General features: G+C 46.2%; 5 protein-coding genes and 1 long non-coding RNA gene across 6 annotated transcripts in view; 3 read left to right on the top strand and 3 right to left on the bottom strand.

The window, feature by feature from the left end:
* Positions 1-16,377: 16,377 nt before the first annotated feature.
* Positions 16,378-18,459, bottom strand: LOC115323617 (heat shock protein 68-like). Its single transcript, XM_029983997.4, has one exon. The coding sequence runs from the start codon at positions 18,383-18,385 to the stop codon at positions 16,481-16,483; it is 1,905 nt and encodes a 634-aa protein (XP_029839857.2). The 5' UTR covers positions 18,386-18,459; the 3' UTR covers positions 16,378-16,480.
* A 782-nt stretch (positions 18,460-19,241) lies between these two features.
* LOC115323622 (heat shock protein beta-6-like) lies at positions 19,242-20,081 on the top strand. Its single transcript, XM_029984007.4, has one exon. The coding sequence runs from the start codon at positions 19,426-19,428 to the stop codon at positions 19,978-19,980; it is 555 nt and encodes a 184-aa protein (XP_029839867.3). The 5' UTR covers positions 19,242-19,425; the 3' UTR covers positions 19,981-20,081.
* A 15,044-nt stretch (positions 20,082-35,125) lies between these two features.
* LOC121835374 lies at positions 35,126-36,005 on the top strand. Its single transcript, XR_006077564.1, has 3 exons — positions 35,126-35,153; positions 35,431-35,501; positions 35,970-36,005. It is a non-coding gene; the product is annotated as an uncharacterized LOC121835374 (long non-coding RNA).
* A 13,745-nt stretch (positions 36,006-49,750) lies between these two features.
* Positions 49,751-51,904, bottom strand: LOC115323629 (heat shock protein 68-like). Its single transcript, XM_029984016.4, has one exon. The coding sequence runs from the start codon at positions 51,756-51,758 to the stop codon at positions 49,854-49,856; it is 1,905 nt and encodes a 634-aa protein (XP_029839876.2). The 5' UTR covers positions 51,759-51,904; the 3' UTR covers positions 49,751-49,853.
* Positions 51,905-54,513: 2,609 nt separating this feature from the next.
* Positions 54,514-55,068, top strand: LOC8025373 (heat shock protein beta-6-like). The gene has a single exon (XM_042289539.1). It carries the CDS (start codon positions 54,514-54,516, stop codon positions 55,066-55,068), a length of 555 nt encoding a protein of 184 aa, XP_042145473.1.
* Positions 55,069-70,082: 15,014 nt separating this feature from the next.
* LOC8024675 (heat shock protein 68-like) overlaps positions 70,083-71,141 on the bottom strand; it is a 2,861-nt gene continuing 1,802 nt past the window's right edge. The window contains exon 1 of the mRNA XM_002406516.5: positions 70,083-71,141. This exon is cut by the window's right edge and continues 1,802 nt beyond it. Coding sequence (XP_002406560.4) covers positions 70,967-71,141 — 175 coding nt within the window. The 3' untranslated portion in view covers positions 70,083-70,966.

Here is a 71,141-nt window from a genome sequence, read left to right as displayed (position 1 = left end):
TCTCTATGACTCTTCCTCTTGGCTGGTGAGGAAGCTGCGCTTGTTTCAGTGAAAACACGTAATCTATTTCGTTCCGTTTCCGTATCCCGAAAAATAACTTCTGCGGGAAACTCCGGTCACATGTAGCACAGCGCCCGTGGCGAGCAAGTTGTGTTCTTTGCCTTTCTCTCTTGTAGACGCACTTGTATAACGATCTCGACTGACCACGTGTAGTAATTCCTGATCATATGATCCAGTATAGACGCTTTACACACGCGCCAAATTACAGCCGCCATTGCTGACCTTCTCTTGTCTTACCGAGATGCCGAGCAACTGAAACGGTAGTTGACGATCCCCTACAAAGGCCGATGCTTTAGAAAAGGACACAGTTGAATCTAATATGGCAATAACCTGACCTGCTATGGTAATGATCAAGTGAAATGAACGGAATAAGAGGAAACAAAAACTGAAGGTCAGTTATGGCGGCGTCCATTCACAGCTGCTGCAAAGCGTCTATATAAAACACATGGCCGGATGATTGATTCTTCAATCCACCCAAAGACTGAGACTGAGAGCAGCACTGTGGAAGAGAAATTGACTCTCAAGATTATTTCTTCGGAACAGTTTCCCTTTCTATTGCTGATGTAAACCACGCCGTACTCAAACAAAAGCAGCTCGAATTTTTAGTTAATGAAAAAGTTATATTGCTGTAATACTGCAGCAAATCAAAACAGAGTGGAAACAGCTTCCGCTGTTTCCACCTGCGGGCACGCCTGTTCGAAGCATATGTTTTGCTCCATACATACGTATACTTCGAGCATGCCTAAAGACAGTTTTTGTTTGGCCGATGCGACCGTCATGTATACAGTACAGAAGCTCGCTTTAGACAGTGTTCGCAGACCTCGTTTAGCACGATGTGTACTTGCAGTGTACCGAAGCCAGGGCCGTAACCAGGGGGGGGGGGGGGGGGGGTTAGGGGGTCCTGACCCCCCCCCCCCCCCCCCCCCCCCGAAATTTTTTTCTGGGTACGGCCCTGGTCGGTGCACTTGCAGCCAGCCGATTTTAACCTCCACCTCTGCGCACGCGAAGTGGCGCCGGTCGGCTACCAGGTACCAAACCGGGACCGGTTCTCCGGTTTGCTGCAACTCTCCATTATATGCCACCGATGCACATGATTCATAGGCAAAAATAAGACAATAGACACTTTCAAAATGGCCGCCGTTGTCCCCGAAACCCCCCCCCCCCCCCCCCCCCGAAATTTTTTTCTGGGTACGGCCCTGACCGAAGCTACCAATCACCTCCTCGCTTGGAAGGCAAAAGGCGTCTCCTGCTTGTAAACACGATCGTTTGATCCCGGTGGTCAAACGATCTCTTATACCGGTTCCCTTAAGCCTAATCAGCCGCCACCTATATTAGGTACGTCGTCTGCCAACGCCGACATCCCCGCACGGTAGCCGGTACGAGCAACCATCGAGTCAAGCTCTTTTGTTTTCCTTTTCTTTTCTTTTATGAAAGTACACGATTTTGCTGTCTTGAGGGTGTTTGAATCTCCACGATCCTTAATTTGGCCGTCGCATAACGAAAAGTGCAGTTCGACGCGGGTCTTACGGGCATACGTCAGCCGGCCACGCAACCTCGGCAAACGGAAACGCAACGAGGAAGGAAGAGCCGTGGACGTCAGACCACGTCGATAGAGGAAGTCGCGGAGAGTCCTCCACCTATCTGGGTCAAGCTACCGGACATTTATTTAGCTATCTCTCCCTTTGTATTTTTCTTTTTCTTTTTCTGTCTTACCTTGTTCCGTTGTCCCGGAAACGCCAGGCAAAGGAGCACCGCGCCCGTTGACTTCAATGTAGGCTTGCAAGCGAGCGAGTTGTTGTAGATTAATGAAATGCTTGTTATGCGTCGCCGCAGCTTTCGCCGTTCAAAATGCCGTGGTTGTGTCGCCTACAAGGGCATCTATAGCTGCGTCAGGCCTTAGCCATTCCTGTGCTAGTGGCCTCCCTTTTTACTATTTACTTGGATGCAAAAGCGGGTTATATGCACGCCCTTTGCATCTTGTTGCCTTCGACGCTGGTTATGCGACGTCATCCGTGTCTTCAGATATGCACAGCGCGGCGATATATCTACAAGTTTTTATTGTCTATGGGCACCGTTTGTTTCTTTTCGTAACAACCATGAGACATGTCAAATGTGATGCTCACTTGTGACCCGATGAATGTTACAGGCACACCATGAACCTCAACAATGCAGCGTTCGAATAATGACTCGGTGCTTGTACCTGAACATTTCTCGGGTTCAAATATCGGTTCACAGTTTTTAGAACCGAACATTGCTTGGGGTCTGAGTATTAACCCGTTATTTGGTCGCTAAAATTGCTCGGAGCGAAATATGGACCCTATGTTCGAACCCGAACAATGTTCGAGTTATAATACTACTCAGGTGTTCGGAACTGGTGACTGCTCGGTCCGAATATGGACTTGGAGAAAAAACACTGCCGAAGCTGGTGCACGCTCGGAGTGGAGCACGAAGACGAGTCTCAGTCGCTCGAGCGGCCCAAGCTTGGCAGGCTTTCTTTGACACAGTCTCAGCTAAGACGCTGATTATAGCAAGCCGGCCCTGATGTCCGTACTTGAACATCGCTCAGGTGCAAATATAAAACCGATGTTTGAACCCCAACCCTGCTCGGGCTCAGATATTTACCCGATGTTTGTACCTGAAGACTCCCAGGTCCACATACGGGCCCGATGTTTGCACCCGATCGTTTCGTGGTGGCGAACAATGACCCGATGTTTCTACCCCAAACACTGACCCGATGCTCAGACATTGCTACGGTCCGAATACTGACCCGAGCAACATTCGGGTCGGCCGAAACAAATTCGGCGTCCGTCGCAGTACCGAGACTAGGCCACAAACAGTGGAGTCGCCACACGCTGCCCGAAAACGTCGGACACGACTCGCGCGCGACACGCGAGCAGCGTCGGCCGACCGGGCGGCGTCGTCGTTCCCTGGCGACCCCGTCGGCGGCGACTACTGCCGTTCCGGCCTTCCGCGTCTGACCCCCTCCTCCGCTTCCTCGGCGAACCGTATTCCGGCGGGCCGACAAAACCTGTTTGGAATTCTCGCTCCTGCTACAGCCAGCAGCGTGTCAGCCGGCCGGCTGGATGGAGCAACGGCCCGAGCATACGCCGCCCGCCCGACAGACAACCTCCAGGCCGTTACTTCCACCCGTTCGGCCGACCTTGCAAAGGGGACATGCTCGCGTAACCGCCTGACCAAATGTCAATGCACAGGGCGCGCCGACTCCCACATACGTATTGACGACGAGATGTTTCGGTGGCCTCTTAACGTTTCCTACCCCTGACGTCATGTCCAAGATTATTATTAGTTGCGAGCGGCAAGTTCGATGGTGCGTAAGAGGGACCGTGGAAGCCTACTCATCACATCACTAGATGAACACCGCCAGAATTGAGAGCCTGACTTTGCTTTTGTTTCCGTCGATGAGAAAAGAAATAATCCTACTCAAGACGTCTTGGCGAGCGTCTGTTTGGCCAATCATGGAAGGACGATCACAGCGACGCTTTCGGTCGCGCACGTGGCCAATAGCTAAACACCACTGCAGCTCAACCGTAGCCTCCTCTATACTGAGAAAGCCTGGCAGATCACTTGACGCGGCCGCCGAAAGTGAAAAGGTAGAGCGGCAGACAAGAGTCTTTACAAGTGTCTGGGGAGCCTTCATACACTTTCGCCACAAGACTCATGTAACGGGCGCCCCGCTGCGGCGAGACGCCAAAACACACGTGTCCCGAGCGATGAAATGTCCGCTCGTGCTTTTCGTGTTCCTCGGGCTACCGCTTCTTTTCTCGTCGGGTTTGAAAACCAAGTTTCGGGCCCTCGCCACTGCAAAAGCTGTGCACTGAATACCAGACTCCCCGAGAAATGCTCTGTGCTACCAGATCCTCGAGCTCCAAATCTGCGACCGGGCGCACTCTATGGCTCCGTCATCGAACTGCCACGCTTTGCGAGTATACAGGAGGCTATGGCTCAACCCATTCAGCCGAACCGAGATGTTTCGGCGTAAACTGGAGCACGCGGCCGAATAGACTACTTCCAAAAATCCCTGCATGCAACACTCCGCGAGTTGCATAATGGGATCTCTTTGGTAGGGGAGAGGAGTGGCATGGTTTCGATTTCGATTGCACCGTTGACAAAGTCGTGCATCTCAGCACCACGAGAAAATAAAGGCAGCGCTCGCTTCCATCGCACCCCTTAATCTTCGTGAGAGCCCCGTTGAAATAGGGACCTCTAGCGGCCGTAAGGACCTGCCTATGGACTTAGCCAGGAAAAGGAGTAGGGCCTGCCGCGTCCCATAGCCTTCTGGTTGCCTGGCTACCACCAGAGTGCAGCATGAGCCTCTCAGGTAACGGATCATTAAAGAAGCCTAGGACATTAGGAAGATGGAAAAGGATGATTGGCCCAGTACTCTTCTTCTTAGTCATTTGTTTACCTGCGCACAAACTCTGGTACGTCGAAAGTCCCAAAAACGTGTCCCATCATTCCATTCGTATTGGTAGGCAACACCATAAATTTCATGAAAGTCACAAATTCGAAAATGCGTGCACCGGGTTTGATCGTGACGGAGCTTCGTGAATTAAAGTTGGGAAATCGAAACCGAGACGGTGGCCAAAAGGTACCCAAGATGATTTGTGCGGCACTACGCCGCAAGGATCGCTTCGGTTTTGCGAGAGGTCTAGTGAAGATTCTAGCCAAACTGGGCGTTTAGCCAAATAGACCTTTCCGGAAATATGCGGCGCCCCCTCAGTCTGCTTGATGCACTGTGACGTTTCGATACGTGAGATTATCCAGGAATCGAAGACGAAGTTGGTTTAACATTTCGTGATTCGAGAAGACAGAGAAGCCAGATGGAAAGCAAGACGGTATGCGGTACCCTCTTTCTGTGTTCGCTTTATTTTTTGGTGCGTTCTGAGCTCCTAAATATAAGCGAAAATGAATCGTGCCTCTTCTAGGAGATACAAAAAGTTCGAGTCGGCGCGGCTGTATACATTTGAACGATTCCTTTCGCCGCGAGGTCTCCTGGGATTTTTTCGGCCAATCGCGTTCTGTGGACGCAGTCACTTTCCGCGCGTCGCTGTGTCCCGTCCCCAAGGTCACGTGGCACTCACACGGCCTTGGATTGGCTCCGATGGCATCGGAGCCAATCCAAGGCCGCGAGGGCTGTGACGTAGCGTGAACCGAAGATTAGCCACAATTGGAAATTTAGCCAAATAGGAGCGTCCAGGCAAATTGGTTCTTTCAACCTAATGAACACCTCAGCCGGATTGCGATGACAGCAAGTTCAAAAGCACCGCCGTAAACAAGATTGCGTGAATATATTTCAGTCGAACCTCCGATGACAAAAGTGTCCTGTAACAACGCTGGTATAGCAATAGAACTCTGCGTACGGCGAACCTGACGCGTGGACATTCGACTCAAATTAAGTTTTTGCGCGGATAAATTCAGCGACAGATTGTCACGATACACGATGCCAAAAATAGTCATTCACATATACTGTTCCCGTTGAAGAGTCGTTCGAAAGTGCGGCTCATTCAACAGCAGAACTCACATATTACAATAACAACACAGTATTTAAAAATATCGGTTCGTTTATTTCGTGTTATTGCGTAAATAACGCTCAACAAATATGTATTTGGGAGCTAGAACGTGTGTGACGAGTAATTTCACTACTCGAATCACTAACTTTTACCAGTAATTTGTTCAATTGTTTTTAAACCTTCGCCCCGAGTAATTTGACAATGCAGCCGCGCTGCTCATTGAACGCGGGCGCGGCACTGAAGTCACGAGGCAGCGGTGGCAATGTGTTGGCAGGGCGCATGCGCAGTGCCCACACCTCATGCGGGAACTGCGCGTTTTCGCACACCTCGTGCGGGCTTGTTTCCTATACAGCGCGTTGGCCCATAGACGAACGATGGTCACTCAACCACCTTGGAGCAAAAACAAGACAGAATCGAAACGATCTAGTTGTATGACGACAAGCGAGACATGAATGCTGCAAGGCAGAAGATCCTCCTCACGCTGGGGGAGGAGAAAATAGGCAACGGTGGACAGGGTAGGAGGGGAGAGGAGGAAGCGGGGGAAAAGTGGAAAGCGTAAAAGGGTTCGAGTAGAAGTCTCAGCATCTCCACTCGCTCTTTTAATTTTTTTTTTAATTATTTGTAAGGCAGGTACCCTAGCGCATTCCTTATTGAATCAATCGTGAAAATGGGTAATCCAAAACAAAATGTCGAAACAAAAGCTGCCGTCCCAACGAAGAGTCGGACATACCGATACCAAGATGCGCCGAATGAATGGAGACGTTAGAGCGAATAATGTATAAGGGTGAATAATGCGTATCCGATTCGCGCCCCCTGTTCACTTTTACATAGAGAAAAAAAAATAAGAGCACGTGTGTTTTGGTGTGAGCGCGTTACTACAAGTGGTCGGGAGAGTAGAACAACTCTCGTTCAACCAACCACGACGCTCTGCGCCGCAGCGTCGGACTCACGTGCATGTTTCGCATGACAGAACAAAACGCCTCGCATCAAAGCCTCATTTGTTCAATGAATAGGACAGCTACCGTAATCTCCCACAGCGCGTACGTCAGACAAAAGACGCGGTGTTTGCTGCTGAGATGACGACAGATTTGTCTCCGGACAGGCCTCACGCATGTTCGAAGCACGTTCGCTTCGGATGGATGGATGGTTGTTAATGGCTATACCCTTTGTAACGGGCGGTAGCTTGCGCCACCTAGCCTAAGTTTTCGAACATGTCTCCAGACAGTGTCTGCATGACGTAGTAGCGGTGCAACCTCGGCTTCAGGATCAGTCGATCGACGCTCTCAAACTGGATGTGTGTGTGTGTGTGTGTGTGTGTGTTTTTTTCTCTTCTATAAGCAGACGGTCACAGGGCATCATCGTAGTCTGTGCGAAAAAAATGACCCCTTCAGGTTACAGTGACCGGTAACTTTAAAACAACGCGTAGCGTGTCCAAACATCTTATCATACCACAGCCAATGAGATGGCTAGGTGTCGAAGAAAGAAAGATTCAGCCATTGGCTGATTGAATGTGGATGCGACAATAACGCATCGAATCCAGATTGGACGACAATAATTGGATGAAGAGGAAAGGGGACCGGGGAATGGGGGGGGGGGGGGGGGGAGAGAGCGAGGGGGAGGGGGTTAAGGGAGAGACAGAGAGAGAGAGCGAGTATGATTGATTGAGATGGTGTGATTGGTCTCCTCTCAATTTGATGCGCTACCTGCCGCATTCATATAAACGTATAGCCATTGTGGCGATTGGTGATTACCCTCAGGATCAGCCAATTGTGCTAATCACCAGTTTGCAGACGACGACTCTGAGGTCCGGGGCGGCGGTGACAGTAGTTGAGGAACTGGAAGTTTCGCAGAGGCCGCCAGATGACTACGACGACGCGTCTACCCGACACTACTTTTGGCAACAACAAAATACAGAAAAAAAATCTGGGCGCGTTCAGGGAAAGACGGGAAGAAAGCCTTCAACGTACCTCAGCATCGTCGTCGGGACAGGTCCTCACAGACGCCGCAGTGGCGTCGTTGACGTTCTCCAGCGACATGGTCCAGAAAGACATGATCCAATACGTTTGTGGCCTCAAACGCACAGGCAACCACTGCAATCCAAGGGGGGAGGCCTTTGCACAGGGGGTAACACAAGAAACCGGGAGGAGCAGCGTTGAGGACAGTTGAACGGAGGAGCGACCACGAGTCTTCTACCAGAAGGCGAAGCACATCCCGATGGCTGTGACCGAACGTCCTAGAAGCAACCGGAGGACTGGTCTTCAGGCAAGATCCAACGGTCCAGGTCAGAAGGGCGAGGGAAGGTGCGCTCGCCCTCACCTCCGAAAAAAAAAGGAGGTGAAGGCAGCAACAAAGACGAAAGACGCGGGAGGGTGAGGGGAAACGCTATGGAAAGAAGAACAAACCAATATTTCTGTTCCTTTTTTTTTATTTTTTTTTTTATTATTTTTATTTAAGATGCGAGAAGGTGCCACGACGAACGAAACCGAGACGGACGGGTCTCGTGAGACAAAAGAGGACGACGCGGAAGACGGCGTTTTCCCGTCCTCACTGAGTAAACTCCGATTCAGGTGTGTGTGTGTGTGTGTGAGTGAGGGGAAGTTCTTGAGAGAAAGAATTAGAGGATTGTGGTGCTGCGCTGGGTCGCGGTCGTTTCGTTTTTGGGAAGGCGCTGAACTTGCGGCCTCCGATTTTATGCGCGACGACTGAAGAGACAGCCCGACAGAAATAAGAAAAAAGAAGGACGTCAAGAAAAGAGGGGAGGGGAAAGAGAGGACTTGACGTGGAGTGTGAGAGAGTGCACCTGTGCTGTTGGCCTGCTCCGTTACCCACCGCTACTCGGCCACTTGCCCCAGTTCGACGGGTGCGAGGGTAACTGAGGCGGGGGAAGAGAAGTGTATGCGCCGATGCTTCCGTCGTTGCATCCACAAACAGATATGTATGTAAAGAGCTGGACTAGCACTCCCCCCCTCCCCCCCCCCCCCCCTTCCTTTCTCCTCTTTCGAGAAGAAAACACCTTCCTTTCAATCTGGTGAGATTGATTTGTGCCGCGGAATTCCTTCCATTTGGCAAACAACCGAGGGGATTGCATATTTTTACACTTCAGCTTCCCTGCAGTTTAAAGGCTGGTGTCATCCCCCAATTTCCGTCTGATGACGTCATTCAAGTGTCACGATCTCATATAGTTATTACAAGGTACGCTAGAGGTTCAACTGGCGCTAGTGTCTATGCGACTTCCGGGAGGCAAATTGAAGCAGACAGCAACCAGTCCACCTTTGAGGTGCCCGTGTGCATTCCTGTGGGAAAAGGCGCGTGCATTTTGTCTCTTCGCCGGAAAATAACAGGAGACACTTTTGTTATTTGGGATGTACTGAAGGGTATGTACCTTTATTGACATTGTAAAAGTGTAATCGCCTTAGTTTGCGTATTTTTCCTCGTCAGTGGACGATGTTTAACTTCGCCATATCTCAGGCCCAAGCGTTTGTTCCCCAGTGGGTGTGGAAAAACAGGTGACGATTCTAAACAAAATAACAATCGAAAGGAATATGAAAATAACCACGCCTTGCATCTCTACGAGCGGTTAAAACCGTAAAGAATAAAGTACGTTGGCTGTGAAAGGTGTACTTTTTTTATTATTTTTTATGCCGAGCATCTTTTATGATGCGCTTGTTCTCAAAGATTTCGTGCGTGCGGGTGGTGTTTTGAACGTAGAACAAGCATCTTCGCGGAGCAAAAAGAATAAAGCTGACCTATTGTAAATTGGACTGTATTACGTGGCCTTTAATTTATTTTTATTGTACATGCACAGGCAGTTACTGATCCAGTGTTACTGCGCAGCTCTTGCCGTCTCTCTTAGTTTTCCTGATGTCCTTCGTTCGTTTGGCACGTACTGTATATCCCCCATGCTGAAAAGCGCCGACTTCGTGTTCGCTCTAACAGTGCCCGACAGTGCACATAAATACATGCGCGAAGCCGTTTTAGTACCGTTTTTAATGCGCTGAATTTAAAATACAAACGCCGTAACTGAGCAATTATTTCGTCTGCATGACTGAGAAATGTTCCAAGCTACCTAGTACGTACGAAGTATTCGGGATACTTGCCCTTATAATCGAGCGAAGGAAGAAAATGCACTTACTTTTTCCCGTAGAAATGCATTACCAGAATTCAATTTTCGACTGATTGCTGTCTGCTTCAAAATACCGCAGCACACAAGCGCCATTTGAACCTCTAGCGTACATTATAATAACAGTCACAGCGGCGGTGGTGCACGCAACAGACGCCTGTTCTGTTGCAGGTCGCTCACTCGCTCTCCAGCTTTATAGTGCACGGAAGCTCCGGAAGAGAGGAGTTGCGACGCAGCGACGACGGCGACACTGGCCTTTGCTCATGCTCGTTTTACCGGAATGTCTACGAACAACCACCAGGATCGCGACATCCGATCGCGTGACACTCTAGCTTTCGCGGCGTCATTTGTTGCCACTTTGGGAACACTTTCGACGCATGGGCGTACTAGAGCGCTAAACACGCCAGTCGAAGACGCGCTTCAGGCATCGATCGAACTACTATTCACACACTGCACACAGGCATATCTTATTGTCGCTCCGAGGCCAATGTAGGGTGCCTCAATGTCCTTCTGTTTAGGGTGATGCCACCCTTTGTAGTACCCGGTGCCGACAGAACGCGCTCACGGGTAAAATACAAAGAAATCGACGAAAACAAAATGTCGCCATAGCACAGTCAGAGCCAGAAACGCGTGCAGAGACACGCTCTTTCACGCGCTTCTGAACAAAAAATAAAAATAAAAGTGTGGGACAAAATGGCGAGATGTCTCCACCCAAAGCAAAGCGCACATGAAGGCACCCTAGGCCAATGTATTGGGCCCCTTTTCAAAAATCCGCGCCAACGCCTGGCCGCCATTGCTAGATCACGTGCTCTGAGCGTGTATTGGACACGAGTGTGACGTCAGCTTTCGGCGAGGACTCGGATCCAATCACGCGCTTTGTGTCCGAGCAATGGCGGCTGCCAATGTTGCCTGGTTGACTTTTGAAAAGGGTGTATCCCGAGCGCAAGTTAGTCTGCTTTTTGCACAGGGGCTGCGATGAAGGGAGAAGACCGAGCTGTTATTGGCTGATTAAAAAAAAAATTGTTGGTAGAGCTCAAGCTATCTGGCACTGGGGTCTACGAACTAGCTTTCCAATCAGAGCCAATCAGAGCTCGGCATCGTTGTGACGTCACCGCAACTCCTGCGCAAGAAGCAGACGACTTGCTCACCGCATTCCGGCATTTGTCGAAAAAAAGGCAGCGGGAGGAATGACAAAGCAAAAAGCGCGAAGATAATAAGCCCCGTGTTTTTTTAGTTGTGTGTGACTAGAGGTTGCGCATGCGGGCCGTACCAGTTTGTGTTCGACGATCAACCAGTACTGCGAGATACAGCCCCCAGGCTGCCCGCGTCCTGTTGCACTGACAAATTTTCTGATCTACAGCGGCGAAGTCGGATGGCCATTGGCAGCTGACGTACTTGTTCGAAATAACAGAGAAAGCTCTGTCTAAACGTAAGGACAAGATAATTACTCGAATCAGCCGCAAGGTTGTGTCACCGATCTGTGACATCATCCTGTAATGACACCGATTCTCCATAAATGAGTGAGTTTGCCCATGGAACCCGTAAACACCAGGCAAACGCAAGAAAAAAAAATCGTATATATATATATTGTTTTTTTAAGGTTTGACTGTTTACGCTTGTTTTGTTTTGCAGTTAGCACAATCACCTCTTCGAATTGACGTCAGAAATGCAAGATGTTCCCGATACTCGAAAACAGGTGCTTCGCTCAAAATCGTATCCGTGTGCTTACGTATTGGATAATCGAGATCCAAAAAGAAACAAATATGCCCCAAGGTCGTTAAAAAAAAAAAGAGAGAGAAGATTACGGGGCTTGTAATCCGGTTACAATTCGATGACCTTCCTCACAGGCCGTTTACAAGGACAGCCGCAAATACTCCCAAAACCGTAGACGCCTTGAAAGGGATTTTGCGTTTCAGTGAAGTTCTTGACGTGCAACCGAACTCTCGGTCACCAACTCAACTCTAACGTCACGCCGCGGTGGTGGTGCTTCGAGCGCACTTCCGTTCTGGGGGGTTGTGGGCGGAAGTCGCCATGCGAGACGGGTATCCCTGTGTTGTTTCGGAAAAATTCAGACTAAAACCTGCATTCTCGTCAAAACGCCGCGAGTGGGGCTGTACAAAAAGAGCCGGAAAAGGTGTGAAAATCAGTTTTCATTTGTTTTCTGCCTGCCCGGTTTGTCTGAGAACGTGGATATAGGTCCCGTGAAGAAGGAAAACTAGACGCCGTCGGACCACGATTGCGTGTGCGAAAAGCACTTCGGGTTGAATTCGCGGAGATACTTGTTGTCATCAGATTTATTTGTTTCGCTCCTACATGAACGGGAGAAAACCGCCAAGTTGTCCGGACCAACCGAGAACTATGTTCAGTGCGTCCACGGGTGCAAACGGCCGCCTGATCGTTCTTACTATCGTCGGCTCCTTCCAACTTCTTCTGCTTGCTGTCGTCTGCTCGTTCAAACGACAGCTGTCTATAGATTATTTGAGTTTGGAGGTTGTTTGGGAAAAGTAGGGTCGGTGTAAGCAGTAGGATGCAAGGACATGTTGATCATTTTAACCAGTGGCCATCACTGATATGATATCGTATGCTCGATTCACTTGATGCGAACCTGCTTGCGATTTTCAGTGCTGGCGTCGAGATCGCAGCTACCGTCCATGCTTTTGCATCCCGAGTGACGTGGCGACTGAAAATAGTGAGCAGAATCTCATCATGGAGATCAGGTGTTAGCGTCCATTGCGCGGCGTTCAAGCGGCAGGAATCGCCGCACATCGACTTATTTACACGATGTTTTGCGGAACGAGCCTCGTTAATTTCTCTCAGGCCACTAAAGTAGAAAGACATTGTTAGGGAGACGTAGAATCAGCAATTCCAACGTGAAAATTAGCACAAACCAGGGGATAAAAATTATTTTAATCAAATAAATTAGATTTTTTAATTAGATTTATTTGATTTAATTTATATTCATTTGATTTAAAACACTGCAGCTAGAAAATAGTGACTCTTTATAGCGACATGTATTTTTCAACATGGCAGACTGATTGATTAATCCATCCGGTCACAGATAACTCAGAAGGAATATCTTTGTAAGCTTAAACTACAATTTAATTAACTATTTTTTACTGTTGTTACTTCAACCATAGAAAAACGAAAAACAGCTCGATTTTTCTAGTTCGACTTTTTTTTTTTTTTTTCGCGCTCTGAATTGATAGCAGTTCGAGATTACCTGTCATGTTCACTTTCATGTTTTGATTTTCTTGCAATAGGGAGTATTCACTGGCGGCCATAGCTGTGTGCGCGACTGCTGAGCACGTGCTGATGGCGAGCTTCCACAGTTCTTTTGCAACGTGCATTTCGCACCATTAAGAGTGCCGGTCTTGGCAGCCTATTGATGTGAGCTCGTTCTGAGCATGCGCACTAAACAGTACTCACAAATATGGCGTCCAGTGAATACTCCCTATAGGAAATCCCAGGGAACACGTGATGGCGATGTAGCGAAGCGCGCGCCATCGATTGTTGAGGGCGAGGGTAAACAAAAAGCACGTGGGTGCGTTTTGGGGGTAAACAAACGCACAAAATACGCGAGGAGTCGACGAACTTGAGCTTCCTATTTCTGTACCTCTTGCCTCCCTTGCCAGCAAGTGGTATCCGCTACAGATAGAGAAAAAAGAGGAAACCTACGTGTGGACAGAGAGTCTGCAACTTTCACTCTCCTTTCATTAGATAAACTTAATCCATATAAGTGTATATGATTGCTCTGCTTGTAAAAAAGTCCTTCGATATCAGTGGAAAGTAAAAAAAAAAAAATCATTCTTTTTCATAAGCCTCGGGGATAGACACAATCCAGCAAACTATATCAGGCCAGCATTCCTGGCTAATACGTGCTGCAAACTTCTGGAACATAAAATTCCTACTTATGTGTTCCAATATATTGAAAACAATAGACCTATTTCTATAGATGCTTTACACACGCGCCAAATTACAGCCGGCATTGCTGACCTTCTCTTGTCTTACCGAGATGCCGAGCAACTGAAACAGTCGTTGACGATCTTCTACAAAGGCCGATGCTTTAGAAAAGGACACAGTTGAATCTAATATGGCAATAACCTGGCCTGCTATGGTAATGATCAAGTGAAATTAACGAAATAAGAGGAAACAAAAGCTGAAGGTCAGTTATGGCGGCGTCCATGCACAGCTGCTGCAAAGCGTCTATACTACCCAAGCATCAAAGAGAATGCAGAGATTGATGTTCCACGCGCCGCGCGTGCTGGCCTCAGCAGTAGTAACTTTTCTAAAGCAAATGCCTAAAACAAATGGCATCTTGCACGCGCGTTCGTCTTCGCTTTATTTTGGTTATTTACTTCGAATTTTTTATACTGGAAAGACGTGCGCGTATATCCGTGTCCGCTGCTGCTGAGCGCGTGCTGACGGCGAGCTTCCGCAGTTCTTTTGGAGCATGCATTTAGCGCCGTCAAGGTTGCCGGTTCTGAGTATGCGCTCTGAACATCGTCCTCAAATATGGCGTCTAGTGAATATCTCCTATAGGTCTATCGCATCATTTTTCACAACATGAGCACGATTTTAGAAATAATCTTATCAACGAACACTCTCTGGATTGAGCTGGTAGGCGTGGCCTTTCAAACACAATCAATAAAAGGAGTAACATAGATTTCATTTTTCGTGACTTGTCAAAAACATTCGATAGTGTACGTAACTAACCCTAAACTTCTCTTTAAGGCTTCGGTACCAAGCCATTAGGTGAACCACCTGGGCGGCGTTAACTGTCTAAGAGAATCTAATATGTATGTTCTCATCGTGATATTTCTACACCCCTTTCAGTAACTTCGGGAGTGCCTCCGAACTCAGCGCTTGAACCTTTTCTGCTTTAGTGCGCAACTCTTAGGCACCTGTTTCCGGCTTGAGCGGCGTCGCCGTCGGCGTCGGCGTAACCGCGCGCGTTGCATTATGGGACGTTTCCCTGCCAAAGTTAGCGGGGAAATTGACGTCACGTGACCTCAACACCGCTTCAATTTCCCCGCTAAATTTAGCGAGGAAAATAAACGTCACGACTTCGTGTCACGTCACTCATGAACAAATTCAGCAGTTGGAGGAGAGGGGGAAAGTAGGAGGAGGAGGAGGGGAGATGAGGAGGAGGAGGAGGAGGAGGGGCATAGCCTTCCCTCATCCTCCTCAAGAGCTGCGCTCTAGTTTCGCATTACAAAGATCTGTAGACGTTTTTAATTTTTTGTATCTATATTAATGATATTGAAAACATTGAAGTGCCAGCTAAGTTATTTGCAGATAATTATGCTATTCACTCCGAAGTAAAATTCTTGTAAATTCGTGTAAAACTCAAAAGAGCTTTGGATGAAATGAAGGAATCGACAGATGATTGAGAAATGTAAATAAACTTTGATAAAACAGTTGCAATTACAATTACCTGAAAAAGTAATTCCTTAAAAAATAGTTATTCCGATTATTCAAACATCGTCAGATATGTAGATCTGTACAAACACTTTGATGGGAAAGTAACAAGTAAACTTAGCTGGAACCAGCATATAGATGACATCGTTAAAATGGCCAGGGATCTCTGATTATTCGTCCGTTTCAGCCACCAGATGGCGCGCGGCTCGTGACGTGGTTGAACGCGCAACTTCTAGATGGCGCCAGTATCGAAGTGTGAAAAGGCCCGCGTTATCCGCTGCGTGAAATAGATCCCCGAAATGTGCCGTGTTCTTCCGGCGGAGCGCGAGGGCGGGTTCTCCCTCCCTCGCGCGCGCTGGGTATGTCTGCGGTCAGTCAGCTCAGTGTGCATAGCATCGGACGTCAGTGATAATACGCGCGGTGGCCGAGTGCGGCCTCTGCGCCGGACTCGGCCACCGCGCGAAATGTCTAGATAGGGATACAAACGAAATGCGTATTCTACTCTGATCAAGCCTATTCTGTAATACGTGAATGCTGAAAGGTATCCGCGCACAGCTGTAGGAATTAACGAACTAGAGAGGGTGTAAAAACTCGCTGCGTGATTTATATGCAGCGATTTTAGATTTAACTCATCTCAATCAAGTTTCTTTTTAAAAGCAAATATTCAGCCGTTATACAAGAGCGAAGTAAATAGACTTAAACATCTATATTATTTTGTAAGTAGTTGTTTTAATGTTACAGTGAAAGATTAATAAAATTTTCAACCACCGGTTCTTCCAGAATTAATCGTACAATGGCTTCAAAACTTAACCATCATGTTTTTAAGCATATTGGTTTAACGTCGAGCAATTAAAAAATGGAGCTGGGACCCTTCCGTTCGGCTTTGTAGACGCGATTACTTTTGTCGCGAGAAATTATGGTTCGAGACTGTAATATCCCATGCTAAAACGGAACCTGCTACGGCCCACATGTTTGAGTCGCAAAGTCCTTATAATAAATAAATACTACCGTCACCAAGTTACCTGAAAACCTAAGTGTACTTGTTGAAACAAAATTATTCGCCGATCCCTCATCTTCGAGACAGATAATTCTGGCGGACCTACATCAAACATTAAAGTCATTCCTACGTGTCTATAAACTACAAAGATAGATCCTTCTAGCTTTTACATAAACATACGCAAGACTGGGATTCCCAGCATGGGGTACTAACCAGCCCGCAGTGAAGACATACAAGAAAACTGATTTCAGACGTTTCAAAAGTTCAATTTATTAAAACTAACTGTACAGAAATAAATATATTTACAAGACAACGTTCATTAATTTAAAGAGACCTACAGAAATCACACAGCGTTCAGTCAACTTCTTCAATCGTAGGTCCTCCATGACTAGGCGCATTCTGTTTCGTGCTCTGGTGCAGCTTGCTCATGATGGGTGAACAGTGCTGCTGCAGCTCCTTCAGCCTGTGCTCGTACTCTTCCTTCTCGGCCAGAGTGTTGGAGTCGATCCAGGATATGGTGTCCTTGCACTTGTCCAGGACACTCTGCTTGTCCGAAGGAGAGAGTCTGTCTCCCGCCTCCTCTGCAGCCTGCTTGACGCCGTACACGTAAGATTCCAGTCCGTTCCGGGCGGTCACCTTTTCCCTCTGGAGTTCGTCCTCGCGCTTGTACTTCTCCGCATCGGCCAGCATACGGTCGATGTCCTCCCTGGACAGGCGACCCTTGTCGTTGCTGATGCGGATGCTCTCTTGTCGACCCGTGCTCTCGTCCTTGGCCGAGACGTGTAGGATGCCGTTGGCGTCCATGTCGAATGTCACTTCGATCTTGGGCACACCCCGTGCCGCAGGAGGGATGCCGCTCAGGTTGAAGGTTCCCAGCAGGTGGTTGTCCTTGGTCATGGCGCGTTCACCCTCGAACACTTGAATAGTGACGGCCGGCTGGTTGTCCGCGTACGTTGTGAACGTCTGCGACGTCTTGCAAGGAATTCGGGAGTTGCGTTCCACGATTTTTGTCATGACGCCTCCAGCGGTCTCGATGCCCAGTGACAAGGGAGCCACGTCCACGAGGAGCACGTCTCGGATGACCTCACTGGCGTCTCCGCTCAGAACGGCAGCCTGGACGGCGGCGCCATAGGCCACTGCTTCGTCCGGGTTGATGCCCATCGAGAGCTCTTTGCCGTTGAAGAAATCTCTCAGCAGCTTCTGCACCTTGGGGATTCGCGTTGAGCCGCCAACGAGGACTACGTCGTGGATCTGCGATTTATCCATCTTGGCGTCCTGCAGAGCACGTTCCACAGGCTCCAGGGTGCTTCGGAACAGGTCCATACACAGCTCTTCGAACCGGGCCCTGGTGATCTTGCTGTAGAAGTCCACGCCTTCAAACAAAGCGTCGATCTCGATGCTTGCCTCAGCAGAGCTGGAAAGGGTCCTCTTGGCTCGCTCGCAGGCTGTCCTAAGTCTCCGCACTGCACGGGCGTTGCATCTGAGGTCCTTGCGGTGTTTGCGCTTGAACTCTTCGCAGAAGTAGGTCACAAGCCGGTTGTCAAAGTCTTCCCCTCCCAAATGTGTGTCTCCAGCCGTAGATCGGACTTCGAACATGGAACCTTCGTCGATGGTCAGCACGGACACGTCAAAGGTCCCTCCTCCCAGATCGAAGATCAGGACGTTTTTCTCTCCCTTGAGGTTTTTGTCGAGCCCGTAGGCCAGGGCAGCTGCGGTGGGCTCGTTGATGATCCGGAGCACATTGAGGCCGGCGATAACTCCAGCGTCTTTCGTAGCCTGTCTCTGGGAATCGTTGAAGTAAGCAGGCACCGTAACTACAGCGTCGCTGACCTTCTGACCAAGGAAGGCCTCTGCAGTTTCCTTCATCTTGGTCAAGACCATGGCGCTGATCTCCTCAGGGTTGAACCTCTTCCGCGCTCCTTTGAACTCCACGCTGATCTTGGGCTTGCCAGCGTCGTTCTCCACCTTGAAGGGCCAGTGCTTGAGATCACCCTGGATCTTGGGATCATCGAAGTTTCGTCCAATGAGCCTCTTGGCATCGAACACGGTGTTCTCCGGGTTCAGCGCAGTTTGGGCCTTGGCTGCGTCTCCGATGAGTCGCTCGGTGTCGGTGAAGGCAACGTAACTCGGCGTCGTTCGGTTGCCCTGGTCGTTGGCTATGATCTCGACACGGCCATGCTGGAACACACCGACGCAGGAGTACGTTGTACCCAAGTCGATGCCGATGGCCGGCGCTCCGCTGTTCATTCGGGATGGCATGGTTGTGTAGCTTGCTTCGTTTGACAGTTGATGTCACAATTTGAAAATCGCGCTCTTTGTGTCAGCTGCGAAATGATTGCGGCTGAGAGCGCGCGTTCCGTCTTTTGTACGATTCTTTCGCCATTCCAGAAGCTTCCAGAGAGACCGAGATCCCATCTAGCGAATCAGCAGCGATTATCGCCGTGACGTAAATCTAGGAGAGCCCCCATTGGCCGGCTCGATATGGAAAGCTCTGGGAGGTTCCCGCGTCGTCTGCTCTATTTCGGTTTGGCAGAGCTGCGTTTGTTATGACTGGCGCTTTTCTTTTTCGTACCTTTGGCTACTTTGTTTTTGTTGCAGAGAGAAGAGAGAAGATAAATTGCTGTAATCAGACGTGATCAAGTTGGAGTTATTTATTAATCAACGTTTATTTCGCCATATTGACGAGGCAGGTGACTTTAGTCGAGTGTCTTTGGTTGGATGTTCCTGAGGGCTGCATGAACCGTGCTTAGAGAGTTTAGAGAGCACTGCATCAGTGTTCAACACGGTTGCATGCCCATTCAATTTGTAACAAATGGTGTTACATTGCGTTACAGAACAAGGCACAAAAAAAAACGGGGCAAAGGTGTGATGGTTGATTCCGATCCGCCGTCAGTTAACATTGTTTTGGATTTGTATCAAGAGATGGCGCCACCGATCCGTGCGGACCGGTCTAATCCCCTTGGCAACGGTGGAACGTTGGCGCAGCGCTGTCGTCGCGACGCGGCGTCGGGGTGCGACCTTCAGAATTCGCTCGAAGTTTATCGAAGTTTCTACGCGTTTCGGAGTGCGCGCGTTACTCACTTGCTCGTGACGTAATCACCACCAACCAATCACATCACAAAGCGGTCTTTCTCTCTCCTCCTCGCCTAGAACATTCACGCGCTTTCGAGGCTGTCTTGAAACGCGCATAAAAAGCGCTCCCCCGAGCTCGTCTGCTACAAATCAACTCGCATTCGATCGAGTCTTGTTTCGAGAGCGCCAACTCAGTCCATACTCGACAACCTCGCTTCGGCATCGAGATGATCGTCCTCCCCATGGCTCCTATCTTCACACCGATGGACAGAGGTGCCTTCCCCGACTGCGGTTCCATGATCAGTCGGATGTTTGACGGCGACGACTTCGACAGGGCTTTCTTCGACGGCATCGTACCTGTTGGACCCTTTGGATGTCCGGAAGTTCTCCGCAGCTCTTATAAAGTGTCCAGTCCGAAGTGTCCAGCCTCCGAGGTGTCCCTGACTCCGGACAAGTTCGCGCTGAGGCTGGACGTCCGGGGCTTCGTCCCCGAGGAGATCAGTGTGAAGACCGTCGGAAACTCCGTCGAGGTGCACGCCAGGCACGAAGAAAAAGACCCCGAGGGCCGCGGCTTCGTGATGCGCGAGTTTCGACGCAAGTACACCCTTCCCGATGACGTCGATCCGGAATCCGTGACGTCACAGCTCACAGGACGTGGCCTGTTGGCAGTCGAAGCCCCGAGGAAGAAGGTGGAGACGACATCAGTGTCTGACACAGTCCCCATCTCCGTGGAGCACACGTCTTCCAACGACGTCCCTTCAACGTCGCAAGAATCGAGTTAAGAAGATACGAACTTTTTATTTTAATTTAACGCCTGTGATATTTTTATTTACATCACCTTTATAGCTATTTAAGGAGTATAATAAATTATATTTTTATCATAGCTATATCTTCTTGTATCGTTTTCGTGCGGTGGGGCAACTGGGAGGATAATCTAATCCAATCTAATCATCAGCGTTTTCTCGTCCCGAGCTTTGCACCTGCCGCACGAGTGGTTGCACTTCCGCGTAGATTTAAGTCGTTCTAAAAGTGACCGGTTTAGTGGTTTTCGATGGCGCTCAGAAATTTTCATTGCGACCATATGTGTATTTTTCACTAACTAAAGGTAATTGACAAATTTTAGTTAACCATTCAACTTCTGATAAGATTAGCCGCCTATATAACCCTTGGCCGTATGTCTGACCTGCACAAAATGCATTAGTGGACATCTTTGCAGATATACAAATGACAGGCTTGCTATTGCATGTGCTTGCCCGCACCGTGACAGACATGGCGGCGGCCATATGCCCTGCTTACAATCGTGAGACGTAGCCAGAAGGGGTTATGGGGCTTTTGCCCCCTCCCCTCCCCCCCCCCCCAAAAAAAAAAAAAAATTCCTGCCGACCCTATAATATACTCATGCATTTTGACCCCCCCCCCCCTCCCCGCACACCAAGTAGTGGACACCCCAGCCATGGGCGTACCAACCGGGGGGGGGGGGGGGGGGGGGGCAAGGGGGGCGCTTGCCCCCCCCCCCCCTCCCCCAGTTCTCAGAGTGGGGGGGCAAGGCATGTGTTTTGCCCCCCCTGAAACAGCTGCCACTGGGCAGGGCAAACACTGGCCGGCGGCGCCCAAAGAATACCAAGGGCACCGCCCCCCGACCCGCGGGGGCATAGTTTTAACGCGCAGGCGATACAAACCCTAGCAACGGCGCTCACGCCGGATTGGCTGGTTCGTTGAGATAGCCGCTGTCGCCGTCAACATAGGCAGTGGTTACAATGCGAGCTTCCTAAGCGGCAGCGTAACTTAGTTGTAAGATGTCTGCCTCAAACGTAGCAGACCTAGGTTCTATATATGCACAGTACGGGCATTTTTTTTTTTCCTCGAACGTTTTGTTTTGTCGAGGTATTTTGCGAGATTTACGAATTTCTTTTTTACGATTTACACTGAAAAAAACAAACAAATGTTGTCGACGAAACATCGCTGAACTAAATCGTATGGGACTCTATTTATAGATGTGCATGGGGGACAGCGGGGCTTGGGTTGCCGGCTGCAAAGCGACGTGTACGGGGGTAGAAGGGGGTGGGGGGCTAAGTGGGTTAATAGTTTTGTAATTAGCAGCCGCACACTCTCGCCGCGAAGCGTCGTAAACGCAGGCGGGGGTTGGGGGGAGGGGGGGGGGGAGGGTTATATAAACGCTTTACACACGCGCCAGAATACTGCCGCCATTGGGGAATTCTAGTAGACCGTTTCCGCAGCCCGCTAAGCACCCGAATAGCGCTCCGTAATCCGCCACAAGACCTTGAACTATGCAGACAAGGCTGGCGGCGCGCATGCGCAGCTGCTGCGTTTTCTTCAGGGACTACGTAGCGGAGGAGAAAAACGGTCTACTACAGTTCCCTATTGCTGACCTCTTGTTCTACCGAGATACCGAGCCACTGAAATTGATGTGGACGAGCCTCCACAAAGGCCAATGCTGGGGAGAAAGACAGAATAAAATCTAGGACGGCAATGACCTAGCCTGCTATGGTAATAATGAAGTGAAGTAAACGTAATAAGGGGAAACAAAAACTGAAGGTCAGTTATGGCGGTGCCCATGCACAGCTGCTGCAAAGTCTCTATACACGCGCTGTCCGAATCCGAAATTTAATTTCCCGCCCGTTGCCGAGCAGCCAATACGGCGTGAGCGTCGTTGCTAGGGGGTCTATCACCTGTGCCGTAAAAGTTAGTGGTGGACCGAATCTGCCGAACTTCAGATCCGGCAAGGTTCCGCACATGCCGAAATTTAGAAGGAAAGTTCGGAAAAAATTCGGCAAATGTTTGCGCGCGCGCACGAACCATGGATGCAAATGGACGGCCATGGATTGCAAATCGACGCCGCGCAGTCAAGCGGTTACCATCGTGCAGTTTAGTACAACCAGCAGTTACGGCGAGGTGTGGAGTAGGCGACACGGTAACTGTGCGTTTGTGAGCTTTCTCGAATGTGGTTCTCTTGAATATTTTCTGCCTCAAGAACAGAAGATCGACCAGTAATTTACGCCGTCCACTGCGCAAGTGACAAATGATGCGGTGCATTCTGGATAACGTGATTTTCATTTGACATTTCCATTGATGAAACGAGGTAGTCGAAACATTGACTGACAACTGACAATCACGCTCAGTGTGCACAGCCCACTGCCGTCAAACAGGGCAGAGTCAGGAGAGCTTGCCAGAATGTATGGCGGATGCAGCTGGCATCCTCGTCATAATGTGATACATGTTTTCTCCCTTCTTTTCTTTCCTTTTTACGCACTTTCTGTAGTGTTAGTTTGTACATGTATACATCGGTTTTGTTTTTTCACATGTGATGGCGGGCTGGCAGGCGCTCTGCGTAAGGGTTTTCACCCATCTGCCTAGCCCGGGCCGCACACCATCACATGGACTCCTTCCAGTTTGTGCAAATAAAATTATTATTATTATTATTATTATTATTATTATTATTATTATTATTATTATTCAATTTTCTTTGCCGGGTTTTGAAGTTTATTTCTTTACACATAACTCTACTAGAGGAGGAGGAATTGCCGTTTATGTTAAAAAAGCTTGGACAGTCGTTAATTTGCAGATATATTTTACACATGCAGAATGTATTGCGCTAAAACTCAGTAAAAATAATTTTGCGATATCGTTTTTGGCTTTTTATAGGCCACCATCGGGGAAATACGCGTAACTTCTTAAATGAGTTGAACGTGAGTCTAGCGAATACAATGTGTCTTGATAAACCTTGCATGGTAGGTGACCTCAACATTGACCTTTTAAAGCCTTCAAAGACTATCGTCTGTGATTACTTAAATATACTCGCGAATTATGGCATTGAAAGCGTAATCCAAACAGCTACTAGAGAAGAATACTTGTGTGGCACTTTGGTCACATCCTGTATTGACCATATAAACATTAGAAACTCGGGGATTCCCATTTTATCGGCAGTCATTAAGAAAAAGTTGGCGGACCATTATTTTGTGGCTAGTCGAATTAACTTCGATACCATTTCAAATGCAATAGAACAACAAAACCAAGCCGAAATTACAGATACGCGCCGCTTCGATAGATTAAATTCCACGTAAAATTGGGATTATGTTATTGAAAATTGTAGCTATCAAGAGGCCTACTTAAAGTTAGTTGAACTTTTCTCAACTTTCAGGGCCATGAGCTCAAAAACCATTACAATAAAAAAACGCAGGTTGAATAAGCCATGGCTGACGGCAGACGTCCTTTCTGCCGTCAAAGAGAAAGATATCTTGTGGGCACGGTGTCGTCGTTTTCCTGCGGACAAAGAGCTAAGATTGCAATACAAAAGTCAAAGGAATCGTGTAAGTGCGCTTATTCGTTCCAGAAAACGTCGTCATTTCCAGGGGAAGTTTTTTCAATCACGCTTCGATATTTCTAAGACCTGGGCCCTTGTAAACGAGGTTAAGCCTCGTTAAGCTGTAGTAGGCCGTCCATTGATGACAATATAAAAAAATATTTCGGGCCTAATGTATTATCAATTGTTGACGGTTTCAATCTTTTCTTTGCCAAATTTTCGGGTGTCTCCCATGATGAAGTTATCGCGCCTACTAATCTAGAACGTTCTTGCTCAGCATCCGCCTTCCTGCCGGACATGACGAGGGAGGATTTACGTACACTTTTATTTAGTTTTAATCCCAATAAGGCACCCGGGGCAGATAAAATCCGTCTCGGAGACCTACGTCGCAATTTTGAAGTGCTGGAAAATATCTTACTGCACATATTTACCGGAATTCGGAGGTTCGGAATAATTCCGGCTGTCTTGAAAAGTGCAATAGTTAGACCAATTTACAAAGGCGGTGCTCGTGATAACTTTGAAAGTTACAGGCCAATATCTATTGTCCCTTGTTTAGCGCTAGTTTTGGAAAAACATATGTTAAAAACAATGACTACATTTCTCGACAAGTTTGATCTATTGTCGCCGACACAGCACGGTTTTACGGCGGGGCGTGGCACCGATTCGCTATTAGAGGAACTCGTGGACTCGTTACACTCAACATTTTAAAGCAACAGTGCCTGCGCACTTTTTTTATACCTTTCTAAGGCATTCGACACCATCAGTCATAAGGTACTACTAAAAAAAATGTATGACTATGTTTTTAAAGGGCCTTTTTACCGTATCCTTCAAGATTTTTTGACAAACCGGACGCAGCACGTTTCGCTTTGTAACGCCACCAGTGACAATGTACCATTGAAGGCCGGAGTGCCTCAGGGCTCGGTTTTGTCGCCCCTTTTGTTTAATCTGTACGTGAATGACCTGGCTAAGACTGTTTTAGGGTGCGATATTTACCAATACGCTGGCGATACGCTGTTAGTTTCACGGCATATAAATTTCCACGATGCTATTTCGTTATTGCAAACCAATGCTTCCCGAGTAATAAACTGGTTTGAAGCAAATTATATTACAATTAACATTAAAAAAACGAAACTCGTGCGTTTCAGTAATCCTTTAAAATTGCATTGTCCAGATATTCCTCTCCTAACGCACTCTTTCAAGTGTACAGATTGCAGGTGTACGCCTCTTAAATTTGTCAGCACAGTCAAGTACTTGGGAATATTTTTTGATGCTGATCTATCTTGGAACTCACATCTGGCTTATATTGCAAAAAGACTGCGAAGTGTATCGTGTATGTTCTATTGTACAAAATCGTTTTTCCCTTTTTCGGTCAGAAAAATTATAGTTAATGCATTAGCCTACGGCTTGTTGCGTTATGGCATTACTGTATATGCTAACTGTTCTGTGCTCTGGCATGATAAAATTGACGCTATTTTAAAAAGCATTCTAAGGCGAGTGACGTACACTTCGCTACCTGTGTCTGGTGATGATTTATTTGTTTTCTTGGGTCTCCCGCGCCTTTCAGCCCTCTTTAGTAGATGTGTAATTAGCAAGCGTTATTAGACCAGTGCCTTCAAGACGCCTCAAGTTGAAAAGCGCGTTCTTAGGGAAAGCAAACCTTTTGTCGTTCCGCGTGTATATACTAAGCATGGAAAAAGACTGGGTTCCTTTTATGTCCCTGAGCTCTTTAACAACATGTCAGATATGTTTTTTGAAATAACTTCCAAGCGTCAGTTAAAAAAAGCTTTACGAACGTTATGCTAGTTATGTGTACCCAACTCTGGATTATTTAACAAGCTTCTATATGTTTACTCTTCATCCCTCTTTTTTTCTTTCTTTTTGTTTTCTTTGTATACGTCGACAGCGCTGAAAAGTATCTGCATTTCTTGGTCTTTGTTTCTTGGGTTTTCGCCGCTATTTTTCGGCTAAGTTTGGACTTGTATAGAGTCATGCACTTTCTTTCGTGCTTTTGTTTTGTTGTTTAGCTTATTTCAACTTCGATTATTTGTAGGTTATATTTGATCTCATTGTGTTTAGCTACTTCGCAAATGTTTTGTGATTGCTAATATTTCTTTTTTTTTTTTTGTGTACTATAGTTTGTTTTTTGCTTTACGCCGCTGCTGGGTCCAGTCCCACAAGCCGCTATTGGCTTTCGACGGGCCCGCTTTTTCGTGTATTGTATTAAAGTCTGTGCAATAAAATTATTATTATTATTATTGAGGCACCCCCGCCCTCTTAAGGCGGGGGTGCCTCAAGGTTCAGTGTTATCGCCTCTACTTTTCAACATTTTTGTTAATGACATGGCTAGTGTCGTCAGTGGATGCACGCTCCACCAATACGCCGACGATACCCTTCTTCTGTCGCGTCATATTAATTTCCATGACTCTTTCAAAACACTTGAAGAGAATGCTACCCATATAATGGACTGGTTTGCTGAAAACATGATGGACATTAATAAGTCTAAAACAAAGCTAGTTTATTTTCTTAATCCTCTCAAAAGCCACCCTACTAATGTAAAGTTTATTCTTCACCGATCTAAATGTGATTCATGTACATGTATACCAATTGAGTCGGTTAATCATGTTAAATACTTAGGTGTTTATTTTAATTTTGATATGTCGTGGAACACACATATTTCATACATATGTAGCAAAATACGAGCTGTATCTTGCATGCTTTACAACACTAGAGTTTTTATACCAGTTGGTGTAAGGCTGCTGATAGCTCACGCACTTGCTTACAGTGTCATTCGGTACGGCGTAACCGTTTTTGGAAATTGTTCTGGTCGCTTGCAAACCAAAGTTGATACCTTACTGAGAGGAATACTCACTAGCGTTGCATATAATACACCTTTGTCAACAACTGGGGATATTTTCAAAGCTCTCCAATTGCCAAACCTCCGTTCACTGTATATTCAAACAGTTATATTACACAACTTTTGGAATAAGGATTTCAAAACACCATCACTTCCGTCTCGCTCATTGCGATGCACCCCTCGTTTCAAGGTGCCACGTTGTGGGACCCGTTATGGTAAATGCACGCGCGATTATTATGTTCCGAGTTTATTCAACGCTCTGCCGGACTCAATCCTGGACATCACCTCACTGAAAGCATTGAAAAAGGAACTGAAATGTGTTGACTTGGATATTACTTAGTGCAAGCCTAGTACCAGTGTGTGCATAGTGAATTTGCAGGGCTATTATTTTTTTCTCTGGCCCCTTCTTCCTCAATGATTCTGATGACATTTCTATGTCTCCTGGCATTTTTTTACATTTATTTACTTTTCTCGTGCCATGTAGTGTCATTTTGTAACTGTGTTTCATTTTGCTTTCTGTTTTTTTTTGTTTTTTTTATATGTGTATTAATTTGCTTATTCACTCACTGATTTTTTTTTTCTTTTGTCACTGTCTGATGACAGTTATGACTTTTCCTTCTACTTTTCTTTTCCTCGATATGTTTTCCCAACGTCGTGTTTCCATTCAGTATAGTTCTGCTGAAAATGTTTAGTTTTTACTTACTTTTTTTTTTTGCTAAGATTAGCGGCATTTTTGCTTGTCGCTGATGATACTTTCATTTCCATTGTTCTAATAGTTCTGATGACATGTATGTATAGTTTTCTCTCCTGACAATGTTTTCCTTTGCTTTGTCGTGTTTTTTTTTTTGTGTTTTTTTTTTCTACTTTTGCATTTTTGCCGATCCTATTGTTCTTTTTTATTCTCTCAGGGCGTCATCACACAAACCTTTAGCTGGCTTTTGATGTGCCCATACATATAACATTGCATTTCTGATGGGCAAATAAAATTATTATTATTATTATTATAACAATGCTATTTTCGGCTCACAAGTAGTTTGTGCTAAAACAGAATACTATTGCTTTATAGTTCGCGTTATTTGGCGATTTTCATGTACCTGCATAAAACTAAACACAGAACTTTCTATCATGCTCGACGTTGCACATCCAACATTCCTAACTCTCCCCATCTTCCTAAACGTCCGTGTGTGTCCTAACACCAGCAACCGGAATTTTAAAGGTTAGAAACGGCATGTTGCGACTATGGAACGCACGCTTGCATACAAAGCTGGCGTCAAGTGACGCAAATCGAAAAACATGCATGTTATCTCTTCTGGTGAAGGCTCAGCAACGGTTGGATTTGTTTTCGCGCAAGAAACGGTGACTCCCAGAGAAAGTAAGAACGCAGTGATCGCCTTTATTTTAACAATGTAAACACACTTGCAGGCGTGCGCTGATGAAGTCTCAAATTCAAAACTCTGGTAGCGTGTGTCGTGACTGCGCCGGCTACTACCCAACCTCGTTGTCACACCGCTTTCTGGAAGCAGACACAAAAATTGCGAGTAAACACACAAAAGCGACACCGATACAATTATATTGCAGAATATCAGCTTATTTAGTAATAGCTGTGTCAATAGGCACTACGTATTGTATTTAAGTTTAGAAAAAAAAAACATAAACCTTTTTTCGTGAGAAAAAACTAAATATCAACGTTAAGTCTGGAAAATAGCTAACGTAATACCTGTTCACAAAACTGGTGATCGCCAACTAATAAGCAATTACCGTCCCATCTCTCTCACCAGTGTTCCATCTAAGCTCATGGAGCATGTTCTTTACTCAAATATAATAAGCTTTCTTGACTCTCATAGCCTTCGTATTGAACATCAGCTCGGATTTCATAAATCTTACTCTTGTGACACCCAGCTAACCGCCTTCCTTACTGATATTTATACAAGCTTTAATTCGAACATTCAGACCGATGCCATTTTCATTGACTTCTCCAAAGCATTCGACAAAGTAGCACACCAACGTTTTTCAACAAAGCTTAAAGATATTAATATTCATCCCTCTGTTACTAAGTGGATTTCTGTGTTTCTAATTAGCCGTAAGCAATATTCCTCTCTTAACAACGTAAAATCTCCCACCTCTACCGCACGTCATGTGTCTTCCAGGGAACCGTACTTGGCCTTCTTCTGTACTTAATTTATAATAATGATCTCCACCGTAATATAGGTTCTTCTGTCCGCTTGTTCGGCGACGATTGTGTCATTTACCGACCCATTCTTTTATACGATGATCATCATGCTTTCCAGGAAGACCTTGAGTCTGTAATTCATTGGTCTGAAAAAATGGCAGATGACGTTAAACTTCAATAAATGTAGGTCCCTATCATTTACCCGCAGTTCGCGTGCTACACCATTTTCGAATTACCTCACTAACACTCAAGTAATAGCATGCTCATCATATCAATAACTGGGTGCTCATCTCACCTCTGACCTATCATGGACTACTCACATAACTTCTGTTATTTCTGATACTAACCGTTCTCTCGTACACTTGCACCGTAACCTCAAACTTGCTACACCTTCGGTAAAACGACTAGCCTATACTACTCTTACAAGATCGAAGTTAGAATAGGCCTCATCTATATGTTCCAACCATGGCAGTCCTGCCTTGCAAATAATCTAGAATCAGCCCAAAACAGAACCCTTCGTTTAATTTATAACTACTCACCATATACCATCATATCAGGATTACGCCAATCAGCTAACCTTCATGCGCTTTCCCTTCGCTGCCGAGTATCACGTTTTTCTCTCCTCCATCGAATTTTTTATCACAATATCTGCCTCAAAGAATCACTGTTATCACCTCCCCATCGTATTTTTCCGCGTCTAGATAACATATGTAAATTACGTTCAATTCGATCATCAAATGCTTCTCACCAGATTTCCACACTACCATTGGCCGTCGAGGATTGGGATTCACTACCTCATAACATCGTTTCTATTAGTGACACTACTAAATTTGTTGAAGCCATTACCCTCTCTTTATCTAACCTACCTAGCTAGCTTACAGCATTATAATTGCGTTTACTGTTCTATTTGTTTTTGTTCTATTGCCACCCCCTTGTATAATGCCCCACGGGCCCTCAAGGTAAATAAATGATAATGATGATGATGAGCAGTGTATTTTTGCCGAATCTTAGCCGAATCCTTAGAAAGGTTCGGCAAAAGTACGGCTCCGCCGAATCCTCAGAAAGGTTCGGCAAAAGTACGGCTCCGCCGAATCCCAAGAATTGGCAAAAGTTCGGGGGGGGGAGGTTGGTTTGCCTCCTCCCCCCCCCCCCCCCCCCCCCCACACTCAAAAACAAGTTGATACGCCACTGATCCCAGCCACCTCAGCCCCCCTCCCTCCTTCCCCGCGAAAAAAATTCCTGGGCTAGTTTTGCAGTCAGCTCAGCACTATCGCTTCCTTAAATTAAAGGAGTTATGAAACGCTTTTCCAACTTTTTCCTGTTAAGCTTTCCTACTCGACTCATAAATCGCGCATTCTACCAATAGTTCAAGAAGATGGAAAGGGGGAAGTCCCCTCTTGCTCGGAATCTTGTTTATGTACCCGGACACAGCCATTCTCCCCTTAGAAGATTAGCCCATCGCTCAAATTTCAGACAAGTTGCTTCCCCACCCCGTTCACCCCGAAACTGACACTGCAGTGGAAGCTACGTGCTCGTTGGGCCAGCCACACTTTTGCCACGTGATCACGCTCTCTCGCGCATACCCACGCGCAGAGAATCAGGTCAGGTGATGAAAGGGAGGCGGCTGATTGGTCCGGCAAGTGCGTAGCTTCTACCACAATGTCGGTTTAGGGGTGAAGGGATTAGGTGGGATCCGGTGTCGGTGTGACGTGCATTTGGGCCCGGTGACGCGCTGCGGGGACCGCGGAAGTATCACTGTGAAAAGGCAGAGAGCTTACGAATGGAAGGAGGTACGAAATAGTCCGTTGTGTTTTCACAGTTTCGTACCGAAAGTCAGGCTTTTGACTTTCTACCTTTTTTTCTTTTGGCCCACTCAACGATGTGCTATTAGTAAAATCCCAATAAAAATTGATTTATTCCAGCCCAAAATTCGTTTCATGGGCCCTTTAATGTCAGCAATGCTCGGTTCCCGACAACATTAGTTACCGATATCTCGAAAACAGGTGCCTAGGACGATAATGCAATCAATGCACAGGTGCAAGCGAGCTGAACAAAAATGACAATAATAATCCCTGGAAGAGGTGTTCGGAGATTTGTGTTTGGCTTTTGCCCCCTTATTCCTTTTCCGGGGTTTATTATCGGGTGCCTAGGCTTCACTCAAAATCGTAGCCGTGCGCTTACGTAAGTCTTGGATAATCAGAACCCGAGAAAAAAAAAATGACTCTAAGCCGAAAAAGAAAAGATTACATGATTTTTTTAATGCGATTAAAATTCGATGACCTTCCTCGTGTAGGCCGTTTACAACGGCAGCCGAAAATACTCCCACAATCTTGGGCGCCATAAAAAGCGTTTTGAGGTTACTGGAAGCGGCTGAATGACGTCACTTCCTTCCGGCCAAAGTCAACACCAAAGCGAGCTATGTTTTTGGTGGCGGCACCTCGCGGGCGCCCTCCTGTGACGCAGCTGGTAGGATGCGAGCAGACGATGCGCTATGTCAAAGCATGAAGTGGCTATGTTAGTTCGCATCTGTGCCGATTAAAAGCGGTTTATTTATCCAAGAAACATGCATGACGTTTTGGTAAGCGATCTTTCTAATGAATAACAGTGCTTCGAAGTTGCTTTTTATATTAAAACAAACTTTAAAATGTTCAAAAACAAGCTTGGGGCTTCACATTACAGCTTGCGCGGCGTGCGTCAGGGCTATTTACAGCCTTTCTCATTCTTGTTTCTTTTTTTTTTTTCTTTTTTTCGGATCTGTGAAGGCTTGTGTAGAAATAGGTTTTGCATTTACCAGAGTAAATGACGTGCTGTCTCTTATGTGTGCGCGCGTGCAGAGTTTCATTGCAAAGTGCCGCACACTTGTTTTAGATACATTGAGCTTGCCGATGCCGACGCTTCTATAAAAGTGTAACTCGACAGTCGCTGACGAGCAAATGCTCGTCAGCAACAGAAGCTTAGCTCCTCTCGCTTCGAATAGATTACAAAGTTTGTCACATCCCTACTCCTGCTCGAAAGAAAAGCAGAAATTTTCATAAATTCTCAACTTGCCGGTATGGCCCGGCAAATTCAGCCGATTGATTCATTTGTTTTATCCAATATTTACCAAGATTCTTTACAAATTCAAAATTGCTCGCTGAGAAGTGCATCACGCATTATGCGCATCTGGGTTCGCGAAATTAAACATACAATGGTAGTAATTCATAGCAGGTGTATACCTCATTTTTTGGGACGCTGAAATGACACCGATTTACTTGCGAGGGGGTCTCGCGCGTTTCGCGTCGAGCGGGTGAATAAGCGGGGATTTAATTGAAGAGACTCCGGTAGTCAGCCACCGCTTCTTTCTGCCAGTTATTTTGAGGAAATGTTTGTTTACTGGTTAAAAATTTTAAGAAAGAGTTAACTTGGAACTAATAAGAGACCAGCACTCATAGAACACTTTGGAACCAACAGGATACAGGGAGTCACGTTTACTGGAGTGTTCACTACACACACAAGAGGTTCTCGAATTTCGCCTTCCTATTTTCAGTTGGGTGAGATATTCCTTTCTCACTTTTATTTAGTCCGAATCATAAAAATAACAAAAATACAGCCTTTTCGCTGTGGTACACGTTGTAGTGGGGTAAAACGCTAAATATTCTATTTTCATCATCCAGCTTTTTGCACTGAGGTTGAAACCAGCACACCACAATCCGATCGCTTCGAAACCTTCAGTGCCAAAAATGTTTGGTAGCACGACTAGGCGTGCCACGGTTTCAAGCTTTAGTGAAGTATCCTACTACAAATATCAACTACCAAGTAAACACAGCGCATATGAAACAGGCTTTGCCGCGCGTTACCCACACAGCGCTATAGAAGCGAGCTGACGAGCCGAAGGATCCAAGATCGACGCGGCAAGGTATATGTACATGGGTAGCGAAGCTTCGGCCAAAAAGCGGTTCAAAACAAATCGCTAGCGACATCGACCTGGAGGGTCACGTGAAGGATGCGATTGAAGCGCGACTAGGAGAGGTGGGGACAAACATTATTAAAATTAATTAGTTTGTGACTAGAAGTATAATCATTGGTATTTTTAAACAAGCTAAATTAAATTATTAGATAATATCAATCATATTTAACATGCAACGAAATTCAAAACTGTTTTTGTTTTTGCTAATATTATGCATACTTCTTATTAGCGTCCTCTGTACGCCACTAGCAAAAAGGCCGACGAGCAATAGCGATATTTGCAGTTTTTTTTAAGACCTCGTGGCGCGCGGAAAGGCAGTCTGCTGACGTCCGTCTGCTTGCTTGTGTTTGGGCCTCCACGTGCTCTTCGCTTTTAATTGTTTTAGCGGCAGTTAACACCGTTTCGGGAGTTTTGTTGTTTGCTCGGGCGTGATTAGCCCAGTTACCTGCGCGGGAACTCGGCTGTCGTGCGCTTGGATCTTGGACGCTACTGCGCCTAAGGGGCTCAACGTCTTTTGCGATGATGAGCACAGCGCGATACGCAAAGAAACGGTGCTCCGTGGAAATGTGTGAAAGCAACACCCGCACGGCTGGCATCTCGCTGCACCGGTTTCCCCTCGACGCTTGAAGGTGAGACTTCGCTACTGTCAGTGACATGCCTGCTGTGTGATGTATGCCCCTTGTTCGGTCTCCTCTTAGCTCTTGTTAGTTTTACCTAAAACTATTAGGGTTGTCTGGATGTGCACAAGAAGGCGTAATATGTTATACTAGGAATGTTTTAAGTTCGAAATCACTGACTTCGCAGCGTTGTGTACCGTTATTATAAAAGTGCCCACGATATTAAAATTTACCTGTACCGGCCTGGCTCTGAGGAGCCTAGTGTCGTGATCATCGGCGTGGTTATCAGTGGTACAACACAGATATATAATAGCGCATCTGTGCGTAAGACTCGTGTTTTTACTCTTCATGATGTACACAGAGCAGTGATGTCATGCATTTGTTAAGGTCCTTGCACTGATTTGCTTTGGTTTGTGGACATTTTGGCTACATTTTCTTTTCGTAAGTATTCATGGCACCCTCATAGCACCATGCCTTATCTGCAGGCGCGAAGCCTGGGTTCGGTTCTGCAACAACTGAAGTCTACAGGGGAAGACTCCATGGCAGCTACGAGACAGGGTAGTTTTCTCCTTACATTTCGAGGAGTCAGCTCTCATGCGCCCTGGACACCTCCGTCACAATGCGTTGCTAAGTGTGCTTCCCACAAAAAGTAAACAGACCAATAAACATTCCGTGCACTTTGTGACTAAGCATGGTTAACCCGCTCTTAGAAAAATGGTTACCACATGGGGTTGAAATATTGCTTTTGTGGGCTCATAACATTTTTATATTATTTGCAGGGACGACACATGGCGACATTTCCAGCAAAAGTTCTCCAGGTTCAGCAGTTTTGCATGGTGAGCTTTTTCACTGAAACTAACATAAAGTGGCAGCAACTGCCAGCACCACGGCATTAACTCATGGTCTTCATGACTTGAGCATTTCGCAAAAGAACTAGGTGAGATTAGCTGGGAAAAGCTGGTTGAACAAGGACAGAGGTACTGCTAGAAGTTCATTTCAGCCCCGTTTATAATGACATGTTTTACTTGAGGTGACATAATCAACGTCACAGAGCATATTTTGCCTTGCCGACACCCAGTCTTCCATAATAAAGCTGCCCATGAAAGAAAGTGATTTAAATTTTGTGTTAAAATAGGCGAATTCACCATAACTTTGCAGAGGTGAGTGTGACACCCTCATTGAGCTACACATGCTTCGGCAGTTCAGACTCACGGAGCTTCTGTAGTCACCCTGAAGACCAGTCTTCCGAAATGAAACTTTCGTGGGAACAAGGTGATTTTCTTTGTCGTGTGTTAGAATAGACACATAGGAAGGAACTCAACTACTATTCTATGGCCGACTTCACGCTAAATTTGCAAAGAGGATTTCGCCAGCCTCATCGAGCTGCACATATACTCCGGCCACTCAGACTGGTGGAGTTCCTGTAGTCACCCTGTTGACCAGTCTTCTGAATTGAACCTGTCATAAAGGAAGGTGAATATAATTTTTATGGATTCGAATAGGGGAATAAGGGAGGACTACCTCTTCTCCTTTGCTAAGTTCACATTAAATTTGCAGAGCGGATTTCTGTGGCTTCATTGGACCACACATACTCGTGCACCTTACTAGAGAACAGTCGACTAGGGGCCAATAATAAGTGGTGGCCGAATATTGCTTGTTCTATCTTTTTATTCCCCTTTCTTTGTGAGCTTGCTTTCTCAAGTGGTAGAAACAGCGCAACTTGACGTAAAACAGGAAACAAGGAGTATACAGACAGGCGCAGTAAAAGTACACAGAGAGGCACTGTTTCTGCCAGCTTAAATGAACGACCAACTCGTCCAACTTTCCGCTCTGTTGAACTTGCTTTCTTACTTGCAGTTTTTACAAAAGCTTTTCTTTCTTTCTTTCTTTCTTTTTTTTTTTGCGGTTGATCACAGCTGCGTTCTACGTCAAGATGCTGCTTCTGCTCAAGAGTCCAGCGGGGACGTGGTTGACATGGAGATTTTGGTTTCTACACCGTCGCCTAGAGACTCTCTCTCTGGCTGTGCTGCTGGGCCTTCTCACAAATGTGAGTGCTTTCTATGATGCAAACTTTTTTCTTTTGCAGTTTTTGTGTGTGAAGTTATAAAAGATCAGGCCGCAAAAATAAAAAAGCCAAGGCTCGAAAAACACCAGGGGATACTAAACTTTATCTTGAGAGCAGATGACGCAAGGGGCCACATAACACCAGACCGACTAGCTGGCAGCTACAAATCGAAGTTTGTTCAAAGTTCACCACATTTTTGTTTCACGGTATTGTCATTGTCAAGCACAAAAAAAGACAAAAAAAAATGTTCCACGCGCAGGTGTTAACACCGTCAAATCAAAACAACTGAACCGGTTTCACTGAATCACAAGTCTTCCCGCAAAACGTCACGTAAGACTGTTTTTTAAAGTTATCGAAAAGCTGCCGTGGTCATAGGTGTGGGATGCTGAGCCTGTCATGGTCCCTTGTCCTATCTGCCAAACTTTAGTTGCCTGTTGTTGTGCGAGCGCTTCACTGTTACAATGCCGTGGGCATAAGTAAGGTATGGTCAAGCTTTAAGAAAATGCATTTCACAGTTTGGATGCCTATTCTGACTTGCATGTTTCTGTGTGCGCCCTTGTCTTTTTGGACTATCAGGTCTCTGGCCAACATGAAGCGCCTAGTCGAACATAAAGATGTACTGTTGCTTTCCTAAACTTGAATGGCATGTGTAGTTTGTCAAACTTACAGTTCTTGTTTAAAGACACTTCAGATCATTGAGGAATGTTCTTGAGCGTGAATAGATTACACATTTAATAAATTGATGGCGAATGCAAGTTTTTCTTGGGGACCTAATCTGGGTCATTTGCCAAATTGCAGCACCCTGCAAAAGCTGCAGCATCGGCAACAAGAAGGTGAACGCCTGAGAGCCAAGGTGCGACAGCTTCAAGAGCGTAACAAGAGGCTGCAAAGAAGGCTGCAAAGAAGGCTGCAAAGAAGGCTGCAACGACAACGTCAGATGAGGACTGTTGCCGAAGTCGTTGAGAGTGTCCGCGTTCATGTGTCTCCTCGTGTCGCCGCACTCGTTGAAGCCCAGCTTAGAATGAGCAATGTGAGCCGGTTTGGCCAGAGATGGTGCAGCCACAACAAAGCCTTGGCTTTAGGCCTCTACTTTCATAGCCCCAAAGGCTATAAGTGTTGCAGGCGACTGCTCAGGCTGCCATCAGTAAGGTCACTGCAGCTATGGCTTCAGCGTGTGCCACTAAAGATTGGATTTTACCCTGGCATTTTCGAGCTGATGAAGAGGCGGGCAGCTACTTTTCCTCGAGCCGATTGGGCCTGCAGCATAGTCTTTGATGAAATGCACATCAAAAAAGAGCTTTCATACAACCCCTCGTCTGACAGGTTTGAAAGACTTAAAGAACATAGTGGACAGCAAAGCAAAAAACTGGCAAATAAGGCTCTCATGTTCATGGCGAAAGGAGTCGGAACACCGTGGAAGCAGCCGCTTGGCTATTTTTTGCTCACAAAGGCACACCTTCAGATGTACTAAAAGATCTATTTTTCCAGTGCTACAGCGCCCTTGTGGACGCTGGCCTGAAGCCGGTAGCTGTTGTATGCGATGAACGGTGCCAGAACCTGTCTCTTTTTCAAGCATCGTAACTGCCGAAAAGCCTTAACGTAGAGATCAATGGCAAGCCACTTTTTTTTTCCTTTTCAATGCTCCGCACCTTTTGAAGTGACTAAGAAACATGTTATTTAAATACGACTAAAAAGTTGGTGATTACATAGTGAAAAGTTCCTACATCAAGGAAGCTTATGAAAAGGACCGTAAACTTGAGATCGGTTCTATGCTAAAGCTGAAGGAGAAGCATTTTAATTTGACCTTCTCGTCAAAGATGTCGGTGAAACTAGCAGCTCAAGTGTTTAGCAATCACTGCGCAGCTGCAATGTACGCCCTTGTTACTTCTGAGCAATTGCCAGCCAGAGCTGTTCACACAGCGAGATTCGTTGAAAGAATCGACCGTCTCTTTGACAGCGTAAATAGCTCGCAGAAATCTGCAAAGACGCCATATGCCTCTGCAATCTGTAACGGCTCTATCCATGAGGAGTTTCTGAAAGAGTGCATTCTGGTTTCTAAGAGCCTGCAAGTACTCGGATGTGGAAGGCAGCCACACTGCATTCGTGGCTTCTGCTTAACAGTTAGGTCTCTACTGCTGCTCAGCAATCACCTCGCGGTTAATTGCGGTTTTTCCCACCTTTTAAACCGCTATCTGAACCAGGACACCCTTGAAAACACTTTTGCTGTTGTACATTCAAAATCAGGTGCAAACACGAACTCCACTTTCCGTCAATTTCAGGCTGCGTTCAGGCACCTTTTGATTAGCAACCTATTCAAGCTGTCGGAAAAATCAAACTGTGCTGATGACATGTCTCTCCTTGCTACGTTCCCAGCAGGCCTTTTGGCACCTTCTCCTCGTCTTGCCTTAGGAAGCACAGTTTTTCTTGCCACGGCAGACGATTCGCCTTCAAACTACCCTTTGGCAATAGGAGAGAACAACATGGTTTATTTTGCTGGGTGGCTGGCATCGAACTTCCTCAAGGTTCATTCCTGTGTAGGAATATCCCAGAAATATGAGTTGAGGACAGAAAATGCGTGTTTTTCTGAAGGAAATCAAGTGCTCTTGTATTTGAGTGTGAAAGGAACTGCCGACTCCCACTTTGGAATCCTCTCAGTTCCTTCTGCTTCTTTCATATTATTTGTTGAAGCTTGTGAGGAAGTCTTCGAGACATGTATCAACAACCTAATTTCAAAGGAGAACGTAGGTCGGACTCTTTGTGTCCTTTTTAACCAGAAGCTTTCAAAGTCTCTGACTGTATGTGACGAAAGTGTTTATGATAATTTGTTTTCTCCGATTGCCAGAGCCATTCTGCACTGGTTCGCGCGGAAAAAAAATGCTGACTATTTGATACAGTAGCAAAGTGTAAAGCTAGGCAGCAAGTGCGCAGACTACGTATGTGAGACCACCCAGAGTACTTTTTAAAGCAGTGCAGGCATGTTCTATTCGAGCCTTTCATTTTCTTTGGTTTCTTGAGGAGTAATGTGGTCCTCTAACTTATTCACATATATAGAGTTTAAAGCTGTGAAGCAAAACTGGCTTATGAAGTGCAGCATACCACAGGGCTCCAAGAGGGTTTACTCCACTTGGCTTCCTTGACCTCCACCAAACAATCGCTGCGTTGCCGTGTAGCAGCACCAGCAGATGCAAGTTAAGATATTTTCAGCATTATGGTACCTTGCCCAAGGAATGTGTAGAAAAGTGTAGCTTTTCTGTGTATTACAGTGGTGGCCTCAGTTGTCGTCGGAACACTGTGGAACCTCTGAGTTATTAGTGGCTGCCTATCAACTGTCAACGTCCTCACAACGTCCAGCCGATTGTACAATGTCTTATGTTATAACAGTGTGCCTTATGTACCGATCTACTAATTTTCTTCGACCATGACCTTTTGAAAATAGTTGATACCGATTGTATAATTCTAGTGAGTAATCTGAGTGAATGATTGTAAGTGAATAAAACAAATAAAACGCGACTGTTAAAGCGACGTTGGACTTGCATTAGAGTTACTGTTGTGTATTTCATACGCCCAACACACTCCAGCAATTTGATTCACTCTTTTTTGTGACGTTACATAATTTGCTTTCAGGTTTCTCACATATTTCCCAGGGATCCTGAAGGACCAAAAAGCAAAACACTGCGGCTGGAGTTTGACCACAGTGCAAAGACACGATGGTTGTGACGAAATGAAACTACTCTCATAGCAGGTCGGCTAACAAAGTCGACTGCAGAAAAAAAAACATTTCGAACAAAATATAAGAGCAAGGGCAAATAAGGGTGTAAACGATCCAGTATTCCAGTATAGAGTAAACACAAGGTGTAAACACCCCAGGAAAAACCCGAGACTGCAGGTAAAAGAACGACATATACACTAAAAAGTATCAAACAAAGCTCAAACACGGAGCTATGTTTGAGACTTTTTAGTGTATATGTCGTTCATTTACCTGTGATCTCTGGAATTAGTTTTGTTTAATTTTCGCGCCAAACCGCACGCACGCATGACGTCACGTTTTTTTCCGGAAGTGTCGTCATTTCCTGTTGATTTTTTGTTCCGCCGGAAGTGTCCCCACGACTCATAGATGGCGCTAAAGCAGCTCCATGGGCCGCCATTTTTTCGACATGTGGGCTTCTATGGAAGCTTCGCTACCCATGTACATATACCTTGGACGCGGTCTGTCCCAGTCTGTCGTACCGTCGTACCCGTGACATCACAAACGATGATGATGATAGCTAGAAAAGCGCCCCCTGTAGTTCACGCACGCCGCGTCTGCGACTAGTGTGTTTACCGCGTCCAAAAAAAGTGATTCCTCGATTTCTGCCTGGTGACGTCATAAGAGTCTCATGCTGTCGCCGGTCGCGATCCTGGCGGTGTTCCAGCAGCGGTGGTGGATGTAACAGACGCCTGTTCTGCTGCAGGTCGCTCTCTGGCGTGACACTCCACGGAAGCTTCGGCAGCCAGAAGTTCGGACGCCGCGACGACACCGACACTCGCGTTCGCTCGTGCTTCTCGCCAGCATTTCTACGACCAACCGCCTGGATCGCGACATCCGACAGCATGACACTCCGGTTTCTGTGACGTCATTTGTTACCAATTCGGGACCACTTTTGATGTGGTCCCGAATTGGCAAAAACAGGACGCTAAACAGACCAGTCGGAGACGCGCTCCGGGAACCGTAATCCCGCTGGTTACAACGTGCCCGCCTGTGAGGATCGCTGTCTGAGCACAGCCATCGTTGTCTACTGGGCTATAAAACGGGTTCTGAGCACCCGCAGTAGCTTTCTTCTGCGGGATATCAGACGACGCGCACGCGTCCACTGCCCAGTGACTAAAGGCCCGTTCACACTCTTGCGACCGAGAAAGACCGAGAGAGACCAGACCGGTTTTTAAGCCTCTTGTGATCTCTTAAGGCCCGTTCACACTCTTGCGACCGAGTGCGACCGAGAGAGACCAAACCGGTTTTTAAGCCTCTTGCGATCTCTTAGGACCAGCTCCGCTCAGTGCATCCGGTCCCAAGAAGTCTTTCTCGGTCGTACTCGGTTGCAAGAGTGTGAACGCGCCTTTAGGACCAGCTCCGCTGTAGCGCATCCGGTTCTAAGAAGTCGCAAGAGGATTAAAAACCGGTCTGGTCTCTGTCGGTTGTACTCCGTTGCAAGAGTGTGAACGGGCCTTTAGGACTTTGTTTTGCGTAATGTTTATACGCCGCGCGAAGTTTACTCCTTACAGGATTTATACTCCGCGACAACTTTTCTTGGCTATGCAGTGGAAGGTACAGGCCCGCGTCCCCTCTCTCATTTTGAGTGTACGCAGGCTCTCCTCCTCCCCCATTTCCGGGGAGAGGAGGAGAGCCTGCGCACACTCAATATGGGAGAGGGGACGCGGGCCTGTACCTTCCACTACATTGCCAAGAAAAGTTGTCACGGAGTATAGTTATCAGAGGAAGAAGTGACGCTTTTGACGTTTGAAATGTGTGCGCCTTAATAAGATAACATATATCTAATATAAAATGCACTTACATATATCTTTATACTCAATATAGCCAGCCGGTAACAGCCAGACGGCGCCAGCAGAGTGAGAGCCCACGGTTATATCCTGTCTCGTTAATTGTAACTTTGCAAAGGGTGAACGATAAGCCCTACATTGCTTGCCGACGGCTTCGATATGCGATACGTATACCAGGTCAATGCACACATTGGAGCATGACGCAGCGAAAAGCCTGATACGTCTTCACAGTACGGTGACAGGTAGTCACGTTCCGATTCGCGCGCCATGGGCCGTAGCTTCCGCCGTATTGGCATTTTATGCAATCATGGCTTTCTGGCCAAACCAGTATTTCTTGCTTTAGACGCACAGTAATAGCTCACGTTTGAGCAATGCAGCCGGCACTCCCAGGCATACCCAATGTTTCTTGCTTTTGTCGCTAGATAGCGCCAAACCAAAGAGGGAAATTAGTAATGTAATTTTGTAAGGCGAAAAGGGGGGGGGGGGGGGGGTTAACACGCCCCCCAGTGATACACGCCCCGTCCTAAAAGGTCATTCGGTGTTCGTTGCCACGGTGAGGGCGATGAAAGCAGACGGCCTTTTTTTTGCTGGGGAAGAGCACTGCAGAGGAGACGCTTCCCGCAGAGGAGACGCTTCCCGCAGAGGAGACGCTTCCCGCAGGCTTTCCGATGGGCGGAACGCGAACAAATTCTCCAGCGCCTCATAATTTGACGACCCTTACACAAAAAGCGTGTTTTTTTCTTCCCTGACCGCGCCTCTTTTTTTTTTTTTTCTTTTTTTTTATCATTAACATGGGTTTAAAGCAAGGGTGCACAACATAAGGCCCGCGCGCGCTATTTTAGCGGCGCGCGGTCCGGCTCAACGCTGAAAGTTGCTTTATGCCATTCAATCCCCCGAGCGCCCGCTCCGCTTAGCAAGCAGCAGTGAAACCCTCTGACCTACCTTTCTCGGTCTTCGGCGAAGGAACTACGATTTCTCCGTCCAAATTTCCCCCTCCACTAATCCCGCTGACAACAATAAAACAGCGTGTGCAGCCGCCGCCCCTGTCCATGGTGTGGTTCAGTCTCCAGAAAACTTCTTGCTCTTTCTCAACAGATCCCCTTCTCTCTTTCACCACGGAGGCTATTCACCCTCTTACTTCCTTTTGGGATAGTTAGGGGTTGCATCGTGCGATCGCAGGACTCCAATCCGACGATGCAACTGGAGCTCATGAACCTCCAATGTCCACCAGCGCTGAAGACTACGCATTACGAACCTCAGCTGCTTGAGTTCTGCAAAAAACCTGGACAAGGACAAGTACGGAAACCTGGTGGACAGCGCCTTGAAACTGTCGTCACTTTTCGGGAGCATGAATGTTTTTAAGCACACCTTCTCACTGATGAGTCTGAACAAGAACCACATTCGATCTGCCACGACGGACATGACATTGCGAGATGTGCTAAAACGGCAACGCGTGCGATGACAACCTGATATCGGGAGCCTCACCGCAGTCAAACTATGCAACACGTCGCACTAGGTGCGGCCCGCACAGCTTTTCAATAAACGTAATTTTGGCCCGCCTAATTTTTTAGTTGTGCACACCGGGTCTAAAGTATCAAACTGCCAACACACCCATACAAAGATGTATGAAAAGTTGCTGGACAACGCGGAGGCCAAGTGGTCTTCTTCTTGCGAAGGAGTTGCGGGGACATCAGATCGACGCCGCGGGCTCTGACTGGCTTTGACTGAAAGGATAGCGGGCCGACCTCAACGCTACATGCCTTAAAATCTGCTCACTTTTTTTCGTCAGTTAGTAAGAGTTTGGCGTCCTGGACATCATCGCAACTCCTGTGCAAGAAGCAGACGAACTTGCGCTCCGCAATGTGTCGCAGACGTGAAACGTTCTAGCATCACAAACGTTTTAGCGATACTCTGAGTTTCCAGACGCCAGACGCCTTTGACGGCGCTCGTCATCAGATAGTTTAATGCGTGCCATGTGTCACTTGATAGTTGTTCCTAGAATGAAGCGATATTTACCACTAATCGGGCTGATAAACCTGGGCCTGCTTGCTAGAAACGGCGTCTTAGCTGAGACTGGGTCAAAGAAAGCACAGCAAAGGCTGGGGCGTGCGAGCGTCTTGAGACGCGGCATGAGTCGCGCTCAGCTCGTGCGCTATAGCTTTGCCAGAACATTCTTTTCCACTCAGCTGAGACGCCGTTTCTGGAAAGCCGGCCCAGGCGATCTTCCAGAGCATTCCATACTACTCTCGTGTTAATCTACCTCAGTACACACAGGTGGTCAAGCTCCTCCTCGCCTACCTCACTCCTCCTCACCAGCCCCTCCAGCCATTTGGCCACCCCGTTAAAGCCCGGCCCGCAAGCAGAGAGAAGGAACCCGACCCTCACTTTCCTTCTCGCCACTGTGAAAGGAGGAAATCGCCTCTCGTTTCCTTCTCGCCATTTTCCGACTTTTTTTGTCTTTTTTTGCCAGCTGCCTGTTTTTTTTTTTTTTTGTTTTTTTTTTTTTTTTTACAAGTTTGGGGTGGAGGAAATGAAAGCTTCAAGGATTTGAAAAGATTATCCAGAAGCCAGCCGGCACACCTGCGACAAGGACCTGAACCAACCGAGTAGCTGTTTTGAGCGAGCTTGGCACTTGCTCTTCCCAACGAGTTGCATTGGCTCTTTTTTAGCATTGGTTTGGAAGACGATTCTTTGCTGTTGTGAGAGCACAAATGCCTTGTTCTGCTCAAAGAAGTAGTCATTGAAGTATCAATTTTAATATAAATATCTGATTTGGCATCTTTTGTTGTTTAGGCGGATTCATGGCGACAACGGGAAGTACGAGCGGCGTTTTCTGTATATCAGGGATGGCGCTCCATAGACCAGTGGTTCTGAATCATCATGGTTCGTAAACCGGCAGAGGTGACAGAGGATCCCATCCGCAGTGGGTCTAGCACTTTTCGGTGTAGAGCGTTTTGCTGTAGGGCATTTCGGTGCGGACTTTTTGGTGCACAGACATTTCAGTGTACGGACTTTTTGCTGCAAAGACTTTTCGGTTTTGGACTTTTCGGTGAGCGGATATTTCGGTGCACGGACATTTTGATGCATGGACATTCGACGCTATGGTTTGCTCGCCAGTATCTCGTTTCCAACGTACGCAGACACGCTTCACATCGTGTTTGCGCGTTGAGTTGATAGAAAGAGTCTCCTCTATAAGGTGTTGACTTTATTATTGGTCCTGCGTGTAGGAAACGACCCAAACAGCAAGACGTTTGAAGTTGTTTGTGTATTCAGAATAATTTTGAATATCTTCAAATGCGCCTCCTCTGCGTAATCGCAGAGCTCCGATTGTTAATAATAAATTGTGATGACCTCGCACGACAAAAAACAATGTAATTATTACTTGTAACTCATTAGGGAATAAAGTAGGCGTGTGCGGGTACAAAATAAGTGTAATCAAATCAAATATCGATTTGAATCAAGTAAACAAGCCGAATTTGGTGAATGCTAAATCTATTTTATTTGGTATCAAATGTTTGCTCATTCTCGTACGAAAAAAAAAAACAGTGACCACAGATCATACACAGAGTATGATCTGTGGCCAACGTCTCCTTCCATGCCGTAATGATGTCGCCGGACGTAAAGAACTGCCTTACAATCGGCGATTTTTTTAACGACTAGACATTTTTCTAAAAAAGACGTCAGAGTTACGCAATTGCGGTTTGTGCCTTATCTATAGTCATCAAAAACACCAAATCATTCATTTTTAAAGAGATGTAGTGGACGTGAAGTGGCTCACGGCGTCCTAAAAAGCCTAATTTGGACGCGAATCGTACGTGTTACCGCAATCTTTTCGGTCACCGCACTCCTCGCCCCTTCTACAGTGGCGTTGTCACAGCGATGCGCATGATTTGTCGCTTTAGCTCCATGGCGTTAGGCTGTGCCACGCGGAGATGGAGCCCACATAAAATCAGAACTATATTTTCGCACCCAAATTAGGAGGACGCCGTATAATAGTGTACGCGCGTTACATCTTTTTAAGAATGGACGGTTTGGTGGCTTGCGATTATGGCCAACGACTTTCTAAATACAAGATGCCGTTTTCTTTTCTATTAAAAGGTTAATTAGCGAATTTTAGGCAATCGGTCGGTTTTAGTTACGTTCGTTATTGAACCTAATCCTCGCCTGGCCGTATAGCTCACCTACACAAACCGCAATGGCGCTAATTTTCACTGGACAATTTGGTGGCTTTCGATTACGCCCAACAACTTTATAAATCAACTATCCCGTTTTCTTTGACAATCAAAAAGTTTCTTAAAAAATGTTAGGTAATCAGTCGGTTTTTGTTGCGTTCTTTCTTGAACCCAATCTTCGCCTGGCCGTTTAGCTCACATTTACAAAACGTTAATTTCCACGTTTTTTTCTAATATCTAGTAGGTGAAAAAAAAAAAAACGTTGTATATAAAATAGAGGGCAGTTCTTTTCTGATATAAACAAAGCGTGGGGCACGCGTCTTGCATGCATCTCTTTTTTTTTTTTTTTTTCCGGCGTATGAAAACAAATCCCGGGACATTCGAAATTGAGTTTATGATGGGGCGGGCGCTTTATCACGGGGTATTTTGTCATGTTTCATAAGCTTTATTACTAGTCAGAAGGAAGCCACGCGAGCCGCATCACGTTGCAAACAGCTAATTCAGGTGTTTCTCAAGCAGCTCTAGAACTTTCCAATTGACATTTTGGTTCTTAATACATCTAAAAAAGTTTGGTACTTAGTCCTAAACATTTAATTTATTAGGCATAATTAAAAATACTGCAACCCTCGCAAGACGTCTACCCAAAACATAAAGTTGGCTTCATTGGCGTAAAGTAGCTGCGTCTTTCATTTTTATGCTTGGTCTTTAACGATTCGTGAAAAGCATTCGCGACCTTATCTGTCAAGGCGCGTACGCGGACAGCGCGGCCTCCACGGCAAGTTGTTCCCTCATCGAAGACGACAATGAATAAAAGGTGCGATAAAAATCTTAATGCCTGAAAAAAGCGCAAGTTTAAAATAATTCTAAGGGTGTCAGTTGATTTTATTTCTACTATATTCAAATTTCAACACTTGTCGCGGGCAGCATGAAAGGAAGCACTGCACTCTTGGCGCAAACCAGTGCCCAGTCAACGGTTCTATACTCAAACACGCCTCACCACAAGACCTGTTTGAAAAATAAATAATTTTCAGTACTTTTGGTAGAAAAGGCGAATTTTCTACTGAGCGTGATATTTTGTGGACCCAAAAGTCCTGTAGCCGGGATCGGTAGTTCATATCTTCAGGAAGACGAAGAACGACGGATGCATTATTTCCCGCGGAAGTACTGTTTTGACTTTGAATTCCACATAAAATTGTATATGCACAAATTGTGGCACGATACCGAACTTGCTTGATTACTTTTCTTTTAAAGACAACATAACCAGGCATAATCTACAGATATTGCAGAATTCATTTTAATTGGCGTACAGCGCGAAAGACAAGTATGGACATAAAGAACACAATAGAGCTCTGCATCTCTACTGCACTTCTTTCCGTACTTGTGGACAGTTAGTCCGCATGACTATATTCAAAAACTGCCAAATCGTTTAAGCCTACCCCTTTTTATAATTTTTTTCGTAGATGAATTGTGGCGAATCCCGGCTGGGTTCGGGTAAAGATCTCGCACGTGTTCAAGGACACATTTCGGCATGATTTCCCGCTTGGTGACGACGTTGAGCTGACCGCTGTTCCACTCTTTTTCTAAGTAGGCGGGGAACGCCAGACGCCTAAATTATCCAAGCAGCCCCAAAACTTGCGGTAGTACACCTTCCGAACTCCTGGGTTTTTTTGTAGATGGCCTTCGCCCACCCTGACAAAGCCCCAAACAATTATGTAAGGGCTGCAGAGGCTATCTGGGCATTCCGTTTCTTCATCAGCGAACAAATGCGAACAGAAGAGAATGAAAACTTCGTAATACCTGCTGTCTTTTAATAAATGGCATAATATTGCTAGTGGCATAATATTGCTCGTTGCACTATTTTACGCGAAGAAAATTGTGATTTTGCGGTTCTATCTGCGTGTTTCCCGTTCTCTTTGCTGATACGCAAGATATTTGTCGGGTGTCAAGTTTTCAGTTACATTTGTCGACGGAAACTAAATGCACGTTTGGCCACGAAGAAATTTTTTTCAAAGGCTGAAGATAGATGAAATATACCATAAACCGTTTCAGTTTTTATGGAAGTTTGTTTTTACTCTTCTTAGTAGCTTCAACGAGGCGGCCGTCACTCTAGAAAACACCTGTAGTACGAACCTATATATTATGCCCCAGAAATGGTCAGACTGGGTCCCTCTGACTGCAATATCTTTGACTTATAATTACTCATGATTATTACTTTGTACAAAAAACAAAAAAAAAAAAAATACAAGAGTGATATAATCACTCTTCAGTGTGCCGTTTTTAGAACGACAAATTTTCAACTCTCTGGGTAGAGCTCAAAGTTCGGATAAAAATACCCATCTTTTTTCCTTCTGCTGTGATGTTCAAGTTCCGTTCACTCGAGATAAATATGCGGTGGTGTAGCGTGTGTGGCCGCATGCGAAAGTATCTCAATGTAAAAGAACTTGTTGTTGGGCTAGTTGGTGTTGACTATCTGAGTGTGTTTTAGAACTGCAGAAAAAGAGCAAAAAAAAAGAAAAAAAAAGAAGAAAAGCGAACCAGCCCGAACCCTTCCGAGCTCATATCCAGCCTGCCTAACTAATCCCTGGTTTTTGGGATTGAAGCAGAGAACCTTGAAGGGTTACAGAGATTTTGTCGGGGGGCCGGTAAGCCCATTAGCACTCGTGCGAGAGGGCCGTAAAGAGCGAGGAGGAAAATGGAGGAGGAAAGGGGAGGAGGAAAAAAAGAAAAGAGGGGGAATCTTCTGCCACGCTGAAGAAAATTTTGAGCCCCCGCCTTTAACCAATCAGCGTCGAGCACCTCCCTCCTCCTCTCCCAGCCGTCAATCAATTAGCGTCGAGCCTCGCGGTCACGCTTTTATCGGGGCTTCACGTTTATCTGGGCTTGCCGAAATGACAAACACCAAGCCGAAGATTGTTTTACGTCAACAAAGAAAAGAAAACTACGTGTGGACAAACACAGTCTGCTACTTCTGCTCTCCATTCATTAGATATATACTTGATTCATATACGTATGTTGTTCTGCTCGTTATGGAGTCTTCCACGGAAACTTGGAAAAATAGTTTGCGGACGGAAACAATCAAGCAAACAGACAGGCCGGTTGTCCATGGCTAGTAGGTGTTGCAAACTTCTAAATCATAATGTTTACCCAAGGAAATCAATATATTGAGAGCAATAAAACATTCACAATATTAGCAAGGTTTTAGGAGCAAGTTATCAATGAGCACTCAGTTCATTTAGCCGGTACATGACCTTTCAGAAAACTCATTAATAGGAGTCAAATAAATCTAATTTTTCTTGACAGAAACATTTGGCCGCGTAGTATACCCTAAGCTTTCTAATATTTTTAGGTATGAGTGCTCAGCTTTATAGCGCCTTACCGGTTCAGTGAAAGCCAATAAATATATTTTAATAGCGAGATGTTTACTCCCCTTTTAGTAACTTCGGGAGTCAAATTGATCTAACTTTTCCTTACTTGCCCCCCCCCCCCCCCCCCAAACCCTTAAAAAAAAAAAAACTTCGGTCACGTAGTTAGCTCTAAGCTTTCTACTATTAAAAAAAATGAGTTGTAAGCTTTATAGCGCCCTACCAGTTTAATAGAAACCAATATGGATATTTTAATGACGAGCCGAGATGACGATAGCAACTTCGGGAGTGCCTCAAGGCTCATTGATTGAGCATGATCGATTTTTTACCTGTATTAGTGGTATTATTAAAAGCATTGAAGTGTCAGCTAAATCATTTGAAGATGATTCTGTTATTTACTCAGAAATAAAATCCCTTCAAGATCATGTAAAACTCAATAGAGCTTTGGCTAAAATTAAGAAATTAACTGATGACTGGCAAATGCAAACAAACTATATCATGTAAAAGCTCAGTAGAGCTTTGGCTAAAATTAAGGAATGAACAGATGACTGGCAAATGCAAACAAACTATATTATAAAACAGTTGCAATGAAAATTTTCTGGAAATAGAATCCTTTAAACTTTAGTTATTCTCTCAAATCAAACATAGTCAAATATCTAGATTAGTATACAAATACTTTGGTGTGAAAATAACAAGCAAACTTAACTGGAACCCACATATAGAGGATATCGTTCAATGGGCTATAGCCACTAGGGGAATATACTTGCACTTAGGCAAACGTTAAAATTTGCCGATAGTGAAAAACAAAATGCGTATACCAATTCTGATAAGGCCTATCCTGGTATACGCGAATTATGGATGGTATCCGCATGCAGCCGCGTGAATGAATAAACTGGATAGGGTGAAAGAATCTCGCTCCGTGATTTATATGCAGGGATTTCACGTTTAACTAATCTCTATCAAGTTTGCTTTTAGGAGCTTATGTCCAGCCATTGGAGTCAAGAGCGAAGATAAATTAACTTGGGTACTTATGTTCTTTTGTAAATAAAATGTTTAATACAAACAGTGAAAGATATATAAAAAAGTTTCAACTACCGGTTCTTCCAAAACTAATCATACCATAGCATTAACACAATCCGAACTGAACCATGAGGCGTTCTTTTTTTAAATATGGCATGCTAAAACAAACTATGTTTTTTGTTGTGATTTTTATGTTCCCACACCTGTGATTGCCCATTTGTTTGATTCGCAGTGTCCTTTGAATAAATAAAACAAAATGCCATCATCAAGTGTCTGTTGAGATGAAATTCTTCGCCGATCCCTCATCTTCAATATAGATAATTCTGGCCGACCAACATCAAACATTGAATTCATTGCTACAGGTCTATAAACTACAAAGGTAGACAGATCCTTTTAGCTTTAACATAAATATCAGCAAGATTGATGCGATTCCCAGCATGGGATACTCAGCAGCCGGCGGTGCAGAAAGACAAGAAAACCGTTCTCAGACTTTTCGAACGTTAAATTTATTAAAATTCTAGCTGTACAAAAATAAATATATATACAAGACAGCGTTCATTCTTTTGAAAAGACCTACAAGACACACGCAGCGTTCAGTCAACTTCTTCAATCGTGGGTCCCCTATGACTAGGCGCACTCTGCTTCGTGCCCTGGTGCAGCTTGCTCATGATGGGTGAACAGTGCTGCTGCAGCTCCTTCAGCCTGTGCTCGTACTCTTCCTTCTCGGCCAGAGTATTGGAGTCGATCCAGGATATGGTGTCCTTGCACTTATCCAGGACACTCTGCTTGTCCGAAGGAGAGAGCCTGTCTCCCGCCTCCTCTGCAGCCTGCTTGACGCCGTACACATAGGACTCCAGTCCGTTCCGGGCGGTCACCTTTTCCCTTTGGAGTTCGTCCTCGCGCTTGTACTTCTCAGCATCGGCCAGCATACGGTCAATGTCCTCCCTGGACAGGCGGCCCTTGTCGTTGCTGATGCGGATGCTCTCTTGCCGACCCGTGCTCTCGTCCTTGGCCGAGACGTGCAGGATGCCGTTGGCGTCCATGTCGAATGTCACTTCGATCTTGGGCACACCCCGTGGCGCAGGAGGGATGCCGCTCAGGTTGAAGGTTCCCAGCAGGTGGTTGTCCTTGGTCATGGCGCGTTCACCCTCGAACACCTGAATAGTGACGGCCGGCTGGTTGTCCGCGTACGTTGTGAACGTCTGCGACGTCTTGCAAGGAATTCGGGAGTTGCGTTCCACGATCTTTGTCATGACGCCTCCAGCGGTCTCGATGCCCAGTGACAAGGGAGCCACGTCCACGAGGAGCACGTCTCGGATGACCTCGCTGGCGTCTCCGCTCAGAACGGCAGCCTGCACTGCGGCGCCATAGGCCACTGCTTCGTCCGGGTTGATGCCCATCGAGAGCTCTTTGCCGTTGAAGAAATCTCTCAGCAGCTTCTGCACCTTGGGGATGCGCGTCGAGCCGCCAACGAGGACAACATCGTGAATTTGCGATTTGTCCATCTTGGCGTCCTGCAGAGCACGTTCCACGGGCTCAAGGGTGCTCCGGAACAGATCCATGCATAGCTCTTCGAATCGGGCCCTGGTGATCTTGCTGTAGAAGTCCACGCCTTCAAACAAAGCGTCGATCTCGATGCTCGCCTCGGCAGAGCTGGAAAGGGTCCTCTTGGCTCGCTCGCAGGCTGTCCTAAGTCTCCGCACTGCACGGGCGTTGCATCTGAGGTCCTTGCGGTGTTTGCGCTTGAACTCTTCGCAGAAGTAGGTGACAAGCCGGTTGTCGAAGTCTTCACCTCCCAAATGCGTGTCTCCAGCGGTTGATCGGACTTCGAACATGGAGCCTTCGTCGATGGTCAGCACGGACACATCGAAAGTCCCTCCTCCCAGATCGAAGATGAGGACGTTCTTCTCTCCCTTGAGGTTCTTGTCGAGTCCGTAGGCCAGTGCAGCTGCGGTGGGCTCGTTGATGATCCGCAGCACATTAAGGCCGGCGATAACTCCGGCGTCTTTCGTAGCCTGCCTCTGGGAATCGTTGAAGTAAGCAGGCACCGTGACCACAGCGTCGCTGACCTTTTGACCCAGGAACGCCTCCGCAGTTTCCTTCATCTTGGTCAGCACCATGGCACTAATCTCCTCCGGGTTGAACCTCTTCCGCTCTCCTTTGAATTCCACGCTGATCTTGGGCTTGCCAGCGTCGTTCTCCACCTTGAAGGGCCAGTGCTTGAGATCACCCTGGATCTTGGGATCATCGAACTTTCGTCCAATGAGCCTCTTGGCATCGAACACCGTGTTCTCCGGGTTCAAAGCAGTCTGGGCCTTCGCTGCGTCTCCGATGAGTCGCTCGGTGTCGGTGAAGGCAACATAACTCGGCGTCGTCCGGTTGCCCTGGTCGTTGGCGATGATCTCAACACGACCGTGCTGGAACACACCGACGCATGAGTACGTTGTGCCCAAGTCGATGCCGATTGCCGGCGCTCCGCTGTTCGTCCGGGATGGCATACTCGTTTGGCAGTTGATGTCACAATTTGAAAATCGCGCTCTTTGTGTCAGCTGCGAAATGATTGCGGCTGCGAGCGCGCGTTCTGCCTTTTGTACGATTCTTTCGCCATTCCAGAAGCTTCCAGAGAGACCGACGTCTCATTTGGCGAATCAGCAGCGATTATCGCCGTGACGTAAATCTAGGAGAGAGCCCATTGGTCCGCCCTATATAGAACGCTGTGGAAGCTTCCCGCGTCGTCTGCTCTATTGTGGTGTGGCAGAGCTGTTTGTTTTGACTGACGCTTTTCGTTTCGTGATTTTGGCTTCTTTGTTTTGGTTACAAGAGAGAAAGAAAGAGGGAGAGAGAGGGAGAGAGAGGGAAGAGAGAAGATGAATTGCAGTTATCAGCCGTGATCATGTTGAAGTTTGTTATTTCATTAATCAACGTTTATTTCGCAACATCGAGGCTGCAGGTGATTTTAGTTGAGTGTCTGTGGTCAAATGTTCCTGAGAGCTGCTTAGCCCGTGTTTAAAGTTTTCAGAGAACACTGTTTTAGTGTTTAAGAATGATTTACTAAGATTATTAGGTACTTAGACACGGAGTCAAATGAAACAACAATGGTATCACATGCTACGTATTCAGTTATTACTAAACGTTTGTCGGGGCTTTCGTCGTGCTGGGCGTTCGTTCAAATGTCATATTTCATTGAATTCTTTGATACGCGGCTGCGTGTCCATTTATTTGTAACGTGTGGTGTTTCCTATGTTGTGTTCCAGAACAAGAAAACAGAACATGTGTTTTGATTGTTGTGAATCTTCCAATCCTTCATGACCGGTCCCAGTTTGCGTTGTTTGGGATTTCTATCAAGAGATGGCGCCACCAATCCGTGCGCTACGTTGCCGAAGGCTGACTCGACGCCCGCGCGGTTTTCAGAATATTCTCGACGTCTCTCGAAGCTCCTTCGCGCTCCGAAGTACGCGCGTTACTCATCCGCTCGTGACGTATACATCGTCAACCAATCACATCGCAATACGGCCTTTTTTTCTCTCCTCCTCGCCTCGAATATTCACGGGCTTTGGAAGCTGCCCTGAAAAGCGAACAAAAAGTAGTGATGGGCCGAACTTTTGCCGAATCGAAAGTTCGGTGCCGAATCTTGGGATTCGGCAAAGCCGAACTTTTGCCGAACTTTTCTAAAGATTCGGCAAAGATTCGGCAAAAATGCATTGTTATCAGACTCGTTGATATTTCGTTTTTTTTTTTTTGTTTTTTTTTTGGCGAAAAACAGTTTTTTTTCTTTATTTAAATGCAACATGTTTACTAAACAAGATGATATTCTGCAAGATAATTGTATCGGTGTCCTTTTTGTGTGTTTACTGGCAATTTTAGTGACTCCTTGCAGAAGTGGCGTGACAACGAGGTTGGGTAGAAGCGGGTAGAAGCGAGCGTGGCGCAGTTACGAATCACGCTACGAGAGTTTCGGTTTTGAGGCATCATCAGCGCAAGCCTGCACGCGTGTGTACATTGCATTGCAGGTCTCTATTTTAGTGGTACACAGCGCTTAAAGCCTCCTGTAAGTTGAGGGGGGTCCCTACAAGCAGGTAGGGGGAAAGGGGGGGGGGGGGGGGGGTTCTGACGAGATACTAGATGCACATAAAATAAACCTTACTGCTGACTCTATCCACGCTGTACCTGCAACCCTCAAATTGCTAATCCCCAACTGTCACATCCCTGAAAACAAACTATTTTATTGCAAGATATGATTTTACTTTCACTAATGCTGGGGCCTGTGGAGGAGGGTCTCAGACCATACCTTAAAATTAGTGGGGGGTCCGAGACCCCCTGAGACCCCCCAGATTTTAAGCCCTGGTGGTACATTGATAAAATGAAGGCAATAACGCTGCGTTCTTGCTTTCTCGGGAGTCACCGTTTTGTACGCGAAAACGAACGCAACGGTTGCTGAGCCTTCACCAGAAGAGAGAATAATATTGTAAATATGCATGTTCTTCGATTTGAGTCACTTGCGTCAGCTTTGCATGAAAGTGTGCGTCCCATTTCCGAAACTTCTCGTTTCTAACCTTTAGAATGCCTGTTTCTGGTGTCAGGACACACACGGACGTTTCGGAAAATAGGGAGAGTGAATGTCGAATGTGCAACGTCGAGCATTATGGTTTAGTTTTATGCAGATACATGAAAATCGCGAAATAACACTAAAAAGCACTATTATTTTTTTTTGGAACACTACTCCTGAGCCGTAAACAAAATTGTTATAATTGCGAGGAGTGCTTTAAAGTAATTGTCGGCCGATGTCTCAATGTTTCCGAATGCACCGCATCATTTGTCACTTGCGCAGTGGACTGCGTAAATTTTCGATCTTCTATTCTTGAGGCAGAAAATATTGAAGCGAGAACCACACTCGCTCACAAACGCACAGTTACCGTGTTGCCTATCCCACACCGCGCCGTAACCGCTGGTTGTACTACACTGTACGATGGTAACCACACGACTGCACAGCGTCCATTTGCAATCCAAGGCACCGTCGCGTTCTCGCGCGTGCGCAGACATTTGCCGAATTTTTGCCGAATCTTTCCCGAACTTTCCTGCAAAAGTTCGGCATTTGACGAACTTTGCCGAATCTGAATTTTGGCAGATTCGGTCCATCACTAATAAAAAGCGCTCCGCCGAGATCGTCTGCTACAAAACAACACGCATTCGGTCGAGTCGTGTTTCGAGAGCGCCAACTCAGTTCCTATTCGACTACCTCGCTTAGGCATCGAGATGATCGTCTTCCTCATTGCTCCGATCTTCACATTTATGGGCAAAGGTGCCTTCTCTGACTGCGGTTCCATGATGAGTCGGATGTTTGACGGCAACGACTTCGACAGTACTTTCTTCGATAGCATCGTACCTGTTGGCCTCTTTGGATGTCCGGAGGATTGCCGCAGCTCTTATAAAGTGTCCAGTGCGAAGTGTCCGGCCTCCGAGGTGTCCCTGACTCCGGACAACTTCGCGCTGAAGCTGGACGTCCGGGGCTTCGTCCCCGAGGAAATCAGCGTCAAGACGGTCGGAAACTCCGTCGAGGTGCACGCCAGGCACGAAGAAAAAGACTCAGAGGGACGCGGCTTCGCGATGCGCGAGTTTCGACACAAATGCACGCTTCCCGATGACGTCGATCCGGAATCTGTGACGTCACAGCTCACAGGACGTGGTTTGTTGGCAGTCGAAGCCCCGAGTAAGAAGGCGGAGTCGACACCACCGTCTGACGCAGTCCCCATCTCCGTGGAGCACACGTCTTCGGAGGACGTCCCCTCAACATCGCAAGGAACAAATTAAGGAGATGCGAACATTGTTCATGTCAATTTACCGCCTGTGATATTTTTCTTCTTTTTACTTCACCTTTTAGCTATCCAAGGACTCAAATAAATTATATTTTTTTCAAGCTTTCCTACATTTTTCAACCTTCTTTTCGTTCTTTTGCAATTCCTTTCTTTACGTTCTAAAACAATTTTAAAAGGTGCGAAGGTTTGTTGCCATGGGTAAGGTGCATCAAGGCTGTAAATGAATTAGGAACACGAGTCTGAAGAATCGTGTTCCAAATTTATTTACACGCCCTGCGTGTTCAGATAAGTAAAGAGGTCGTCAAGTGTGTGCGTCAAGTGCAAGAATTTATATGAGGGCACAGGTATAAAGAATACTACGTTCTACGCAGTCAGCCTTTTTACGCGTGATCCGTGAAAACTGGGACGCTGGAATTAGCTAAATAAATTTTATTTGAGTTTATATATGAAAAGTAATAAAATGACAAAGCAGGACTTCTTGAGACCGTTTTAATACAAATGCATTTTCGGCGAATCTTAAAAAAAAAAAATAAAAAATAAAAAACACGTGTAGCTTTTCCACTTTCCTGAAGAAGGAAGACCATCGGAGCTAGAATGTAGCGGAGCTGTACTCGATACACTGTGTGCTTCTTCTTCGCCGTCGTCTCTTTTTCGCGCTGTTTCCTACGATGAATTCCCACCAACGCACCCACTATCCTTTCTTCTATTATAGCTGGAAAGGTTGCCGCCATCTACGAGCGACGGCGGAAACCGTACTGGTTGTGTGCTCGCCGCCGTCGCTTATAGATGGCGGTAGCTGTCCAGGTAGGTTTGTGTCGACATACACGGACACGATCCTGGGGAACCTAGCCCTTAACAGGTCCGCTGTCAAAAAAAAAAATAGAATGTAGATTTTTTAAAACTTTTTGTGCAATGTATTTTGTGCTTTGTGCACTTCTTACAAAATATTTAGCGCCCTACCACTGCGAGTGGTTTTGGAATTATGCCTACTAGGCATAAGCTTTGGCTTCAACAGCTTTCCGTAAAAAAAAAACACAAAAAAAAAACACGCTGGTGAATGGCACAAGTCTTGGCGCTTTCCGTCGAGCCTTGCGTTCCAGAAAGTCTTGGTGGGCTCAGCAAAGCCGTAAAGGATCAAACTCTCGCTACGGCAGCCCTCGTGACCATATGCTTCTGCTGCCGCATTCTGTCTGCATTAGAGCCTCTTTATTCCACTCTTCATTCTTTTGCTTCAATGTGAGTCGAAGACGGAGGAGCACAAATGCTTCGGCTAGCTTCTGTCCAAGGTCGTCTCACTTAGGCAACGGCAGCTGCTTTGTTAATGCCGCAGTGCTCCGATGTACATCATCGAGGGTCTTTTTGATGCAATGTTGAGATCTTCATGCTTGCGGAACTCTCCTTATGCAACGAGCAGTAGCCCGAAGACGTTGGGGGATGACATCACCAATTCCTGGTTGCTGCCGTCTCTTACGTAGCACTTCAGCTGGCACAGCCTGGCATTTTGAGAGGCAGCAGAACCTGTCACTGCGGCTAAACACAGCTCGCATAGTTTGTGCTTCTTCCTAACTGCACGAACAATGTACCCAGCCGAAAAGAGCGACTGCTGCTCGTCGTCACTGATGATCTTGTACTGGTCCCATTTGGGCAGCTCATCTTCCTTCTCAGAAGGTGCTTCTGCAGGCTGAGAGGCCACAAACTGTGCCAGGTACGCCGAGTCATCAACGTCGTAGCTCCCAGAGCGACTTGGCCTGAAGAACTGTGACATGGTGATGAGGCGAAGGGCCATCTTGAAGTCTCTTGCTCGTGGCACAGGGTTCTTAGCTCTGACGGTTGAGAAGAGGTTCTCCCGAGCATCCTGCGTGAAACGGCTCAAAAACAAATACTTCAAGTGCTTGCCTTGCAGAAACAATTCATGCATTTTCAGTGCCGTGGTCGCTGTTACGACAAGCCCAAACTGCACAGGCCTCCATGTCTTGCGAGTGCTGTTGATTGCAAGGTGCTGGAAGAGGGAGATCATTTCTCGCAGAAACTCGATGTCATTGCCGTGTACTTCTTCCTGACCATTCATTGCAAACTGCGCTGTTTTTGAAGTCATCAGCTTAAACCATCTGAAAACCTGAAATCGAGAAACATATAGCTCTGAAATAAGAAGGCATAGTGTTTAATCGTGTAATCGAGATTTTGGTTGGACGTCGCAAGATTCCCCAGTGATCACAATTAATCCTCAGTCCTCCACTGTAATGTGCCACATGCCCTCGTTGGTTCAGCGTGTAAACTCCTGAATTAACTTTTACCATTTAATAGGGACGGTTGTAATAAATACTGTAAACGACTATTTTTGCAAGGTCGATATTTCGCAAACTTCTTGAAGTACCGGTGTCAAAGCATTTTCGCGATACGCGGTAGTATAGTATGCTATGTGTTCATTACCATGCGGTGAATTATTCGTGGGACCAGTTTTTCGCAATTATTTTCGAATCTGAAAATTTGGGAAAATTTGGTCTTCGCGAAAATTAAGTCGTCTGCAGTACCTCAGCGTTGCGGTGAAAATCTCGGCCTAACCTGAGATTTCAGTCGCACTTGCTCGTTCCAGCTATCCAACAATTTTAGACAAGTAGTTGTTTCAGAGCTCGACTTATAAGTGTGCATTTAACCACATTGCACATAAAAAATCTGCAGTGCCAAATGAATTTGAGCCGGGTTGTTTCTTAGAACTGTTCCCAGAAGCTTTTCTCTGCTACCTTTGCTATGCTCATTAATTTGCCAAAGTTACCGAGACAGAATTTGTTGTTGAGAATCCATGGGCTCGGCAGTTGAATGTAGTACATACCTCTTTAACGAACCATGCAGTGGTCAGCGCCTCCTTTTCCATGTCTCCCTGCTCCACCAGGTACTTAATAGCTGCAGCCACACTGTGGTCAAGTATCCTGCAGGCAAGACCAAGCTTCATGCTGTCGTAGTGAGAGGGATTCAGGCACCTCTCGTTGTTCGCGGGGCCAGCTTGAGTTTGTTCTCGGTGTCGATCTTGTGGAGCTCCTTGATTGCCGAAATGGAAACCTCACGTGTCGGAAGGTTGTACTTCTGTACATACTCATCTGAGATGAGGATGATGTGCCCTTTCGTGAGGTGGTTTCGCGAATTCTTCAGGATGTGTGGAGCGTCCGACATGAGGGAAAGCCGTCGTCTTCCACCGCAGGGGTGACCGCAACTGTTGCGGAGGCGAGATTGTTTGCCACACACGATGTCACATTGTCACATGATCTACAGAGCGCTTGGTTGTTTCCTCTCATGTCAGGGATCATTACGTCCACATTGATGCCAATCTTCTCTGCTTCTTTCATTATGTCAAAGCAGACATCCTTCACCTCCTTGGCGTTACACGAAGCACACGTGAAATGGTAGGCGACGGTTTGCTTCCACCGTGAAGATATGCCTCCGAACATGAAAACGAGGGCATGCGTTGCAAGTGCCGATTTTCTAGAGGCGGGAGACGCAGGCTGTATTGTTGGACTTCCAATTATACGCTTGGTGGAGTTGTCGTAATCCAGTCCAGGGGTTGTGCTCATTTCGTCAATCATGAGGCATGCATGGCGTTTTACCTTCGTCATATATGGACTCGAGTTTTAGTGCAGGGGGTTGAACGGCCTCATGCAGTATGCCTGGCAGGAACTTTACGTCTAAAAGGCGTCGCTGAAGGGTGTGCTTACTTGGTAGAGGGATGCACAGCTCTTTGACGACGTCGTAGCCACATGTGCCACAAGCAAGTCACACTTTCAGGGCCTTCTGGATGGTTTAATCTGATCAGCTGCTTCCACGCATGGTTCCTAAAATGCAATACAAATCTAGCATCATTCCAGGATATTGATGCCATAAAAAAAATATCTTTAAAGGGCGTTGAAACCTTTTTTAAAAATTTTGTTTTCATATATACTGCTTAGAATAGATTTTTCGGCATTTCAAACTGGTCTTCTGATAAGCTCCAATTTTCGAAGTCACCGTTCCTGCGAAAGATGTAAACACTGGAGTGTGTATCCCAGATAGGTTTGTCCAGAGCACAGGCTCAGTGGTCCTGAGGAAGGTCACTCCAGTTCCCTTTCAAATCTTGGAATTCCGACAAAAGGGGGCTTATCTCATCAAGTTTGTTGACGAAATCTAAATCTATTCCTGGATAATGACCGAAGCCAATCTATTCATGTGATTATGCTGGCCATTGTTTCGGTTTCGTGCCTAAATCATAGCAATTATTCTTTTTAAAGGGAAAAGTGAAAATTTATTACAAACATCTAAAACTATTATCCTGTACATCTCAGAAAAAAGGTTGGGGGGGGGGGGGGGGGGGGCAGCCTGAGGTTTCTGTATTATCCCCCTAAACCCTCTGCACAAGGTCCGCACTTCGAAGCCATAATGCAGAATTTTCAATGTATCCTAATTTGGGCCAGTGTAAGATGCAGATTTGATGCAGGGGCTGCCTCAGCGCTCGGCAGGGAGTGGTGTTCAATCAGCGAGGACACGACTCTCAACCGAACGCTGGGACAGCCTTTGTGTCCAGTCTGTGCACCACTCCGGCCCACATTAGGTAATGTTAAAAATTCAGCCCTACAGCGTTCTATGCAGGCGGTGCACGTCCACTACATTTTCTTTCTTTATGTTTTTTCAGATATATGCGAGTGTGAGGAGAGTATTTGTTGGGGAGCGGTAAACCGCAGAAAGATAAGAAGAGAATGACTTTTTTCAGTTGCTTCATGCGTTTCTGAGCGAGCGGATAACTGTTCTTTCTATTCCAAATTTTATAGGATTGGAATATGACGAAATTCAATGCTGAATTTCTGAGATATTAGAAATGAGCAGAAAGTTTAAAAAAAGAAAACTTTGAAAACGCTATTTATAACCTATCAGATGCACAACAGTTTTTTCTCTTTATGCGGTTGATATGCCACCAGCAGTTGGGGCATGCCCTCTGTCAACTTGCCACCAAACAAAAAAAAAAAAAAAAAAGCAACCAGTGATCTAGCACCGTGAGTTGCCGCTAGTGTTCATCATAGTCGCTTCGAGCCCAGAGCTTACGCAGTGCTCATATCCTATCGAAGAGAAGTGTTCTATCTCTTCCCTGGAGGATCCCCATGACTATGTCAGAAAACTTTGCAAAGAAGGGAATTAAAAAGAAAAAAAATGGACAGCTTCTATTCTGGGAATTAGCCTGCAACAAAGAAGTTGAGTGCGAGTACACTTGTGTCAGTTTGCTTTGCAAAGTGCATGCGTTGAGGCAAGCACAGCTCGCCAATTTGCTTGCCTTAAGTAAGAAGACCAATATAGGTACCTTTTTCCATGGCAACATATATATAGTGGTCTCGGTTGAGCACCTTGTCCAGCATGTCCTGGGCTCTTGTCTTGTCAGCCACCAGAGCGCTGATTTTCTTCCATGCACTTTGGAGCTGTTTCTCCAGACTGTCAATGATGGCTCTTGTCAAGTCTGGCTGCAAGACGCATGGTTTCAAGAAGCTTGTTTGGAGGGCAACAGAAACCTTCGTCACTTCGCCCGTGGTTTCCCTTTAAAGTGCCTCGGTGCTTGAATATATGGTTTCACACCACCTTGTGTTGTCGTCCCACCTATATAAAGAATAAGGGGGCAGAATAGTTTGGTATTATTCATTTTGTAAAATTTTATTACCTTTTCTCAAATACTCCAATTTTGGTAGAAAAGACACTTGGTACATTCGACCGCAGCCATTCCCCCCCCCCCCCCCCCCCCCCCCCGATGCCACTCTAGAAAAACAATTAAATGCGTGGCAGATTTATACTTGGCTTAAGGTTAAAAAAAAAAGATTAAAAAAAACTAGCCATCAGAGCGCCCAAAAAGTTGGCTTTTCGTGTAAGACGCATCAAAATATTAGGCGCTGTAGAAATCCAGCTTTCTGCGCTAGGTCCTTACTTCAAGCTTCACTGTACCCCCAGAGAAACGCATTGCGAAGAAACTTGAGCATGCACCTGATCTGAACGTCGCCGTGTGCTGCTTTAAAAGTCCATTAGCTAAAGAAGCATTGAGTGAATGAACGTGCACACGAAGCTAATGCTTGAAGCCTGCAAGAGCCGATCCTGGACGCGTCACCTGCTAAAGTCACCAGCTCGCCTCGCCTAGGCGACGCGGTGGCCGTGGTTCATGGCGCATGCCTGGCTCCCGAACAGGTCGGGCAACGAATGGTCCCTTGTCGTTTTGCTCAGACAGTTTTTAATATCAGGCTCTAACTTTTGCCCAGCCTTGTCGGAACCTTTAAGGGTTCAAAGCTAGGCTACTGTATCAAGGGAAGACTAAAACTAGACGCCGGCAGCCAAGGCAACTGCTTCCAGTCCAGGCGTCTTCTGCTAACAGCGCCACCTTGCTTTTAGCAGATGGCAGTTGGAGAAATATGGCGTCCTCAATTGCAGGCTTCAGACGCTGGGCTTCTGAATGCGTCCATTCAGCCGGCTCTTCGTTGCCACGGTCAAACCATGTTGTGCGACACGATGGTATAAGACCAGGCAGGTTCTCATGCCCTTTCGCAACGCCTATCTACGAGTGGAATGGGACCAGAAAGGGTTTGAAATGAGGATCTAATGGGGCTGAATTTCTCCTGTGCCTAATATGGTGACGTGCCTTACACGACAAACATGTTTTAAAGTTTGAGTTTGAGCATGTTTCTTTTTATTGAGAGCATAGGCCTAAAGTATCAATTTGCTGATTTTTGTTATCTCTGTTTGCTCTGTTTCACCTTATGATGTACCGCAGGAAAGGCTACAAGTACGAGCTTCTTGCTTTAGGGAGCATCTTGGTGGCGCAAGCTCTAGCGCAGGAAGAGCACCTGTTGGCTCTTGAGCTTGCGCCTCTAGCCTTCGCTGCAGTACAATATGAGGTGAAACAGAGTAGCTGCCAAGCACCAAAGAGCATATACTGCGCGGCGTATACATAGTTACATGTGCTGCGCGTCCTGGCATCCATAGTGGCAAGTTTGGTAAAGCAAAGATCTTAAACAAATAGCACGCTGTATGCGCGTTTGCCAACATCGTATTTTAGTCATTTACCTTGAATGTTTTGTACATATAAAGCGAGCGCATGCAGAACGTGTACCTATACGCAATTTTACGAGTTGACTTCACGCAAAAATTGTTTTTAAATTCAAGTCTGGGAGTGCTTGCACAAGCCGAAGCAGGCTTGTGCAAACAGTGGTTGAAATCGAATGGCGCAGCGTTGCTCCTTGTTTTACTGCAAAGAAAGCCGGAGCATTGTGGCTTGTGAAGGCTACGAATGATGCAGCACTTTCTCAACCAAACCGCTAATCGTGCAAGCCTACAATCGAGGGGTTAGGTGCAATAATGGTACAAGTACACTTCTACCATTTGTGATATTCGCGGTCCCAGATATTAAACTCATACATGTGGCACTCTACTTTCGGTGGTAGGGAACACTGTACACTTATTTACTCAAAGTTCAAACGCTATATTGACCTTGACATGCACAGATACAATAATTGAGGGATTTTTCGGCGAGCTCTGCATTTGCACTTGTACCACACTCTAAGAAAAAAGATGGTCTCAAAGGACTAACGGCAGCATTTGGTTCTCTGAACTCTCATTTTCTCCCCGAAGAGACCATCTGATTCGAGCTAGGTACCGTGCGCAAATGCTGAGGACTAACTGCGCTCGACTGGGACTAACCGAGAGGCGCGCGGGAGCAAAAGTGCGGGAGAAAAAGCAGCGAGAGGCGCGGGGGAACAAGAGCGCGGGTACAAAAGACGCGCAAACAAGATGGCGGTGTCTGCTCCATCGCCGATGGCCAGGGTTAGCGATACACAACGTTACTAAAACACTCAGTTGGGAAACTCGCCGTCGAAACCTGGGCCGCTGGCGTCCACCGAGACCGAGCTAAATGCGACAACAGCGCCACTCTTTATCGTTTGTCTGTACTGTGGTCACCTCGAGCTTTTTGAAAGCCTGTTTTAGCGTAAAAACAAACGAAAAAGACTCTTTTTGTATGAAATTTATTGGAGTTTATAGTACAAAAAGAGGGGCGCGTTATGTTTTTAAAATCTTTAGTTTGCAGGGTTTTGCGGCACAATTAATATTGTCTTTATACAACCATGCCTCAGCGGGGATTTCAGGTAGCGCGTCCCGACCTAGGTGCATTTTAACTTCGGTAGTTGGACGCGACGCGTCCGCCCGGGAGATGGGGGTGGCCCCTGTAACCTCTTCCGCTGTATCTGTTCTTAAAGCCAAATTAGAAGTCACGTGCAGTTCCTTGAGTGGCCGCTTCGGGAGAAATGGTGACGTTGTGTTCGTCATTAGCTCGGTGCTCGGAGAGAGATTAGGGCCACTTTTTCAAAGCTGTCTCTATGGGAGTTTTCCAACTGAGTTTTTTAGTAACGTTGGCGACACACTTACTGTTTCGGAACGCAGGGGGAGGTATCCACAGACAATCATAACATAAAAATTGGAGGAGGGGCCATGTTTAAGAGCTTGAGCTGAGTTTAAAACGATCGCGGCCTTTGTTTCCGCATGTCGTGGAAGCCAGCTCTGACTCGAGCGCCGCCATTGTTGGTGTACTGGCCATGCGGCTTTTGACCGTTGTCCTGGCGTCCTTCCCCTTTGCATTTTTTGTAACGTGCTTTGAAAGTGTTTATATTTTCTTTTTGGTTTAACTGGGATGAAAATAGTCACGTAGCACGTTGTAAAAACGTTTCCAGAGACAAAAAAGTCCCATTCGGTTTTCTTTTCTTTTTGTATTCTTTACAATCTGTGTTGTTGTGTGTTTTTTTTTTCTTTTTTTTTTTTTTTGCAAGAGACGATGCGGTTGCCACCGAGACGCGCATGCGCAAAGTGGGGCAGTCTATGCGGGGAAGCGAGAACATTGCTGCTGGGAGCCTATGGGGACGCTCTTTTATAGACTGTCACAAATATAATTACTGTGTGTACCGTTACTTCTTAGTAAGAGATATACTCCTTCGAAAGTGTACCAACAATATTGGAGAATCATATTGGTGCGAAAGCAGCACCATATTTGTAACATCGTTCACGGTTGAGATGGTCATTGACCAAACGACTCCTTTCATATGATCAGTATAAAAGGCGCATGGGTAGCCTTTGGGGTCGGTGATTGAATTAGCGTGTCGTCACGTGTGTGTTGTGCGTGTGTCATCTGTGTTCTAATTCCTTGTCTATGTTAAGATATATATTACGTGTGCAAATGTGAAATAAGCGTTGTTCATATGTGAATGTAATGAGCGTGAAGCTACCCTAGCGATAACATATTTTTTTTACCGATTTCGAAGTTGACGTTGACTAGCGCCACCTGCGTGTATAAGGGCGCAATTTAGTAATAAATAAGGTAAGAGCGCAACATTTAGTCCCTGTGCAAGGGTTCAAAAGTTAGTCCTGCGGGGTTAGACTTTGAAGGACTGGGGTAGGGGAGCAAACGTTTCTCCCATAACCGTTCCTCCCCTAGGGGATAAATGGTTGTGGCAGCGTATTTGCTCTCTTGAGGGAGCAAGTCATGCTTTCTTTATTCTTAGAGTGTATAGCACATAGCCCCTCAATTAAGATAAGCTGCCTCTCCGAAGGCTATTGCAGAAGATATTTTTTGCGTATGTTGTGCATTCTCAAATTCTTGTGCTGTTTGAGTTATTTTGGCTGACTTGTTTAATTTTCTTCATTGCTTTCTGACAATATTGTTTGCGCCAGAATTCTGTGTGGCTATGGGAAATACTGTGCTGCAATAAATGTCTTAGCTGTTCTTTAATCTGTGTCACTGTGTCTTTACACAACCTTCTTGTGCGTCTAAATAAGAATGTGAAACAGTGATGATTTAATGACAGCAATTGAAGTTGTTTTTCGGATGACATTTTGGTTCCTTAATGTTAAATGCTGTTGCACACCTGGACGGTATGTTTATGGTTAACAGCCATTGTGGCAACCACTTTGTTGGTCGTTGAATCTTTCCCAAGTGTGAGTTGCCAAGGATCTGTGTAAGCAATTGAAAGTCACTGGTTTTATATTGTGTTGATTTGTCATAAACATCAGCAGGCAACGACCGCATCCTTGAAGCAGAGGCATATTGTAAGCTATTTCAAGCAGAGAGGACAATGAAAGGAACCCATGTGGCTAGTTGGTTACTGCTTATCATATTGCAGTCCACCCAAAACACAAACAAGATTAAACAAAAGGTGGGCAGGACAAGGCGTACACTATGTCCTGTCTATCTTCTTTAATCTCATTAGTGTTTTAAGTGTAGTACAATGTGCTGCGCAATAGCCAACTAGCACATGGCATAAGGCGTGTCTGGCCTGTTTGTTTTGTTCAAGGGCCCTTTTAAAAAGCTCATGCACATACTCACTATGTACACAGTCAACATCGTTGTGTACATGGGTAGGCACAAAGTGAGAGACACATTGCCACGTGGGGACCTATTGCAATACTTGTTCCAATTTCTCCCCTTCTGCTTTGTACTGTTACAGCACTGTGACATGAGACTGATTGACCTGCACAAGTGGCGATCAGCAGGTACATATATATATACGTTCCGTGCGGGAACTATAGGGGGCGATTTGAAAAACGCGCGCAGCGCCGCTAGCGGAGGAGCTGGCGTTCAACAGTGAGGCGCGTTCAGCAGCCGGCGGCGCTTTTTCCTAGAGTGCCTTCATACACACGCGCGCTTTTGCTTGAGTGGTGACATCTCAGCCATTTTTCCGCCCAATCGTTTTTTTTTTTTAATGCATTTTAAAGAGCGCGCAATCCGGTGTCACTTAGCTCGAGCGCGTAGCTATGGCTAATGCAGACGCCATTTTACCGCCCAAGTCACGCACCGAGTGCGCGAGAGCGTCACGCGCTGGCACATTCAGGGAAACAATAGATGTCTTCACTCTGAGGCAGACAGACATGGAGGCACCCTACCTTTTCCCATGCCAAGCTTTGGCGGCGGAAGCGCGCACGGATGAAACTTTTGCTTTTTGAGCCGATACGTTGAGGGTCACGTTGCATGAGTGCTGGGGAAAAGGGCATTTAGCTGTTCTCCACTTCTTATATATCGAGTTGGAGTCGTTATTAGGGGTAATTTTTGTAGTTGCGGCCGAAAAAGGAGGGAGCAATTTTCCGAAAAGCAAGACGGCCGCCACCATAATTGCTCTGAGTGGGAAATTTATTTCGTTCGTCTCTGTAAACATAGGACTGCTGGAACATTGATATTTGGAGGCGAGTGAGATGTTTACTAAGTTTGTGCATGAAGTTTGCCAAGTTTCATTAAGACAGCAGGTGTGAAAGTTATGTTTCTAACCAATAAAGAAATAAAGCTGTACGGGATATCCAATATTGGACCCAAAATGTTGTGTTATAGCGGGCTGTGAAAAGTGCAGATTTGGGCACACAGGTGCTTGGACTTGACAGTAACATGACACAGCACTTATTATACCAAAAAGAGGTGGCCTAGGGAAACCAGGGGCAAATGTGGTTTGGGTGGCGTAACTCAATGGGAACCGGTTTTGACCATGAAAGGGCTGTCAAGAGAATACCACTGGTCGTGGGAGGTGGAGACTTTAAAGGTAGGAAGGGACTAATGGACTGTACTTCCAATTGAAACAACTTTACGAAAGGTGGTTCCAAAGCCGAGAAAACAAAGTTGTCGGCCAACACACGGTTTGGCTGTCAAGGGCTTTTGCGATCAGCTGTTGTGTAATAACCTGTTGTGCAAGGTGCTGATTTTCGGTGCACAGGTACTTTGACATGACCGTGACTTGACACAACACTTATTATACCAAAAGGAGTTGGCATAGCGAAACCAGGTGGAAATTTAGTTTGGGCGGCGTAACTAAATGGGAACTGGTTTTGACTGTCAATGGCTGTGAAGATAAGACCACCCATCGTGGGAGGTGCACACTTTTTAGGTAGGAAGGGACCAGTGGACGGTAATTCCAGTTCGAACCACTTTGCGATAGGTGGTTCTAAAGCCGAGAGAAAAAAAAATGTCTTCAGAACTCGGGGTGTCAGCGTTTCCACATCCAAAAGGAGGCTGATCAAGAAAGAAAGCACATCACATAAACTTCCATACTCAAACGCCGAATCTGCAGTGATTCCGAGTTTCATAGTTGTTTTCTCTAGATTCATATTTGTCACTTTTTTACCGTTCGAATCTTTCTTCGTGAAGTCCAGACTGCGTGCCATACTTGTCTGGAAATATCGTCGACACGTACGATAGGGACGAAACTTCTTTGGAGGGCATTCCTCCAACGAAATTGGCACTGCATACCCGCGAGTGAGGGATGGCATTTCAGTTCGTCTTATCGGCGCGAACACATGTAGGCGTTACAGGTACGAAAACAAACGCAGAGCGCAGAGCGGCAGTGTAGAATATGTCAGCCGTGCCGACACAGTGGCAGATATGATCGGGAGACCAAATTTCTCGCGTCGTACGGCACGGGTCCATCGTTGTCGCTGTCCCACAAAACACCGGCGAGGTGAAAAACTGTGAAACTTTGTCCCCACGAGATACGACGCATAACTATCACAGGCAGCAAGCACTTCATGCTGTGAACCCAGCGCAACCGCACCGCTCCGACTTCAACGCGTACCAACGTACGCGGCGTTGTTTCGGTTTCGTTTTCTCTAGTGTTCTCACTGCCTACCTTCGGTACCGGCCGCGCGGCGGCGCGCCAGTCGCGTCGCACGGAGTGCATAGAAGTTAAAACTAAATATTGTTTTAGGAAAGGGGTAGGCTCAACGTTGGGATTTCCAGACATCTGGCTGGGCTCTTTGGTGCTGGCGTGAGGGGCCACGTTTGTCACCAAAGGAGGGGATGGATCAGCTGTAGAATTGGCCGGCCACTGTACAACCAAAGTAAAATAGACGCGTGTTGAGACCATGAGGTCGGTTTGCACTTTTACAACGACAGTGGTCCACACTGTAGATGAAAAAATTTAGCCGGTGCAGTGCGGCTGCAAGCCTGGTGTCTTTAATCTGGATCAGGCAATAGTGACATGACCATACTCCTGTAGAATGCTCATCCAAATCGGACCGGGCAGGAATGAAGATTGCACCAGTGAGTAGTCCCTCGGGGCAGCCCGAAGCTTCCCTACACATGCACTGAACTGCGGTGTAATAACAAACTCGGCCGCAATCTATACCCTCCAGACTGCTGGACTTGGTTTCTAGTGCAAGCCTCAGTAATTAATGTTTTTACATAGCATAATCATATAAGTTACAATATAAAAGTGTAATGGAACACTTGCCCAGCCTCTGAGTTCGTGGCTTGCTGCTAGGCTTCATGGCCCGGTGAGCAAACAGCGATGGAGAAGCATCCGGTTCGAGTTTCCTCAAGCCGTCGGCTCTGTGCTGCTCGAACTGGTCACTCGTGAAGTGGTCCTACAAAGACAATCATTGGTACAAAGCAAGAGCGTAAGCAAAAATTAATATATATTCAGCCTCGGGACATTAGATATAGGGAATTGAAAAATAAATGCACAGGACATGACAAGGCTCTACAAATATTAGCAGCCCCATTGCAAGCTGATACGCACGATTTTTTTTTTAATATTGCATTTATAATTTTATAGGAAACAATTACAAAGATATAATAATTGCCTATTATCACAGAACTGCAATTCTTGTGACAGTATATTTAGCAACAAGTTGTGAAATATAATTTTCAGTGCATGCAATATTATGAGTCTACATTTCATTCATGATTCATTGATTTAAGGGGGAGTTTTTTAAATGGTTAAGTATAAGCAAAATGTAGCAGTTTTCTTCTTTTTTTTTTATTTAGCATTAGTGAAACACAGATATTCGAGTGGCTTGTACAGCATGCTCTTGGTAATAAGGTGAATCATTACGGTAAACCTCGCGGACCTGTCAGTCCCCAGGAACCATTTTGAGCGCGCGGCTACCCCGTCATTTGATTTGGCATTTTTCTTGTATTCAGAGCATTAAGATGGTGATTACAACTGGGTGGATTGACGTTACTTTTAGGAGGCTGCCACTTTTCTAATCGTAGTACGCGGTGCCGATCTCGGAACAACTCAACACCGCAACGTCAAGTGAACCCGCTTTGAACTGTAATCATACTCACTTCGCAAAGCCTTAAGTTTGGCGTCGGCGCAAATCCAACGCTGCTTATCTTGCGGAGCCATTCCTTCCGTCGTCTTTTGTTCCTTGCCCCGACGGGAATCAAAAAGAGAGCCTTGCCACGCCGATACGGAGTCATAGACGCTATAGCGCAGCAGCTCGGCTTCGCGACTTCACGAATATGTGCCGAAGAAGCGCGCCACAAAAGTGCGCCAAGTGATGTAAGTGGAATCACTGTCGATCAGAATGTCATAAACAATCCAAAGGGTGTGTAAGTAAACAAGTTTTTTTGCATTTGAGTAGAGTACTGAATAAAATACAGCGCTTTGTAGTAGCTCTGTTCAACTCTATTTTCCTTGGAGACGACGCTCAGCCCGAAGCGCCCCGAAGCCAGCCTTGAGCCAGAGCGGAGCGCGTCGTCTGCTGCACTGTTTTCTGAACCAGAAATGGCGGCGCGTCGGCTGTGGCCAATAGGAATGCGCGCGGCACGATAAGTCAATGGCGGTACTTGGGTAGAGCAGAGTATCCAGTGCTTTAGTCGTTTCCGGCTCTTGTGTTCGGCAGCACCGGAGCCTGTCCTTTCTTACGCTCCCTCGCCCTCTAATTTTATCGGGAAGCGATCGGCGGTCGCTCATCCTCCTCGGCCCAACTTTTCCTTTCAGATGCCAGGAAGTCCCGGGGTCGGGCCGACTGCGCGTGTTACTTGCGACTCTGATAAGGTCTACCCTGGTATACGCGAATGATGCATGGTATCCGCTTACAGCCGCATGAATTAATAAACAGGATAGTGGGAAAAAAAAATCTCGCTGTACGATTTATATGCATTGATTTCAGGTTTCACTAACCACTATCAAGTTTGTTTCTAAAAGTTACTGTTCTGTCATTGGAGTCAAGAGCGAAGATAAATAAAATTAGGCATCTATATTGTTTTGTAGGTAAAATGTTTATTACAAACAGTGAGATATATCAAAATTTTCAACTACCGGTTGCTGAATCAATTATACCCCCATAGCATTAAAACTATTCAAACTGAGCCATGATGTTTTGTTTTATACGATTTAATAAAACAAACTGTTTTTTTTTTATGCTCCTACACCTGCTATTGGCAATTTGAGTCGCAGTGCCCTTTAAATAAATAAAAAATGCCATCATCAAATGCATTTGTTGAGATAAAATTATTCGCCGATCCCTCATCTTCGAGACAGATAATTCTGGCGGAGCTACATAAAACATAGAAGTCATTGCTACGTTTCTATAAACTACAAATGTAGATACTTGTAGCTTTTACATAAATAAGAGCAAGACTAGGATTCCCAGCATGGGATATACTCAGCAGCCCACAGTGCAGATATGCAAAAAACTGATTTCAGAGATTTCAAAAGTTCAATTTAAAAATATAAATGCACAAAAATAAATATGTACAGAAGACGACACTCATTCATTTCAAGACACCTTCAAGACACACAGCGTTCAGGCGACTTCTTCAATAATGTGTTTAGATGGGTTTAGACGGGCCCAGTTGGCACCCCGTCATACAACAGCACAAAACTTTTGGCAAAATACAAAGACAACATGTCACGCGAACTAGACGAGGCTTTGGACATTAGGGCTAGGGGAAACAAGTGCGTCAGCGAAACGTCTTTGGCCCTATCTACGGATGAGTATTAGTATCTGAAACGTCAGCTGGGCAGGGATTGATTGATGACTGAGCGTTCCCGTTGACAATAATAGCGTGTATTTTTTCGAATAAACTTCAGTTGAGAGTGCACCTTGTGTCGTTTTCTCCGTGTCTTGGTCCGTGTTTTTTCGGCGCTTCATACCCTTTGAAACTTGTTCAATCGTGATCCTCCATGACTGGGCGCACTCCGCTTCGTGCCCTGGTGCAGCTTGCTCATGATGGGTGAACAGTGCTGCTGCAGCTCCTTCAGCCTGTGCTCGCACTCTTCCTTCTTGGCCAGAGTGTTGGAGTCGATCCAGGATATGGTGTCC

The sequence above is a fragment of the Ixodes scapularis genome, unplaced genomic scaffold (assembly GCF_016920785.2).
Source record: "Ixodes scapularis isolate PalLabHiFi unplaced genomic scaffold, ASM1692078v2 PGA_scaffold12__126_contigs__length_90152505, whole genome shotgun sequence".
Taxonomy (NCBI): Eukaryota; Metazoa; Arthropoda; class Arachnida; order Ixodida; family Ixodidae; genus Ixodes; species Ixodes scapularis.
Note: the sequence above shows the minus strand (reverse complement) of the source record. Positions and strands in the feature narration are given on the sequence as shown.

Coding starts and splice junctions, on each gene's coding strand:
- LOC115323622 (XM_029984007.4), top strand. CDS start 19,426: ATGATCGTCCTCCCCATGGCTCCTATCTTCACACCGATGGACAGAGGT.
- LOC115323629 (XM_029984016.4), bottom strand. CDS start 51,758: ATGCCATCCCGGACGAACAGCGGAGCGCCGGCAATCGGCATCGACTTG.
- LOC8025373 (XM_042289539.1), top strand. CDS start 54,514: ATGATCGTCTTCCTCATTGCTCCGATCTTCACATTTATGGGCAAAGGT.
- LOC115323617 (XM_029983997.4), bottom strand. CDS start 18,385: ATGCCATCCCGAATGAACAGCGGAGCGCCGGCCATCGGCATCGACTTG.